At 43.2% G+C, this 72,089-nt stretch overlaps 3 protein-coding genes across 4 annotated transcripts in view; all 3 read right to left on the bottom strand.

Annotated features, from left to right (window-relative positions):
- The window catches only part of LOC114298647 (E3 ubiquitin-protein ligase At1g63170), a 7,174-nt gene extending 5,366 nt beyond the window's left edge, over nt 1–1,808 (bottom strand). Inside the window, exons 1-2 of one of the 2 annotated variants that reach the window (XM_028243256.2) lie at nt 1,635–1,808; nt 1–320 (exon numbers count right to left, since the gene is read on the bottom strand). The exon at nt 1–320 is cut by the window's left edge and continues 528 nt beyond it. In XM_028243256.2, the coding sequence (XP_028099057.2) occupies nt 1–134 (134 nt within the window). In that variant the 5' untranslated portion in view covers nt 135–320; nt 1,635–1,808. The remainder of the gene's footprint in view (nt 321–1,634) is intronic. The other variant, XM_082901650.1, reaches the window with a different exon arrangement.
- A 16,619-nt stretch (nt 1,809–18,427) lies between these two features.
- On the bottom strand, nt 18,428–19,072 carry LOC114298640 (uncharacterized). The gene has a single exon (XM_028243250.2). The coding sequence runs from the start codon at nt 19,070–19,072 to the stop codon at nt 18,428–18,430; it is 645 nt and encodes a 214-aa protein (XP_028099051.2).
- Nucleotides 19,073–31,365: 12,293 nt separating this feature from the next.
- On the bottom strand, nt 31,366–49,034 carry LOC145805231 (uncharacterized). The gene is made up of 4 exons (XM_082900313.1): nt 48,774–49,034; nt 48,590–48,688; nt 48,205–48,381; nt 31,366–31,437 (listed from the first exon to the last, which is right to left on the bottom strand). The coding sequence occupies exons 1-4, from the start codon at nt 49,032–49,034 to the stop codon at nt 31,366–31,368; spliced, it is 609 nt and encodes a 202-aa protein (XP_082756439.1).
- Nucleotides 49,035–72,089: the final 23,055 nt, after the last annotated feature.

The following is a 72,089-nucleotide window of genomic DNA, read 5'->3' as shown; positions in this document are numbered from 1 at the left end:
GATGAGGAAGCCTCATTGTTGCTTCTTATGTCAATTATATGTTCACGATCGTTAAGGTTTTCTACTCGCTCCATTAACAATGGCGATTTCCAGGTCTCACTTTTACAAAGGAATTCCAGTAAGAAAATGCCCATCTGAGTCCATTAACAAAATAGGAAGTAAATGACACATGGGATGGATGATGAGCAATCCACCTTCACACCCACTTCTCCACTGTAAGCAAACAATCAAGCACTTGTCTTATGCAGCACCTACCTAATTACACTGTCCAACTCAAATATTTTAAACCACGAGATGTGGATAAATAGCCAGTTCGCATTCTGTTCAATAACCAAAATGTAAAAATATCAAAATCATGACTGTTTTCCTTTGCCCTCCCTATGGGCATAACCCCTCCTCTCTTTTTTCCCATGAAAACTGAAGAACATAAAATTGAATTATAGAACCATATTATTGTTTTGGTTCCTTTACTCATAACAATTACAAGAAAAAAAGAGAGTCATGGTAGAAACTAAAAGCACGTTTCCACCAACTTGAAACGTGAAAAACAATAACCCGAGTTTCAAACATTCAATTCCTTTTTACACACTTCTTCTCAACAACCAAACAGAGCATGAAGGAAATACTAGAGACAATAAGTTCCAACAGATACAGCAATATTAAGTAGTAACTAGTTTTCAATAATTAACCCCTTAAAACTGGCATTTCCATAACCAGACTACAAGTGAAATTGATAAAAACAAACACTACACAAATATAAAAGGAAAAAGAAAGATATAGATATACACATGGAGCACCAATTATCATATTGATCGAAATGTCTAAGGGCATCTCCAAACTTTCACTTAAACCTATATTAGATTAAATTTTGATAAAAAACCACTCAAAAACCTCTCTACTCCATGACTCAAAACTTACATCAAATTGAGTTTTACTCAAATCAAGGGAGACTCAAATATTTACTCAAAATTTTCAAGCCTATTTTGTGGCTCTCATGTTTAGCACTCTGCCATTAATGAACCTTTTACTAAACAACATGCTTAAATCTGAGTTTGTCCATTGAATTGAAGTGGTGCATATCAAATCAAATCAAGTAAAATTTTGAGTAACACAAACTCAAATTATCACTACCCATAAACACACACAAATTAGAACATTATAAAAAAAAATGGGAGACCCAATGCACAGAGCAACAAGTAGGCAATCTTTACCTCATTTCTAGAGAGACTTGAACGTATAAATATATAAAATATAATTCTACAAAAGACAATTACGGAGCAATGCAAATCAGAAGCTCGAAGCCGTGACGACAACGCAGATTGACCAGTAAAGAGAACAATTATCAAATCATCATCAGCTATGACCAACAATCAAAACCCTAAAATCAGAACGTTGACTATCACAAAACCAACGATCAAACACAGCTTAAGAGAAACTAAAACCAACCCAGAATTCTCCAAGAACTGAATTGACGCAATCCGAGTCCAATGATATCAACAATGAAAGATATAATTTCAAAAAATAAATAAATAGAGAAGAAGATATATATATATATATATAGATAATTGTATATAGAAAATTGTGTTTGTTGGGTAGTGGAGAGAGAGAGAGAGAGAGAGAGAGAGAGTACTGACCAGTGGGGCATTAAAGTTATCGTCGATGATGGAAGAACCAAAGAATCGATGGAAGTTTCGGTGATTGTGAAAATGTTTGATTCATTTGGGGAATATATATTATACTCATATATGCATATATTGCGTCAGCTTACGAAGCTCCATTGCTTCGAAGCCTCGGCTGGGAATACATACGGCTTTTTTTATTCATGCATTTTTTTTTAAAAAAAATTACCAGTACATGGTAAGAACATCTCTAATGATAGTAGGTATTTTATCTATTTAAATATTACTGTGAAGTATATATTTTATTTTATTAATTTTTATTGATAAATTTCATTTAGAAGTGTTTTAATCCAAAAAGCCCATAAAGAAATTTATTAATCCATTTAGTCTCATGTATGTATAGTTTTATTTTATAAAATCTTTTTTCTTGATTTACACTCTTTTTTTAGATTCTTATGCCCTTATATTTAATTTTGATACCCTTACAAATATTTTTTGAACAGTTAGCAATTTTATGATGTAAATATTCATATTTTAACATTCACATTGGTAAGAATGTAAAATTGGTCTGTGGGTGGTCCGAATATCGCCCCCGGGCCGGGGCGAGCCCGGTCCGTTGACAATGTGAATATTCACATTGACATGTTAACATTCACATTGATAGAAGTGTAAAATTGGCCCGCGGCCCGTGGGCTGCCCGGGGCGTGCCCTGCCCGTTGACAATGTGAATATTCACATTAACATATTAACATTCACGTTGATAGGAGTGTAAAATTGACCCGCGGCGCGTAGGAGGCCCGAAACCCGCCCGCGGGCTCGGCCCGACCCGTTTACAATGTAAATTTTCACATTGATATGTTAACATTCACATTAATAGGAATGTAAAATTGGCCCGCGGCTCGTAGGCGGCCCGAAGCCTGCCTGTTGCCCGAGGCGGGGCGAGCTGTAAATATTCATATTTTAACATTCACATTGGTAAGAATGTAAAATAGGCTCGTGGCCCGTGGGCGGTCCGAAGCTCGTCCTCGAACCGGGGCGGGCCCGGTCCATTGACAATGTGAATATTCACATTGACATGTTAACATTCACATTGATAGAAGTGTAAAATTGGCCCGCGGCCCGTGGGCGACCCAAAACCCGCCCGCAACCTGGGGACGGGCCGGCCCTGGCTCGACCCGTTGACAATGTGAATATTCATATTAACATTCACGTTGATAGGAGTATAAAATTGACCCGTAGCCCGAAACCCGCCAGCGGGCCCAACCCGACCCGTTTACAATATGAATATTTACATTGACATGTTAACATTCACATTGATAGGAGTGTAAAATTGGCTCACGGCCCGAAACCCGACCGCGGGCCCAGCCTGGCCCGTTTACAATGTGAATATTCATATTGACATGTTAACATTTACATTGATAGAAGTATAAAATTGGCCCGCGGCCCGTGGGCGCCTTAAAGCCCGCCCGTTGCTCGGAGCGGGACGGGCTGTAAATATTCATATTTTAGCATTCACATTGGTAAGAATGTAAAATTGGCCTGTGGCTCGTGGGCGGTCCGAAGCTCCCCCTGGGCCGAGGCAGGCCCGGTCCGTTGACAATGTGAATATTCACATTGACATGTGTAACATTCACATTGATAGAAGTATAAAATTGGCCTGCGGCCCGTGGGCAGCCCGAAACCCACCCGCGGCCCGTGAGCTGCCTGGGGCAAGCCTGACCCGGCCCGTTAATAATGTGAATATTCACATTAACATATTAACATTCACGTTGATAGGAGTGTAAAATTGACCCGCGGCCCGTAGGCGGCCCGAAACCTGCCCGCGGGCCTGACTCGGGCCAGTCCGTTTACAATGTGAATATTCACATTGACATGTTAATATTAACATTGATAAGAGCGTAAAATTGGCCCGCGGCCCGGAGTGGGTTCGACCTGTTGACAATGTGAATATTCACATTGACATGTTAATATTCACATTAATAGGAGTGTAAAATTGGCTCGCGGCCGTAGGCCAACCGAAGCCCTCCTGCGGCCCAAGGCAAGCTTATTTGGGCCCGGGCCTTAGCCCAGCCCGAGAACTTGGGCTAAGACCTGGGCCATCACTTTGAAGCTCGGTCGGCATAACGCCCATTTAAGGCTCGGCCCGAGGCCCAGTCCGCCAGAGGCTCGGTGTATTTTTTGTGGAAAATAATAAAATTTTAGGAGAAAAAATTAAAAATAATTAAAAAAAATGGCGAGGCTCACCCAAGCCCAAGTCTAGGCCCAAGCCCCTTGGCTCGACCCATCGAGGCACCCAAAGCCTGAATACTTTTGTGCTAAGGCTAGGGTCTAGGCCTAATTTTTTGGCCCGTGGGCCGGTCCGGCCCGGCCCGAATTTTGGCAAGCATCCACGAGGCTTTACATAGGTTGGCCCCAACCCGGGATGGGCCGAACCCCTACACATTGATGGTATGAACATTCACATTAGGGGTATTTTAGTAATTATGTCACCCATAGGACTTATTAAAACATAAGAAAATAATGTGGACTAAATAGAACATAAGTAGATGAAAAGGGTATTTTGGTCTTCTTACCTCAAATAGGAACATTCACATTGACGGTGTGAACATTTACATTGACAGTGTGAACATTCACATTAGGGGTATTTTGGTAATTATGTCACTCATAGGATGTGAACATTCACATTAGGGATATTTTGGTAATTACGTCACCCATAAGACTTATTGAAACATAAGAAAATAATGTAGACGAAATGGAACATAAGTAGATGAAAAAGGTATTTTGGTCTTCTTACCTGAAATAGGAACATTCACATTGACGGTGTGAACATTCACATCGACGATGTGAACATTCACATTAGGGGTATTTTGATAATTATGTCACCCAATGGACTTATTGAAATATAAGAAAATAATGTGGACTAAATGGAACATAAGTAAATGAAAAAGGTATTTTGGTCTTCTTACCTCAAATATGAACTAATGGAATAGTCAAAAACAATATGGGTTGGATGGAATAAAGCTCTTAGAAAAAGGATTTATCAAAAAACCTCCATTTATTTTACCTATCAACTGTTTCATGTTTCTACTCCAACCATGCTCTTTGTTTTAACTATTTATCCAAATGCTATTAAATTTATAGAATGCCACGCCAGCAACAAAGATGGAGGGAAATAATCCTAATGATTAAATACATTTTGCCTAGCGTTGAAGACTAGCTACATGTAGCTAGTGAATGTGAGCTGAGGCAAAATGCCTAATCATATATCTAGTGCATTGGAGTTGAAAAAAGTGAGTCACATTAGGCATTTTGACTAACAAACATTATATGCCTAGTGAGTTGGAGAAAAAATTAAATTTGAGAACTTTACATACATTAATTAATAAAAAATGTTAGAGATTTCAAAAATTTTATCAAAAGTTATATCAAATATCTTACATGGGTGTGGGTGTGGGAACATGGGACCCATATTGTGTGGGTCCCGCATGTGAGACATCTAATAAAACTTTTGATAGAACTTTTAGGGTCTCTAGCATTATTCTTAATTAATATATTAACTAGTGTATCAATACTAGTTATAATATTATTATTGATCCTACTCATTAATTACATTATAAATACCAAAAACTTCTTAAATTATGTCACATCATCAAATGGTACACTAGTTAGTACATTAATTGTTACATATAACATTATTCTTCAGTACAAAGCCATTTTTTTTGACTTTTTAGCTTTTTTACAAAAAAAAAAAAAACAAAAAACAAAAAAGTCAACTTTTTTAGCCAAAAAAGTCACTAAAAAGTTAAAAAAATTAATTTTTTACAATATTTTTAAAACACTACAATATATAAAGGTATAAATATATTTATAATGAGATATAAATGAAAGATTGTAAAAATATAAGTGTCATTTTCACCCGCTTATGTGTTTGAAATTTTTTTTCCTTTCTATCATTACATGTAGTTTGCCTTTTTGTTTTCTTATTGTGATTGGAAAATTGCATTGAAAAATCTTAACATTCCTGTTTGGAATGAAAGAATTTGATGAAATTGGTATTTTTTAAAATGGAATATGTTTCTTTGAGAAAGAAAAAAAAAAGGAATGTGCTTGAAATGGGATTTGAATTTGATATGATTTGAAAGGGAAATGAAACCTCAAATCTCATATTTATAAAATAAAATAAAATTATAAATAAAGGTAATTTTTATCAATCTTAATTATTAAAATTATAATTTTTTTCATAAATTTATAAATCTTTTGTGAAGAGACCATTTGTAGACACCCTATTTTTGACCGTCCTCAAGACTTGGTTGTACTTGCAGGTACATCCGGACACAAGTTCGATTGCTCGTCGGGTATTCGACTTTTGCGGTGGAACGTCACAGGTTCGAGCTTTCCAAACCCTGTATTCTTTTTGCCCCATTCTTGGACCATGGCTTGGTCCTTTCAGAATGTGTTTCTTGGTGCACTGCCGGCCACCTTTTGGCCCTGCCGGCCTTCACTTTGTTGCTGCCGGCCATTGATTGAGCCTGTCGACCATCAATGAGCCACTGCTGGCCATCCCTGATGGTCGGCAGCACCCCTGTCTCAACAGGTTTCACTCCAGATCTTTTGAGCCAGCTGAAATCCTTTTATTTGCCCTCCATATTGCACTTTTACACTACAACACTTAGAGATACACCACCATCTTTGGGTTGAGGTTCTTAGGAGGACTTCTTGAGCTCTGAAACTGAGGTTTTACCTCCTGAAGTTGCCGGTTTTAAAGTTGATCTTCAAGGGTGAGTTTCTTCCCTTTTTTAGCACTTTTTTGTACCTTATTTTGGCCATCCTTGCATATTGTTTTAGGCCTTGCTTTCAACTGAAAAAGTCTTTTATTTAAGTGCTTTTGGTGGTTGTTTAAGGTCTTTTTGCTGTTAAGGGTCTTCAACCCTCTTGTTTGCCTTGTTTGGCCTTGTTTTGAGCCATGCCTTAAGGCCTCTGAGCTAGCCTTGGTTTGGCCTTCTAACCACTGAAATTCAGTGGATTTTCAGTGGTAGGCATGTGGTTTTAAGGCCTCAAATCAGAGAGGGTGACCCCCTCTCTTTTTATTTTTGTTTGCTTGCATTTTTGGCCTTTCAAAGAAGCATGCCTCCCTATATTTTTGAGGCCTGGTTCAGGCCCTTTTTTTGTGACTTTTAGGACCTGCCTTAAGTCTGTCCATGGCTGGTTTGGTCACTTCTTGCATGCATCTTGTATGTGTAGTGTAATCTCATTTATGGCTCCTCAAAGTAGCATGTTTGCCTAGCTTATGTTGAGTCCATTTCAGCATATTTTTGGTGATTTTTTGCCATGTCATGACCCTTTCCATAGCTGGTTTGGTCATCTTGTGCATGCTCCATATACTTGTAGAACAAATCTTGCTTACTAGCTTTATGTGCATGATGCTTTGACTCATCATCCTAGCATATTTTGACTTTACTCCAGCATGATTTTGTTCTTATTTTGGGTTGTCCTAGGACTGTTTTGGGCTGCCATGGCCATATCACTCATGCTTTGTATAGCTATAGTGTAAATGCTTTAGCTAGTCTTGGGTTTTGAGGCCCCTACCATGCCATACATGTGATGTTTGCATGCTTTGCCATCATTTCAAATGTTATTTCAGTCCATGAAATGTAGTCATATACCTGCATTTGACATACTTTTAATGCCTTGGAGGCTTGTCTCTTTATGCCTCAAGAATGAACTTTTGTGCATGCCATTAAGCCTAAGCCTTTGGCTCATCATATCAGTGCATTTTGGGTCTTGTTATACCATGATGTAACTCTGTTTTATGCTGTCCAAGTCATGCCATGTTTGGTTTCAATAGGTGTAGTGCATTGCCTCTTTTGTAGCCTTGCATGCTCCATGTGTTTGGCCTTGTGTTCTAGCCTATGTTGGCTAGCTTCGAGCTTATTTTTGGTCTTGTTTGGACCTGCCTTGGGACTGGTTTAGGTTCCCTTAGCCCTTTGGGGCTTGCCTTGTATGGCCATGGCTTAAGTCCCTTTGCTAGTTTCGAGCTTTGAGCTTTCTAACATGCTATGCTTGCATTGTTTAGTTGATTTGGCATCAATTTACATGAGATTTCAGAGCTTACCTTGTTGTTAGATATCCCTTCTTGTCACTCTTTAAGTGTGCTTAAGAATTGCATCTTTGTACCTTAATCCTTGAGCCAATTAGCATGCATGTTTGCTTTGCCTTTTCATGCTTTTTATACTATCAATTCATCACTTTTAGCCACTGATTTGGGCCTATTCGAGAGCTGTCCATTTTGGTTTAAGTCCATCTTTGCATGTTGTTGCATGCTTGTCTTGCATGTTGTTACATGTTTGCTTCATTTTGCATGTTGTTGCATGTTATGCATGTTTGCGTGTTTAGGATTGTATGTCAATTGCATGTCAGTTGCATTGCATCATGCTCATATACCTGTTGCATGCTTGAGTTATTGCATTGCATGTTTGCATGCTTAAGTCATATTGCATGTTTGCCATGCTTGTGTTGCATTGTTGTTTGGATTAAAGTGTTAATCCGAGCATGAGGAACGAGGGGCGTTTCATACTTCAAGTGATGAAATGTGTCTCAATTCTCGGTCGCCGACGCTCTTGATCACACATGATAGAGTTTTAGGCTTTTATGTGTTTATTTGTCCATTCATTTCATATTGATTTGCACAAGTTAGATCTTTGGCCATCATGCATCGGGATGCGTGATTGATGGTCGTGGATCCGACTATGCCTCTCCCTTGATGTTTCGAGATGATATGAGGTGGCATAGTACGTACATACCCTTGGGAGACCCTCAATTTTCTTTGTTTTGTGCTCTACTGCAGCTTGGTGTCCCAGCACATCAGTGGCCGGCAGTGCCTTGCAGATGGCCGACAGTGCCTTGTTGTTGGCCGGCACCCCTTATTTTTGGTCGACAGTGGCTCCCCATGGCCAGCAGGCCACTGATGCACTCCCCAACATGTTTTTGGGAAGGTTCAGCAGGAATTCCTTGAGGACACCTTGCAGACAGAGCCTCTAAAGAGCAACCGGAGAGCGTTTCGAAGCGAGAAACTGAATGCGAGCATGCATACCCTTCTGCTTCTGTGAACAGAGCTGGAGCAGCTTTGTTTGTTGCTTTTCATTTTGTAATTAATTAATTTGTTAATTAATTAAGTTTTGTAATAATTAGTTGTAGCTAGTTATTCAATTCGATTATGTAATAATTAATTAGCTTGTTAGTTAGTTAATTAGTCGGCTCGTATTATTTATTCGGACCATCCGTCGAGAGGGCCAATTTTGCAATATGTGTACGTGCGTGTGTGCATGTCTTCCAACTTCCATTTCTTTCTCCCTTTTACTTACCTGTTTTTGATGGTTAGTTCTAGGTCATTTTCAATTAGTATACTTATGCTTTGCATGTTTGCATCCATTCATTTGCATTCTTATGCTTTGCATGTTTGCATACATTCATCTATCTTGCATGCACCGGGCTCGGCGCATCATACTAACCGTATTGTACTTCAATTCAAATTTGAATACATGTTATCAAATGTCGTATTTCCTATGCCGTTTTAGAATAGTCGAGCCTATTTCTAGTTGCATTTTGCATGTGTTGCATTAGCCATCTTAACATGAACTAGGATCATGCATTGATTACTAACTAGTTTCTGTTTTGGCTCGGAGTACACTGTGAGTGTTTACGCTGTAGCATACTGCATGTGTGTGAGTGTTGTCATGATAGCATGCTTGCCATGATGCTATTTGCTTAAGTGTTTAACTGCCTGAATGCCTGTGGGTGAAGGTTGGATTACTTGAATTTGAACAATTCATTGAAATCCGCATTTTAGCCTACTTACGAGTAGCGAACTTCAAACCATTTTCTAAACAAACGGATATGCAATGCTTTGTTCCTGTCACGACCTAAACCCGCCCCTATAGGTTTAGCACCATAATCGGCCAGTAATCCGTGGATTATCAAAGGCCACTAAAGATATTATCAAGTAATAAGGGGCTGCGGAAGCAATAATACAAAATGGATAAGGTCCAATGAGCTGTGATAACGTACATGGGACAGAACATTTCAAATTTTATTTCTATATACATGAACATGCCAGTCCAGATACACAATGTTTACAAAATGTACTTCCCAAGACCTGACTGTATAGAGCAAACACAAAGACTAGCATGATTACAAAAAAAAAAAAAAAAACAACCATGGCATTAGGCTTCAATCGGAACCTCCTTGGAGGCACAACGGTTGGCTAACAAAAACAGTACAGAAGGCCGTCAACTCTGGCCCTGGTTAAGTGCCGGCTTACCTACATATATAATATAAACTGTGAGCGAAAACCCAGTGAATAATAACAGAGTAAAGGGGTTATATAAATGATGTCCAGCACAAGTTAGAATCCATCATTTAAATCAGAACATAATCAGACTTCAAAATAGAAACAGATTCATATACATTTTCATATTCAGATTTTGTATAAGATCATACGTGGTACACCCATTAGCTATCAGATCAGATTGGTCCAGAGACCCACATATATAGTTGGTACTAATGACCACAAAGGTCCATATCTTGCATGCAAGTAGCCATGGTATTGTTACCCCCAGGCAAGGGCCACGTGCAGATTGGCCGCAGTATTGTTATCCCCGGGCGAGGGCCACGTGAACTAAGGGTGCCACAAATACTTTCAGAAAATTGGACATTCATTTATCATTCGTAAGATAGCATTTTAGAAAACAGATTATACCGTACCAATCAGAAAATTACATAGGGTAAACATAACTTTACAGAGTTATTACTCACAGTGGGCCTTGAGACAGACAGACGGAGTAAACTTTGTCAAACGGTACGTGGCACGTGACTTACATAACACATAACAGATGCACACTTGAAACACACGATGTAATTGCACAAAACTTATTTTATTGGCCCTTAGTGTGTTTTTAATTTCCTATCCTCATTATGGGGTCTAAAACATGGCCTAGGAATGCCTAGGATGGAATGAGGATGCAAAGGTGCCTTGGAAAATATTTTTCAAAACTTACTGAAAACAGGGGTCTCGAGCGTGGCTTTCTTCGCTCGAGCGAGCTTGTCAAAATAGAGGGGTCGCTCGAGCGTAGACTCCTTCGCTTGAGCAGTTTGTAAAAATGCAAAAGTACTAGTTGTTGAAATTTTACGCTCGATTCCCGCTCGATGCTCGCTCGAGCGTGAGACACAGCTCTTCGCTCGAGCATAGGTGTCGCTCGAGCGTGCGTCTGCGTGCACCAAAAACCTGAGAGCTTGTAATTTACGCTCGAGCCACCATTCCTTCACTTGAGCGTAGCTCTGAACAAATGATGGTCGCTCGAGCGTGGAATCCTTCGCTCGAGCGAGGAAGCCAAATTCTGGAATTTCTAGATTTGCCTCATAAGCTCAAACCAAGTATTCAATACCTCAAAACTCGACCTCTTGGGCCCATTTTCTGGAAAACACTTATAAACTCATAGTATAAGGTGTTTCAAAGACCAATTTGTAAAATCAAAGGCCAAGGGTGAGTTAATTGAACACAATTTCAAATAAAATCTTAAGAACAAAACTTGAATGTAACATGCAAGAATCTCCTTGAAACCAAACCCTCCAAAACATGATCAAATTTGATAATTTGATGGACAACAACATAAATGGCCACAATGTGAGTGAAATTAATACATGTATGGAAGAAATCTTAGAATTCAAGCTCAAAACATGGAAATGTATGCATGCATGCATGAATTACTACTCAATTCAACATTTAAACCAATTCTTGACTTTAATCCTCAAATTTACCATGGATCATGCAAGGTATAACTTAAATGCACAAACAAGAAGGTGATTTTCGTACCTTGGGTCTAGAATTCAAAGTCTTCAAGCTCAATTTTGCAAAATCCTTCATTTCTTTCTAATTCTCCAAGTTAATCTCTTGTTGATACCAATTCCTTACCTCACTCTCTCTCTCCTACGTTTTTGGTCTCAAAAATGACTGAGGAAATAATGTAAAGAATGTGCTAATTGAGTCCCTAACAAGTGTATGGAAATGGCCACTCAATGGCAAATTAGTAATTAAAACAACTAATATAACTCAACATTATTTAATCGAGTTTAATCGTACCAAATCAAATTTTAATTAAACTTACCATAAAATCACATAAAATCTAACTAACATAAAACATCAATCAATTTCGGAATCAGGCGCCGATAAGGCTTTTAATTCGCAGTTTAAAGTCAAAGACATGAACAGATCATTTTATGGAAAACTGATAAAAACACATAAATAATGCACTACACATGCAAATAAATCCCAAATCCTTCCTAAATTACTGTTAAGCATAATTAATCATGAATTAGCATTAATCGGAGGTCGGGGTCATTACAGTTCCAAATTAGGTGATCTAGTCTATACTTGTTTTGCTGTGCGCATCACATAGTAATTCTAGCTAATTAACCGGAATAAGAACACATGTGTTTTCAAAAAAACAAGATATCATATTTAGTACAGGCCGAGCGGGGGTGCTCATAGATGACCTTCCCCAATCGTACCCAAGTTTCCGAGGCGAGGCAACTTTGGTGATGACGGACACATGGCCTTAGGCACGAGTCAGGGTTTCCTAAATTCTCCCAAAATAAAATATTTAGGTGGCGATTCTGTATCTGGCAAAGCAGTCCATGTTTGGCACTTTTTTCTAAAAAATCATTTTTCCAAAACGATTTGCTGGATTTGGACTCTTTGGTGATTTATCAATTTCACATTGCACATTGTGAGATCAGATTAAGAACCGTGACATTATTTGAGTCCGAACTGTAGCATGAGGCCCAAGGGCGCGTCTACACCATTCATTTGCAATTTTTCTTATAAATAAAGATATTGGTAATGGTGAGTGATAAATTTATTTTAAAGAGCTTATAGCAAATAGTTGGAAGTCATATGTTGCAAGAATACTTAAGCAATATATAGACTAATAGAATTTTATAAAAATAAAATAAATTATGTAGTCATTTCATATACAATATAAAACAGTTAATAAAATATAAGATTATTTAGTTAATTTCAAAAAGTTTAGGATGGCCCTGGCCGCTTCTAACTTTGTCACAGTGCACCAAATTTTTTTTTTTTAGCCCGCCTACATTTATAACTTTTTTAATTATAATTTTACCAATTTCAATTTTGCTTTTACCTCCAATCTCTCAAATCCTAACCAAAATCCTTTCACACCTCAACTAACATAGAGAGGGTAATTTATGTGAGTAAATTGGGCCGAGTTAAGTCAATCATTCTTAAACATTGAGTCGAGCTATGGGCCAAGGTGGGAGCTACGACAGTCCGGTTCTAGGCTATTCAGGCACCAAGCCAGTTAGAGGGGTCTCTAGGGCCTTGACCACACTGCCTAAAGCTAGGTCCTGAGGCGGACCAAGATGTTAACAAGGGAGTAGGTTGAGCTGAGTATAGCTCAGTAGTGGGCCATCTTGCAGTAAGTATTACCACGATTCTATCTAGAGTAGTATGGAGCCAATGAAGCTCGGTTGATTGTAACGCTAGCCGAGGTAAAAGGTTAAGCCATCTCACTTGGCTTGCAGGGATGAGGGGTGTTCTAAGGATAAGCATTATTCTTGGGCATTTGACTCCTACGAGGACCCTACTAGGGAAAATTAGATTCCTATTAGGATTGTGCCAGACAGAATCTATAAAAGCTCATGACATAACATTTGCACAGCTATTGCAATTCTTATTCTCAAATATACAGAGGTTATTGTCTATTGTCCACTTTGCTGACTTAGGCGTCGAAGGGGTTTCTGGCACACACTTTTCGGCTAGCTCACGTTTGTGTTTTCAAGTAGCAAAGTGATGACGTTTGGAGGATTGTAAACTTGGTCAATAGGATTATACGAGATGATTATTCTGTGCTCGTATAATTGGCACCGTTTGTGGGAAGCACAACAGAGAACGAACCTTTTGATTAAGTTTTCCTTCAATTGATTTCAATGGCACACGACGAAGATTTGCCCCATTCTGCTATTGACGAGCAAACCTCGAAAGGGGACAGAAGGCGCGAAGGTTTGCCTTTTGTCTTGCCTATGGCAGAATTGGATCCCTAGTGACGGAATTTATGGAAGGATGCGCGAGAAAGACGGGGCTCAAGTTCGCATCGCTCTCAAAGCCCTGATAGACAGAGACAGATGATGGATCCTCAAGTTCTGGAAGATCGCATAAAGGAGCAAGACGAATTGATAAAAAGAATGGCGGCTGACATAGAGATAATGAAGCGCCAAATGAAGGGCAAAGGGGTAGCTGAAGAAGAGATTCGCGAAGGCAGAACGCGTTCTTACTAACTAGGAGATCGTGACAGACAAGTCACGTCATCACAATCTGAGAGCAGAAGCCTCAGGACAGGTGATACACAATCAAGAACCTCTAGGACTCGTTACTCTAAGTCTGAGAGAACAAGGACTGAAAGGTCCCGTACAGAGGGAAACAACTATCGATCCTCACATACGCATCAAACAACCTTTCGGCACACCGAGTTGCCTAGGTCAGCGGACCTATAGATCGTGCTGGAGAAAAGAGCTTGAAGGAGAGAAGATGCCCATGCACGCGACCCTCAAAGGGTCCCTGCTCTACAATGGTTGCATCCTAGGACACATGGAAGTGTCGAGGTTAGAATGCGAGTGTTGCACCTTACTTACGAGCCAGCAGACACAGCTCTAACAAGGTTGCAAAGCTTGCCGTTCGTTCTAACAATAGAGAACGCACCATTACCCTTAGGCTTTCACCAGCCTAAGTTCACAACTTACAAAAAAAAGTCAGATCCTTACATGCACTTTAGCCACCTGAGCCAGGTTATAGCCATATATCGACGGAATGAGGCTATAATGTGTATCTTGTTTCCCTCAAGCTTAGGCGACCTAGGCTTGACTTGGTTTAAGAGGTTGCCAGAAAGCAACATAGTTTCATAGGTGCAACTCGCAGAGGCGTTTGTTAGCAGGTTTAAAACAAACACCAAGACGCCGGTGGAGATAGACCAGCTGCTCTCTATTGATATGGGCGAGAAAGAAACACTGAAGTCTTACAACAACCGATATTGAGAGACTTTTAATCAGATCGGAGATTGCCCCACAAACCTAGCTATCGCATTGTATCAGCGGGGTTTGTTGGTTAACAATAAATTGAGGGATTCAATGATAATGACACCACCTCTCACTACGGAAGCCCTAATGGGAAGAGGGCATCAGCATATCAGAGTAAATGAAGATGGCGCGCGGGCCAAAGCTAAGTCCAACACAACAGCAATGTCGGACAAAAAGCCCACGACAAAAGTTAAAACGGTCAATCAAGAAGAACCACCGAACAAAAATGGTCAAGGCAGACGACTAAACTGTAAGGACACCCAAGCAACGGGGTTTAGAGTACGTACTGCCATCACCACGGTGTTCAATAAACCTATCTACCGAATTCTTAGCGAAATACGCAACGAATCCTTCGTTCGGTGGCCAGCCAAGTTGGAAGAAACATAGAGGGGCTATGATGATAGATATCGGTGTACCTTCCACGAAAAGGGAAGGCACTGAACTGAAAATTACACGCCGTTGAGGCAGCACTTGGAAGAGTTAGTGGCCGCTGGCCACTTGGACCAGTACATTAAGGGGGGAGCTCGGCCACCCCTCCAAGATCGTAACAGGCCAAATAAAATGCCAATCAATGGTCCACCTAAAGAGATAATTAATATGATACATGGGATCATTGACCCCAAATGAGTATGCGAGTTGCAAGGGTTGATCAAGAAAGTGAAGCACGTAAGGGAAATACTAAGTGTACAACCTACCGTCAAAAGAGGGAAGACCGAGGAGAAAAATGTCGTCATCTTCTCCGATAGGGACTTGGCAAGGTTGCAAAGCCCTCATAATGATGCACTAGTGGTAGCTCTGTGCGGCAAGAATTTTCACATCAAACAGATCCTGATTGACCAAGGGAGCTCGTGCGAGATAATGTATTAGGAAACCTTCAAACAACTCAAGTTTGAGGATAAAGATTTGGCACTCGCAACATCTCCATTGGTCGGTTTCAACTCTATGCCAAAATGGCCGGTTGGCAAGATAATTTTACTGGTCAAAGCTGGGACAATGACAAAGCAGGTGGAATTCTAGGTATTGAGAGTTCCTTCCACTTACAACATTATCTTCAGAAGAGCCTGGTTGCACGCCATGCGAGCAGTAATGTCATGACCCAAACCCGCCCCTATAGGTTTAGCATCATAATCGGCCAGTAATCCTTGGATTACCAAAGGCCTCTTAACAGAATAACATATAGTTAGGGGCTGCAGAAATAAATATATAAAATATGCGTAGTCCATTGAGCTGTGAAACATACCTGGGACAGATAATTTCAAAACTTTTATAACCTAGCCAGTGACTTCAAAAGATACAGTATTTACACATCGTTCCAAGAACATTTAACCAAAAATCTTGCCCGTAATTCAAAGAACAAAGTCTAGTACATTCACAAAACAACCACTAAACTCGACTTAATCTGGAACCTCCTCAGGAGGCACAAAGGTTGACTGGCAAAAATTGAGACGTCAGGTCCTCAACTCTGGGTCTGGTCACATGCCTGATCACCTACATACATAACATAAATAGTAAACGGAAGCCCGGTGAATAATAATAGAGTAAAGGGTTTTAACGAATAATGTCCATACAGATTCAGAATTCATAATTCAGATTCATAACAAATTCATATTCATATTCTTGTTCAGATCATATACAGAAATCAGAGTTCATGCTTAATCATACGTGGTACATCCGTTAGCGCTAACAAAACAGATACAGAATAGATGCAGAACATATGGTGGTTATGAATAACCAGTTCCATAAAGGAACCTCCGGATCCGGGTAACAGAGAATAGATATATTGAGCCCCATGATGGAGCCTCCGGTACGGGTAACAGAGTGCAGACATATTAAGTTCCATGATGGAACCTTCGATACCGGGTAACAGCTAACAGATATCACATGATGCTAAGGATGCCACTAATACATTGTTAAAAATTGGACAATCATTCATTGTACAGAACATATCATTTCAAAAAATAGATCTTAATTCATCATACAGAAAGTAAATAAAGTTGAACATAGCTTTACTAAGTTATTACTCATAATTGGCTTCGGGTGCAGACAGACAGAATAGGTTAATCAAACGGTCTATGACATGTGACCTACATTAACACATAACAAATACATATTTGAAACATACATTGGAATACATCTAACTCATTACGTTCTTGTTCTTAGTATGTTTCCTCATTGATCCTCCTTATTATGCCTTAATCTTGGCCTAGGAATACTTAGGATGGAATAAGGATACAAAAATGTATTTGAAACAATTGACAAAAACTTTGCTGAAACAAGGGTCTCGCTCGAGCGTGGCTTTCTTCGCTTGAGCGGACATGCCAAATGTGGGTGGTCGCTCGAGCACACACTCCTTCGCTCGAGCGGTCTGCAAAGTATGAAAAAGTTCTAGTTACATGAAATTTTCGCTCGACGGTCGCTCTAGCGTGAGACCCAAGTCCTCACTCGAGCGCAACTCTTGTCACTCGAGCGGACTGCAAAATACGCAAACTTCTGAGAGCAAGCAATTTACACTCGAGCCACCCTTTTGTCGCTCAAGCGGGAATGTGAAGATGAAAGTGGTCGCTCGAGCATGGAAACCTTTGCTCGAGCGTGGAAGCAAAATTGTGGGTTTTCCAGATTTGCTTCCAAAGTTTAAAACATGAATTCAATACTTCAAAACTCATCCTTTTGGGCCAGAATTCTGGAAAACATTTAGAAACTCACAAAACATTATTCTTTAAAGATCATTTCATGAAATCAAGGCCCAAAAGCATGCCAATTGTTCACAAATTCAACTTAACTTCATGAATTCTCCAAAAACATGACATGCATGAAATGATTGAGCTTTAAGTTTCTAAATCATGATCAAATGAAATGAGAGGATATAAAACATGATGAATTCCTACAACTAAGCTCAATTTATGACATGCATGAGAGAATTCCTAGCAAACATGCTCCAAATGTAATGAAATATACATGCATGTATGAATTGATCTTCCTTCCTACTTCTTAAGCTTGATTCTTACATCTCATAGCTCAATTCACTTAAATTCATGGGTGAATCAACTCAACTTCAAGACTAAAGGCGTGGTTTCTTACCTAAAGTCTTCAATTCTTTGAACTCTAGGTGAATCCTAACTCAATTCTTCAATTTCCCTTTAATTTCCTAGCAATTCCTTCCTTTTTGTTTCTTGAGATCAACTCACACTCTCTAATTCTCTCTTCCTCTCACGTTTATGAGCTCAAGGAGTAGGGAATGAGGGTGTAAAGTAAAATAAGAGAGTCAAAGTAGCCTTATATGGGCTTAATTAAAGTGGCTTTAATTAAGATTGACTTAGGTTAATCACATTGACATTAATTATTCTAATTTAATCGTTCCAAATCGAATTTCAATAAAACCTACCATAAAATTCTATAAATTCCACATAACACATATACCAAGTCAATTTCGTGATCAGATGCCGATAAGGCCTTCCATTCACAAAATGTAACAGAAATTTCAAACAGATACTCCTACAATGAACAGATAAAACACAAATAATGCACCACATATGCAATTAATTCAAAATTTGATCTTAATAACTTATTAGGCATGTTAAATCATGGATTATCGTTAATCTTGAGTCGGGGATGTTGCAGTTTTCCCCCTTTAAAGAGTTTGGTCCTCCAAACTCGAGTTACCTTCATTCTGGAATAATACCAGGTCCAAAAGGGAATACTTCAGGGTATCTTTTCATCATTTCTTCCTCTGTCTCCCAAGTTGCATAAGTTCGTTTGTGGTTTTGCCAATTAACTTTTACCAGCGGTATGTCTTTGTTTCTCAATCTCTTGATTTGACGGTTTATAATTTGCATCGGTCTCTCCTCATATGTATAATCATCTTTTAGAAGTACATGAGTCAGCTCAATCACATGTAACGAATCTCTCAAATAGTCCCGAAGTATAGAGACATGAAAGACATTGTGCATGTTTTCCATCACCAGAGGTAAGGCTACTCGGTATGTTACTGGATTTATTTTCTCGAGAATCTCATATGGCCTAACACATCTTAGCGCCAATTTGCCCTTAACATCAAACCGTGTTTGCCCTTTCATCGGAGTCATTTTTATGAACATATGATCCCCGACTTCGTATTCTCTATATCGCCTGCGGACATCTGCATAGCTCTTTTGGTGGCTTTGTGTAGTTTTCAATCTCTGTTGAATTAATTTCACATTTTTAGTTGTTTCTTGTACAAGTTCTGGTCCCAACAATGGTCTGTCACCCACTTCAGCCCAACAAATAGGAGAAAGACATTTCCTTCCATATAGAGCTTCATATGGAGCCATCTAAATTCTTGAATGATAGCTGTTATTGTACACAAACTCGGCTAATGGTAGATAAGTCTCCCAATTCCCTTGGAAATCCAACACACACATCCGTAACATATCTTCTAAAGTCTGGTTGGTTCTTTCGGATTGACCGTCTGTCTGTGGATGGTAGGCACTACACAATCGCAATTCGATTCCCAAAGCCAGTTGCAAACTCTGCCAAAATCTTGATGTAAACTTCGAATCTCTGTCAGATACAATAAATACTAGTACATCATATAATCTCACAATTTCATTCATATACATGTTAGCTAACTTGTCCGCATTATAAATAGTTTTAACAGGCAAAAAGTGGACAGATTTAGTCAAACAATCAACTATGACCCAGATAGAATCCATACCTTGGGAATAGCAAGTGTCATGACCCAAACCCGCCCCTATGGATTTAGCACCTTAACCGGCCAGTAATCCGAGATTACCGAAGGCCTACTTAACAATAATACAGTAGAACAGAGTACAGGGGCCTGGCGGAAGCCAAAACAGTAAATAAACAATGTCCAATAAGCTGTGACAGTCTGTATGCAAAAGACTTTTTCATACATATATGCAGTCAGTGACAAACAGTATGTACATATATACAATCATTCAGTTCAGGGATCTAATCCCTATTAAACAGTACGGTAACAGTCTACAGTTTACAAAAACAGAACAGAAGGGGAAAAACTAAAACACCCCATAGCCTTAGCTTAACAGGCTCGGAACCTCGCAGTGAAGCACAGTGGTTGGCTTGACAAAACTGGAGCTTAACCCCGACGCTTCTAGCCACGGTCTGGTGCCTGTGCACCTACATATATATATGAGCAGTGAGCTAAAGCCCAGTGAATAACATAATGCGTAAAGAGGTTTAGAATGAATGTCCTTACAGTAATGAAAACAGTTCATTAAATCAGTGTTTCAGTCATTCAGTCAGTACAGTCATATGTGGTACATCCATTAGCATAACAGTACAGTAAACAGTAGGTCTTGAAAGACCGAACAGTCAATGATGGCCATCAATTAGTAAACAGTAGTGGTTCCAACAAGGGAACCGACAGAGATCTCTGTAACAGTAACAGTAAACAGTAGTTGCTAAGGATGCCGTAATACAGTTCAGAATATAGGACATACATTCATTCAATTAACAGTATCAGTTCAGAAAGCAGTACAGTTCAATTGTTTAGAAGATAATCATTTTGAAGATATCTTTACACAGTTGTTACTCACAGAGTTCTGGACTACAGTTAGGCTAGAGCGCGTCCCCAGTCGCTAACCCTACACAGTTTACAGATTGAACATACACTAAGCTACACAGTTGGGAAAGATAATGACTTAATCCCTATCTTGACTCGGTGTGGTTCTACATCTATATCCTCATTAAGATGCCTTAAACTAGGCCTAAGAATGCCTAGGATGAAATGAGGATGCAAAGATGCACTTTAAAAGCATTTTCAAAATTTCTAGAAAACAGGGGTCCCGCTCGAGCATAGATTAATCCGCTCGAGCGGACATGCAGACAAAGGTTTCCGCTCGAGCGCATACTCAACCGCTCGAGCGTACTTCAAAACAATCAAAAGTGCTAGATAGGTGAAATCCACACTCGATTGGGCGCTCGACATCCGTTCGAGCGTAAGACACAAGGTCCCGCTTGAGCGTCAATTACCCCGCTCGAGCGGACATCAAAACAGTGCAAAATACTGGGAGCACGAATTTCACGCTCGAGCGCCAATCACCCCGCTCGAGCGTGAGTTCAAAATCTGGAATTCCCAGATTTGAACCTCAAGCTTAAATTCAACTACAAATGTATCAAATTCGATTCCTTTGGACCCATTTCCTGGAAAACACTTCAAAACTCATAGTTTAACATGATTCAAAGCTCAATTGTAAAAATCAAAGCCCAAAGGTGTTCAATTCAAACCCAATTTCAAACCAATGTTCATGAACAAGATGAACATGCAACATGCATGGACTTAAATTATTTCAAAGCTTTAAATACAAGCTCAAATGAGCTAACTCTTACAAAAACATGATGAATTCATGGTCTACTCTCAAAATATAGACATGCAAGTGAGGAATGATGAATTACAACCTCAAAACTTATCAATATGTACATGCATGCAACAATTGAGCTTTAATTCAACAATTTGAGCCATATGTTAGCTCTAGACTTTAACTTGCTCTAAAACCATGCAAGAATCAATTGAATTCACAAACAAGAGGGTAGTTACACTACCTTAGGTCTGTAGTTCAAGAATGGAAGCACAATTTTGAAATCAACCTTCGATTCCTTTAGGTTCTCAAAGCAATCACAAGAACGAACTCAATTTCTCTCCTCACTCTCTTAGTCGGCAAGAACAAGGAGTTTGGCTGAAGAAAATGTTGTATCTAAGTGTAATAAGGCTCAACATATTAATAAACAAAGGCCCCACTAGATGGCATTTAAGTAATAAATCCAACTCTTATAATTCTTTACCAATTAATCTAATTTAATCATTCCAAATCAGTTTTCAAATAATTACACCATAAAATCACATAAATTATGATGATCATGAAACACTAATCGATCTTCGGTTCGGCTGCCGATAAGGCCTTCAATTTGTAGTTTAAACATAAAAACACGAACAGATCAATTAAATAGTCAAACAGATAGATAATGCATTTAAACAGATACAGTCAATCAATCAGTTTCAGATTTCAGTCAATCAGTTCAGTATTTCAATTACTTCAGTTATCAATCATAATCAGTCTCAGTTTAGCAGTAATCGGTAGTTTATCGATAAACAGTGATGAGGGTTGTTACAGCAAAGCAGACCGACAATGAAATCCATAATAATATGTTCCCACTTCCATTCCGGTATTGGAAGCGGCTGAAGTAATCCAGCGATTCGTTGATATTCAGCTTTAACTTGTTAGCAGTGCTAACATTTAGCTACAAAGTCGGCAATGCTTTTCTTCATTCCAGGCCACCAGAAGTTCTGTCTCAAGTCATGATACATTTTTGTGTTCCCCGGATGCTTGACGAATTTGAAGCTGTGAGCTTCAGTCATAACACGCTTTCTTAAATTAGAGGAATCTAGTACACAAAGTCTATTATGAAATTTCAACACATTATTCTCAAACACAAAGCCCGGCCTTGGCTTTGAGTCAAATTCTTCCACAATCGTTTTCAAGAACTCATCTTCAAGTTGTTTCTTCCTAATTTCTTCAATGATTGCAGGTTAAGTAGAAATAGTAGCCACAATTCCACTCTGTTCTCGCATCACAATCTCAATTTCATTCTTTTCCAGGTCACATAACAATTCCTTCTGGCTAGTGAGCAAACATGACAAATTCCCAATGGATTTTTGGCTCAGAGCATCTGCAACGGTATTTGTTTTCCCCGAATGATACAAAATTTGCAGGTCATAATCTTTGATTAACTCTAACCATCTCCTCTATCTTATGTTCAATTCTTTTTGGGTGAAGAAATATTTAAGACTTTTATAATCCGTATATACTTCACAAGTCACACCATACAGATAATGTCGCCAAATTTTCAAAGCAAAGACGACAACTGCTAATTCAAGATCATGAGTTGGATAATTCTTTTCATGTGGACGAAGTTGCTGGGAGGCATAAGCAATTACCTTCCCATTCTGCATTAATACATAACCCAACGCTTTATATGAAGCGTCACTGTAAATCTGAAACCCACCAGTACCATTAGGTAGAGTTAGGATTGCTACAGTCACTAATCTGGTTTTCAGCTCTTGAAAATTTATTTCACGCTGATCATTCCAATCAAATGGTACATTCTTTTGTGTCAACTGCATCAATGGCATAGCAAGTTTCGAGAAATCTTTCACAAACCTTCTATAGCAACCTACAAGTCCTAGAAAACTTCTCACTTCTGACATATTAGTTGGTCTTGGCCAGTTCACAATGCCTTCAATTTTCTGAAGGTCAACCAAGATACCATCTCTATTAATTACATCCCTTAGGAACGCTACATTATCAAGCCAAAATTCACATTTGGCAAATTTCGCATATAACTTCTTTTCCCTTAGTATCTGTAACACGGTTCTCAAGTGATTCTCACGTTCTTCCCTACTTTTGGAGTAAATCAAAATATTATCAATAAATACAACAACAAATTCATCCAAAAATAATTTAAACACCCTATTCATAAGGTCCATAAAGGCAGTAGGTGCATTAGTCATCCCAAATGGCATTACTAAAAATTCATAATGTCCATATCTAGTTCTGAATGCAGTTTTCTCTATGACTTCTGCCTTAACTTTTAACTGTACCCAGATCTAAGGTCAATCTTGGTAAACACTTGGGCTCCTTGAAGTTGATCAAACAAGTCATCTATTCGGGGTAGAGGGTATTTGTTCTTGATAGTTACTTTGTTCAATTCCCGATAATCTATACATAACCTCAAAGATCCATCTTTCTTCTTGACAAATAGGACTGGAGCACCCCAAGGTGAAGTGCTTGGACGGATGAATTTCTTGTGTAGCAATTCCTGAAGTTAAGTTTTTAATTCTTTCAATTCTGAGGTTGACATTCTATAGGGAGTCTTGGAAATAGTTTGTGTTCCCAGAGTCACTTCAATAGTGAATTCAATTTCTTTATTAACTAAGTCTCCAAGCAAGTCATTCAGAAACACAACGGGAAATTCACAAGCAACAGGAATAGTTTCCACATTAATACTATCAGATGATGCAGTTAGTATACAACACATGTAGCCCCTTATATCTCTTCCTAAGCAATTTAACAGCTTTCATGGCCAAAATCAAGTATGGGGGAGGAACTACCCCATTTCTAGTAAAAATAAATTCAAGCATACTCGGTGGTCTAAACACAACAGATTTACTTGCACAGTCAATAGTAGCACAGTATTTAGTCAACTAATCCATACCCAAAATACAATCAAAAGTATCAATGTCCAAGGGCAACAACTCAACATATAATGTCATATCACCAATCATAATATCACATGTCGGATAAATATAAGCACATATCATAGAACCCCCAGACAGTGTAGATACAGATAGTACATATGTCATAGGTTTTAGAGGTCTAGTTAATTTCTGAGAGAAAGCATGCAATACGAAAGAATATGTAGAACCAGAATCTATCAGTATATATGCATTTTGAGAACATATAGGGAGCATACCTGACACCACAGTTTCAGTGTTCTGTACGTCACCAGGCACTAAAGCAAACACTCGACCTTGTCTCAGAGGTTCTTTCCCAGTATTAGCTTTTGCATTTGTTTTAACTATAGAAGCGGACCCAGCTGAACTCACCATAGGACGCCTGGCATTATCAGACCCAAGTGGGCAATCTTTCACTACATGACCTATGTTACTACATCAGAAACAAGCACTAGATGCTTGGTAGCATACACCCCTATGCCTTCTTCCACAATCAGGACAAACAGAAATAGACCCATTGCTCTGACTCGAGCTGCTTGTAGACCCCGTATTCTACTTTTTACTTACGTGATAATCGCCTTTTCTGAAACCATACCCAGACATTTTTTCTCTCCAATCAATTATTATTGTTGTTGGGGCCTTACTTTGTCTCTTAGCGGCTAGGGTGGCTTCCTCCATTAAGGATCTGTCAAGAACTTGCATATATATTAGTAACTTTAGTACACCAACTCGATCAAATATGTCTAAGTCCAATCCTCTTTCAAATTTGCGGGCCTTCTTGTAGTCCGTGTCCACCATATAAGGAGCAAATCTGGCTAATTCAGTGAACTTTGTCTCGTACTCGGCTATAGACATTCTGCCTTACTTAAGTTCTTGGAATTCAGACACTTTTCGGTCCCGAAAACATTGAGGAAACTACTTTTCATAAAGATCTCATTGAATCGAGCGCACGTCATATCTCCATTGGTATTCCAAATCAGTAACCACCATCTCCAAGCTTCATCTTTAAGAGTATAGGTGGCTAATAAAACCTTCTGAGTCTCGGTACAAGGAAATACCTCAAACAGTTTTTCCATCTCAAGCAACCATGTCTCTGCTTTCAACGGTTCAATTCCACCAAAGAATGTTAGCGGTTTCATCTTCATGAATTTCTGTGTCAGGTTGATAATGCCATTATTATCTGATTCAGCTTGTACCAGCAGAGGCAGATGGGGCAAAGGTTGTTGTCTTTGTTGTTGTATCATAGCTTCAGTTAATGCTGCAAGCATCTGTTCCATCTGGCTCATGTGAGCCTCTGAAGATTCACTTATATCATTTTCCCTTGCATTCTCCATGTTGCTATAGAGACGCCAAATAATAATAAACGTAGGAATAATCTCATTCATTTCTTTCAATTCATTTACTCAGATTTACATTCAGTTTTCATATCCATTTGGATTGCCACTCACTCACACATGCAGATGGAATGCCCATACTTCTTACTAGGACATCCTAAGCTCATATGGACCTATGTGTGTGGTAGAACACGTGTTCTGATACCACTCTGTCACGACCCAAACCCGCCCCTATAGGTTTAGCGTCATAACCGGATAGTAATCATTGGATTACCAAAGGCCTCTTAACAGAATAACGTATAGTTAGGGGCTGCAGAAATAAATATATAAAATATACGTAGTCCATTGAGCTGTGAAACATACATGAGACAAATAATTTCAAAACTTTTATAACCTAGCGAGTGATTTCAAAAGATACAGTATTTACACATCGCTCCAAGAACATTTAATCAAAAATCTTGCCTGTAATTCAAAGAAACAAAGTCTAGTACATTCACAAAACAGCCACTAAACTCGACTTAACCTAGAACCTCCTCGGAAGGCACAAAGGTTAGCTGACAAAAACTGAGATGTCAGGTCCTCAACTCTGGGTTTGGTCACATGCCTGATCACCTACATACATAACATAAATAGTGAGCGGAAGCCCGGTGAATAATAACAGAGTAAAGGGTTTTAACGAATAATGTCCATACAGATTCAGAAACCATAATTCAGATTCATAACAAATTCATATTCATATTCTTGTTCAGATCATATACAGAAATCAGAGTTCATGCATAATCATACATGGTATATCCATTAGCGCTAATAGAACAGATACAGAATAGATGCAGAACATATGGTGGTTATGAATAACCAGTTCCATAAAGGAACCTTCGGATCCGGGTAACAGAGAATAGATATGTTGAGCCCCATGATGGAGCCTCGGGTACGGGTAACAGAGTGCAGACATATTAAGTTCCTTAATAGAACCTCCGATATTGGGTAACAGCTAACAGATGTCACATGATGCTAAGGATGCCACTAATACATTGTCAGAAATTGGACAATCATTCATTGTACAAAACATATCATTTCAAAAAATAGATCTTAATTCATCATATAGAAAATAAATAAAGTTGAACATAGCTTTACTAAGTTATAACTCACAGTTGGCTTCGGGTGTAGACAGATAGAGCAGGCTAATCAAACGGTGTACGGCACATGACCTACATTAATACATAACAAATACATATTTGAAACACACGTTGGAATACATCTAACTCATTACGTTCTTGTTCTTAGTGTGTTTCCTCATTGATCCTCCTTATTATGCCTTAATCTTGGCCTATGAATGCCTAGGATGGAATAAGGATGCAAAAATGTATTTGAAACACTTGACAAAAACTTTGCTGAAACAGGGGTCTCGCTCGAGCGTGGCTTTCTTCACTCGAGCGGACATGCCAAATGTAGGTGGTCGCTCGAGCGCACACTCCTTCGCTCGAGTGGTCTGCAAAGTATGAAAAAGTTCTGGTTGCGTGAAATTTTCGCTCGACGGTCGCTCTAGCGTGAGACCCAAGTCCTCGCTCGAGCGCAACTCTTGCCACTCGAGCGGACTGCAAAACATGCAAACTTCTGAGAGCAAGCAATTTACACTCAAGCCACCCTTTTGTCGCTCGAGTGGGAATGTGAAGATGAAAGTGGTCGCTCGAGCGTGGAAGTAAAATTCTAGGTTTTCCAGATTTGTTTCCAAAGTTCAAAACATGAATTCAACACTTCAAAACTCATTCTTTTGTTCCAAAATTCTAGAAAACATTTAGAAACTCACAAAACATTATTCTTTAAAGATTATTTCATGAAATCAAGGCCCAAAAGCATGCCAATTGTTCACAAATTCAACTTAACTTTATGAATTCTCCAAAAAGATGACATGCATGAAATGATTGAGCTTTAAGTTTCTAAATCATGATCAAATGAAATGAAAGGATGTAAAACATGATGAATTCCTACAACTAAGCTCAATTTATGACATGCATGAGAGAATTCCTAGCAAACATGCTCCAAATGTAATGAAATATACATGCATGTATGAATTGATCTTCCTTCCTACTTCTTAAGTTTGGTTCTTACATCTCCTAGCTCAATTCACTTAAATTCATGGGTGAATCAACTCAACTTCAAGACTAAAAGCTTGGTTTCTTACTTAAAGTCTTCAATTCTTTGAACTCTTGGTGAATCCTAACTCAATTCTCCAATTTCCCTTTAATTTCCTCACAATTCCTCCATTTTTGCTTCTTGAGATCAACTCACACTCTCTAATTCTCTCTTCCTCTCACGTTTATGAGCTCAAGGAGTGGAGGATGAGGGTGTAAAGTAAAATAAGGGAGTCAAAGTAGCCTTATATCGGCTTAATTAAAGTGGCTTTACTTAAGATTGACTTAGGTTAATCACATTGACATTAATTATTCTAAGTTAATCGTTCCAAATCGAATTTCAATAAAACCTACCATAAAATTCTATAAATTTCACATAACACATATACCAAGTCAATTTCGTGATCGGATGTCGATAAGGCCTTCCATTCACAAAATGTAACAGAAATTTCAAACAGATACTCCTACAATGAACAGATAAAACACAAATAATGCACCACATATGCAATTAATTCAAAATCTGATCTTAATAACTTATTAGGCATATTAAATCATGGATTATCGTTAATCTTGAGTCGAGGTTGTTACAGGTAGCTTCAACCTATCACCAGGTGATGCGATTCTCTAACGAAGCTGGAATGATTGATGAAGTCTTAAGAGACCAAATCATGTCTAAGCAATGCTTTGTGACAATGAACAGAAGTCGAGCTGCCAAAGGGTTCGTTCAAATGGTAGAGGAGTCGGAAAGCAACGAGTTGTTCGTAGACGTTGAAATGGTAGCTGAATAGAAGGCAATGGAAGATTTGGTGGAAGTAAAAATAGATGAGAAAAACTCAAAGAAGTTCTTTTTGCTCAACACATCTCTGTCCGGCACCGAGAGAATAGAGATCATGAAGTTCTTGATCTTTAACATCAAAGTGTTTACCTGAAAGCTGTATGACTTGTCTGGTATTGATCCAAACTTTATCAGTCATCAACTTAATGTCCACCAAACTGCCAGACCAATTATACAGCGAACTTGTCGATCGGCATTTCACCATGTCGAAATAGTGGCGGAGGAAGTGGGAAACCTGCTGGAGGCAGGGGCAATCAGAGAGGTTCACTATCCCAAGTGGATCTCCAACACCGTGGTGGTGCCAAAGAAGAACGACAAGTGGCGTGTATGTGTAGACTACAAGACAGTTAATAAAACATGCCCAAAGGATAGTTTTTCTCTGCCATGGATAGACCAACTGGTGGACCTAACTACAGGTCATAACCGACTTAGCTTTCTTGATGCAAATTGTGGATACCATCAGATCGCCATGTTTGAACTAGACCAGGAAGTCACATCCTTTACAACACCTAGGAGATTGCATTGCTATGAGGTCATGCCCTTTGGCCTAAAGAATGCAAGGGTAACGTTCCAGAGAATGGTCACCAAAATGTTTGAGCCATTATTAGCCAGAACAATGGAAGCTTACATAGACGACATGGTGGTCAAGAGCAAAAGCGAATAAGACCATCTCAAGGACCTAGCTGAGATATTTCAAATTTTGAAAACCCACAAGCTGCGACTGAATGCATCCAAATGCGCGTTTGGTGTAGGGTCAAGCAAATTTCTTGGCTTTCTAGTAACCAACTGAGGTATAGAAGTCGACCCCTCTCAGATCAAAGCCATTCAAGATCTGGGAAGGCCCAACATAGTCAAGGAAATATAACATCTCACGGGCCTAGTTGCCGCGCTAAACCGATTTATAAGTTAGTCGTCAAACAAGTGTCGACCGTTCTTCCGGGTACTTAAGGCCAAGTTTGAGTGGGTCACCGAATGCGACCGAGCTCTAGAGAGCTTAAAAGAATATATGACCTCCCCATCACTATTAGCAACCCCAGTGCCAGGAGAGAAACTTTTTCTGTACTTAGCAGTTTCCTAGCATGCAGTAGTGTTGTGTTGGTATGAGTCAAGGGAATGCAACACCTGCCTATCTATTATGTTAGCAAGACATTGCTAGGCACCGAAATGAGGTAGTTGCCGTTGGAGAAGTTGGCCTTAGCTTTGATGATGGCTTCAAGAAAATTGTCGCACTATTTCCATGCCCACACCATGATCGTCTTAACAGTCTTCTCCTTAAAAGCCTTGTTTGAAAGAATGGACTTTTCTGGGCGAATTTTGAAGTGGGCCATGGAGTTAGGACAGTTTGACATTAAGTTTCAACCAAGAACCGCAATAAAGGCCCAAGCTTTAGCAGACTTCATGGCATAGTTTGCTCTAGAAAGCCATCATGTTTGCCTGGTCAACTTGACCGAGGCAACCGAGCAAAGGAGGAAAAGTGCCATAGGGATAGCTTAGCCCCAATAACAAGTCGCTCACCAGTGCAGCGCACCACTCAACCTTACAGAAAGGGAAGAAAGAGTAGATCGTTGTACTACAAGCAATGACTCACCTGAAAGTGAAGTCCTAAGACAGTTAGGCAATAAGGATCAGATCTTAACGATGGACAACAACTTAGAAGAAGACATCGTCAACGTCCCTGATCCTAAGGTGTCATCGGATCCCTTCACTTGCTGGAAGTTGTTCGTAGGAGAGATATGGAAGCTCTTCGTAGATGAAGTGTCTAACAGGCACAGTGCAGGACTTGGCATAGTTCTCATCTCGCTAGATGGCTTGATCATCAAACAGACAATCAACCTTGGATTTCCAGTATCCAATAATAAGGCTAAGTATGAAGCATTGTTAGCTGGTTTGAAGTCAGCATACAACATAGAAGCCACCGAACTGATGGTGTACAGTGAGTCTCAACTAGTAGTCAACCAAATAATGAGCGACTATGAAGCAAAAGACGATGGAATGGCCAAGTATCAAGAGTTGGTCATAAAGGAGATCATGAAGTTTTGAAGTTGTCAAGATAGAACAAATCGACCGAGAAGAAAATAGCAAGGTAGATGAACTGACCGGTTTCGCGTCGATGATAGATACGTCTGTCCCACACCCATTCTTGGTGGACTTCCTACCGAGACCAAGCAATGAGGATCCCGACGCAGCCGAGGTATTATGTGCCAAGCTAGGCCCTACCTAGCTGGACCCTATCGTGGTGTTCTTAAAAGATGGTATTTTGCCAAAGGAGAAAAAGGAAGCCAAAAAAATTAGGGTAAAGTCGTAGCGATTTTGGCTCTCCCCATCATTAGCTTTGCACAAAAAATCTTTCACAGGACCGTACTTAAAGTGTGTCCATCCAGCAAAATCGAAGCATTCTTGTTTGAAATCCACAAAGGCATTTGTGGAAGTCACCAATGAGGGAGATCTCTGGCCTACTGAGCTATTTCACAAGGGTATTGGTGGCTATACATGTAAGCAGACACAGAAAAGTATGTCAAGAAATGCGATAAATTTCAGAAGTTCGTGCATTAAATCCATCAACCAACTAGAGAGCTCTTGCCTTTGACCAACCCTTAGTCTTTTGCAATGTGGGGCTTAGACATAGTGGGGCTAATACCAACCATGTCGGGCAACATAAAGTTTTTTATAGCAGTAACAGATTACTTCACAAAATAGGTGGAGGCTAAGGCGTTTGCATCCATCAAAGAAAATGACGTAAAAAGTTTGTTAGGCAGAACATCATAACTCGGTTTGGAATTCCCAAGGCCTTGATATTTGACAACAACACTTAATTTGATGGAAGAATCTTCAGGAGTTTTTGTGAAGAGCATAAAATCGAATTCAACAACTCCATGCCAGCCTACCCTCAATCCAACGGCCAGGCTGAAGTCTCTAACAAAGTAGTCTTAGATGGTTTAAATAAAAAACTAAAAAAAGTGAAAGGGAAATAGGTTGAAGAACTTTCTCACGTCTTATGGGCATACCGAACTATACCTAGACGGTCGACTGGCGAAACGCTTTTTTTCTTAGCTTATGGCATGGAGGCAGTGATCTCCCTAGAAATTGGCCCCCCATTATTAGAAGTGAAAACTTTGATCTGGTCCTGAATGGAGAGGCCATATCCTTGGAGCTAGATCTTGCTGATGAAAGAAGAGAAATGACACTAAGCTAGATCTTGCTGATGAAAGAAGAGAAATGACACTAATACACATTGCCTCATATCAACAGGAGCTGTCCAAAAAATACAACAAAGCGGTCCATCCTAGGTAATTCAAGATTGGAGATTGGGTACTGCGCAAAGTAATGGAAAACACTCTAGTGCCTGGAGATAGCAAATTGGGACCCAACTGGGAGGGGCCGTACAGAGTGATTGGTTGGGCAAGGAAATGTGCATATCACTGTAGACACCCCATTTTTGACCGACCTTAAGACTCAGACATCACCGATTGAGCGCTCGGTGACGTTGCATATCGTGCTCGTTCAGAAGTCTCAGAGTCGCGGCCGTAAGCCCTGCCTCCGGATTTCCGAACCCTCTTCTATGCCTTGTCTCGGTTTGCGAACTAGACTCGGTTTTTCTCTGTTTCTTTCCCCGAGGGGAGGGAGAGGTCCCGTAGACCATCTCTCAGTGGCCGTAGGCTACATTTGGTGGCCGTAGGCCATTTTGCCCATTTCGGAGTCCGGTTCCCGGTTTTCGGGATCGTTGGCCGTGTGCCTCGGTTCGGGACCGCTTAACCATCTCCGTTTGTTCTGATTTTTGGCATACTTCCTATTTTCTCCCTTTTGAGGGACACTGGGGTCTGAGAAACCCACTTCGTGGCCAAATGCCACTTTCGGTGCTTAACAGCCTATTTTCGGGACCTCGAATTGCGCGTTTTGGCCCCCGAACATTCGTTTTGCAACGGTTTTCGTTCATTTTTGGCAGGTACCTCTGTTTTATCACCGGGGAGGTCACTGAAGGGTGGGAGGCCAGTAATTGTTGCAACAACCAGTTATACATCCTCCGACGCCCTCCAGCGCCCGTTTTTCACACTTCGGGGCTAATGTTGAACACCTTGGGGTCACATTCTTGAACTTTGAACAACATATTTGTGATGTACACACTTGGAAGGATCCTAAAAGTTGGTGGCCGGCCAGTAATTCCACCTGACCCTTTTGAACCCCTCCTTCCGGGCTAATGTTGAACACCTTGGGGTCACATTCTTGAACTTTGAACCACATATTTGTGATGTACACACTTGGGAGGATCCTAAAAGTTGGTGGCCGGCCAGTAATTCCATTTGACCCTTTTGAACCCCTCCTTCCGGGCTAATGTTGAACACCTTGGGGTCACATTCTTGAACTTTGAACCACATATTTGTGATGTACACACATGGGAGGACACGATCATGTGGTGGCCGGCCACTAAATCAGCTTGACCCTTTTGACCCCTAGCCGGCCGGCCGGCCACCTACAACCAAAATAACTGGCCGGCCGAGATCCTCACACTGTTCACTTTACAGCTGTATAGCTTTATCCCCCAGAAAATATCAATATCCGGGGGATATTTTGTGGGGGAAAGTTGGCCTCCTTTTCCCCCACCTTTACACCCTTTTTTGGTCCTTATAACCAGCAGCCAACATCACATTTTGGGGTTGGAAAAAATTGTCTTCAAGCCTCAATACACATATCTCCCTCCATCTTCCTCATTTTCCTAAAAATCCTTAAGTCCTATACCTTGTTTTCTTCATCACCATCAAGCTCTACCACCACCACTCCATTTCAGCAGCAAGGGGAAGAATTCCAGCAGCTAAGAGGCAACAAATTTGGTCCAAGAAGCAACAAAAGCTTTGGTCTTCAAGGGTGAGTTGCACTTCACCCTTTTGGGCCCTTTTCTTGTATCTTTTGTAATCCCTCTATGCTTTTTGCTTTGAGCTCCGGCCATAACTGAAAGTGGCCTTCTTTTGAGCTCATTTTCATGTCTCATTAAGGGCTCAACCCTGTTTGAGCCCTCCATCTTGCACTTGCTTCATTATCCCTCTAAAATGTCATTTTCTTGCATGATATTTTTAGCTTGTGTGTGATTTGTTTTGGAGCATGTTGTAAACTGATAATAGGCTTATTTTGAGCCCCTCTTCAACATTGAAGAAGGGCTCAACACTGTTTGGGACCTCCATGTTATACTTGCCTTTATACTCCTTTTTTGGTCCCATTTTTGCATGCTTGGGCAGCCTATTGTGGTTTTGTTTTTGGCCATTTTATAGTTCTGAAAATAGTCTTATTTTGGTCCATTCTTCATGTTTCATTTAGGGCCTTTCATGGTTTGGGACCTCCATATGCCACTTCATGTTATATCTCTCTTTTGGTCCCCATTCTTGCATGTTTTGTTAGCCTATCATGCTTTTGTTTTTGGCCATTTTACAGTTCTGAAAATAGTCTTATTTTGGCCCACTCTTCATGTTTTATTAAGGGTCTTTGGTCGTTTGTGGAATATTTTGTATACTTTGTGTTATAGCCACTTTTGAGCCTCATTTTGCATTGCATTTCTAGCATGTTTGTATACTGTTTTGGCCATTTTACAGTTCTTCAAATAGTCATATTTTTGGTCCCTCTTCAATGTTGTAGAAGGGAATTTTTCAGTTTGGGCTTTGCATATACCACTTGCCTCTTTGGCCACCTTTTGGCCCTTTTTCTTGCATAAGAGTGCAGCCATACCTGTGTTTGTTTTTGGGGTTTTTACAGTTCTGAAAAACATCATATTTTGGGTCCCTCTTCAACTTTGTTGAAGGGCCCTAACCTGTTTGAGGACATCAGCTATGAGTTGCTTCTTAATCCCATGTTTAGGGCCATTTCTTGCATGCTAGTTTTGCCCTATCTTGGTTTGCTGTTTGGCCATGTTTTGTACTGGTAAAATGCTAATTTTGGGGCTGCCTTGCTTCTGTCTTTACATTCCATGTCCATATTATGCATGTTTGGTATAGCTATAGGCCATTTCGGGTGCCAAAATTCATGTTTCGGGACTATTCCGTGCATCGGGTGTGTTTTCGCCTCATTTCGGGGCTGTTTTCCCCCACTTTTCAGTGCTGAAATCCCATTAGCATGTTTGCATATCATTTTCCATGCTATTGCATTGCGTATGCCATTGCCTTGATTTGCGTGCCCGTGTGCACGCGTTTTGAGGCACTTCATTTTCATCCATCGGCCTCTTATGTGAGTGTGGCTGAGGCTCTCTCATGTTAGTGTAGGCCCATATCATATTTCCATGTCATTTGCATTGCGTATGTCATTTTCTCGGTTTGCATGCCCGTGTGCACGCATTTCGAGGCATCTCATTTTTACAGCATAGTGCATACTAGGTTGTATCTTAGATCGCATTCAGTCATTTTTCTCGATTTGCGTGCCCGTGTGCACGCATTTCGAGACATCTCATTTTCATAGCATTGTGCATGCTAGGCTGTATCTTAGTTGCATTCATGCATATCATGCATATTGCATCGTGTTCGGGATAGGAGTTAGCCCGGGCTCGGGAAACGAGGTATGTTCCATACTCCGAGTGACGGAACGTGTCTCAATTCCCTAGTCACCGACACTCCGGATCATCCATGATGGAGTTAGGTTCTTGTTGTGTTTTCATGTGCATTCATCCCATATTGAGTTGCACATTTCGACTCCTCTGCCATCATGCATCGATATGCGTGATTGGTGGCACGAGGATCGAGGCATGCATATATCTGTGAAAATACATTACCATGCCCCTTTCCTGCTCTCTGTTGCAGCAAAATGAAGAATCAGCAACTTTTCGGGACTTGGCGCGCTTTCCAAGAATAATTGCTAAACAGAGGCTAATTGGGGCATCCCGGTGGATTTCCGCGCAAGGCAGCCCAGACATGCATCATTCATCAGGAGCAAGGCAGTCCCTGGCTTGCACGCCAGTTTTACAGTTTTCTTAGTTAATTTGTAAATTAATTAGGAATTTGTATATTATTTGGACTGTAATATTTGGACTGTAATATTCTTTTATTTGGGACTGTATTATTTATTCGGACCCTCTGCGCGAGGGCACAACTGTAATAAGTGTGTGTGTGTGTGTGTGTGTTGTATGTCTTCCAACCCCACGTCTTTCTCCCTTTTATTTATCCGCTCATGATGGTTAGATTAGGGCATATTTCAATTAGCATACAGTATGATAGCATGTTTGCATCATTCATCTGTTTTGCATGCACCGGGCTCGGCGCATCATACTAACTGCATTGTACTTTCAATTTCCAAATTGAATACATGATAGTTGTAGCATTTCATATGCCATCTTAGAATAGCCGAGCCTGCTATAGTTGCATTTTTGCATGTGTTGCATTAGGCATTTCTGTATACTTAGGATTCATGCATGATTTTTAATAAGTTCCTATTTTGGCTTGGAGTACTCGGTAAGTTTTATGCTTTAGCATCCTTGCATGCGTGTGAGTGAATGCCATAAATAGCATGCTTACCATGAGGCTAATTGCTTATGTGATATAACTGCCTAAATGCCTGTGGGTGAAGGTTGGGTTACTTAAATTGGAGTAAATCATCAAATGTTTCAAGCCTACCTGCGGGTAGCAAACCATTTTCAAAAAAGCGAACATGAAATGTTTTCTTGTTCCAATTCAGGCGATCCAGTCTATACTTGTATGCTGTGCGCATCACATAGTAACCTAGGCTAATAACCGGAATAAGGGCACACAAAGTTTTCAAATATTGATGTCATGGTTAGTAGAGGCCGGTCTATGACCGGGCCAGCGGGGGTGCTCACGAAGTGACCTTCCCCAATCGTACCCAAGTTCCCGAGCCGAGGCAACTTTGGTGATGACGGACACGTGGCCTTTTGGCACCGAGTCAGGGTTTCCTAAATTTCCCAAAATAAAATATTTAGGTGGCGACTCTGTATCTGGCAAAGCAGTCCAGGTTTGGCACTTCTTTCAAAAATCTGTTTTCTCAAAACGATTTGCCGGATTTGGACTCTTTGGTTCAGACTTAGAACCGTGACTACAAGTCAAGTCCGAACTGTGGCGAGGTCCCCCGCGGGCTTGTTACAGTTTCTGGCGACTCTGCTGGGGATTTAGAGAACTTGACTCGAACTCATGATATCTGTTTTTGACTACACTTGTGTGTTTCTTTGCATTGCATTTGCGTTGGTGCGCGTAGGACACCGTGTTTGCCATCTGCTATTCCTGAACGGTTTGCCGGAGGCTTGTCTTGTCAAGGCATGACCATAAGGCTGACCGGTTGTGGGCTCTGCCAGTATGGGAACACAAACCCCGATTTTACCGGGGCACCCTCTTTGACCTTTCGACCTAGTGCATATTCGGATCCATAGTGACCATTCCAAATTAGGACAGGTTGCTTACCCGTTTATAGGTTGCTTGAAACCGCTCTGTGCGTAGTGAAACCCTAGTTCCTGACAAAATAGGACAGGGAAACCCTACCCCAACATAGGGGTGTTTTGGCTCTCACTTATCTGTTATGTGCTTTAGAGTGCGTCTCTACAAGAATGCATGTATCAGTATATGAGTTTGGGTATCAGGCCTGCGGGCATCAGTTCAGTATTGTCAGTATCAGGCCTGCGGGCATCAGTTCAGTATATGAGTTTGGGTATCAAGCCTGCGGGCATCAGTTCAGTATTGTCAGTATCAGGCCTGCGGGCATCAGTTCAGTATTATGGATATCAGGCCTGCGGGCATCAGCTAGTATTTGAGAATCAGCTATCTGCGGGTATCAGATTCTGTTTTAGGGAACAGTGATACAGGGATAATAATCAGTGTTTGAGGACAGTGTGTATTCAGCTTATCAACTGTGTGTTGATTATGCCCGGCTGTGTGTCATGCATTTTATTTTAAGCTGTTATGCTGTCCGTTTATCTGTTTATTTATTTCCTTTTCGCTTTATTTATCTTTTGCTAGGTCAGTTCTAGCACAATTGCTTCCAACCCAGCAGGCATTCCCCAAGCACTTTGGACACGAGGTCGTCGACTCAATCGATCTGAGGATCTAATCGACGGACAGCCAGTGTTCCATTCTCTACCCCCTGTTACCAGAAGAAAGCAGAAAAAGCGCAGTGCATCTGAACAGAGATCACCAGAACAGTGGTTTCCCCCATCAGAGGACAGTCGGATTGAGATCCCCATTGAGACAGATCTGCCAGTAGTTCAGATAGATCAAAACAGTATGGCAACGCCAACAGGAGTTGAGGAGATGGTGCGCCAAATGCAAGAAACCATGCGGGCCATGCAGCAGGATGCCGTTCGCCGAGATGAACTCGCAAAGCAACAAGCTGAGATTATGACCCAGCAGGCTGAGCTGATTACCAGACTGCAACAACAGAACACAGCATCTGCTTCACACCAAATTCCTCTTCCGGCAGGGGCTCCATTATCTGAGCAGGCACCTACTGTTCAGAACGCCCCACCAAATGCCCAGAATACCTTGCCGAATGTCCAAAACTTACAAGAGGACACGAATCTTCCAACGGGGCCAACTCCGCCCCCGCTTCCACCACAACTGTCCAAGGTCCATGCACCCAATCGCCCCGACTCTCCCTTCGAGTTCGAGGTTGATCATACAGCTCTGAAATTGAGCAAACTTGAGAAACTCTTCAAGAAATCCCAAAGGGTCAAGGCTATGCCGGATATCGAAGATGGATATACCGAGGAGGCCGTGACACTCCCCGATAGGTTCAAAATGCCACAAATCGACCGCTTTGACGGGTCCGGCGACCCCATGGTCCATCTCCGACTGTTCGCAGACATTTTGCGGCCAATGGGCCTAACACGACCACAGAAGCTTTCACTATTCGGCCGAACCCTGTCGGGTGTGGCCGCCCACTGGTACGCAAAGTTACAAGATGAAGTGAAAAGGAATAGGGATGAAATGGCAGAGGCCTTTGTCGCGCAATATTCGTACAACACTCAGATCGAGATCACAACCCGTGATCTTGAAACGACAAAGCAAGAGCCCAAGGAAACTTTCTCGGACTTTGTAATCCGATGGAGGGCAAAGGCGTCAATGATGACTTTAAGGCCCACTGACAAAGATCAAATCCGGATGATTGTGCGCAATCTCCACCCAAAGTTGATGCAGAGAATGATTGTAGTCCCCTTCCCTACTTTCGCAGATTTACATGAGATGGGGGTGCAAATCGAAGACGCAATGAAACAAGGTCTGTTTGACCACGACAGAGAACAACCGAGGAGGACTTTCAACTGTAACAACAATGCGAGCCCGAGTGGCGCTGCAAATACGAGAGCCTCGGAAGTTAGTATGGTCACCACCACTCCCCCTCCCCCTCCAAGGCCCATGGCTGCCACACCCTTCTCCGGCGCGTCCAGAAGCAACACACAAACCAACAGATTCCAACCGCGAGGCCAAAGAACCTTTACCCCACTATATATGCCCCTTACCAAAGTTCTGGGAATATTGATTAGGAAAAAGCATTTGAAACCCCTGGAGCCCAAGCCACTACCGAGTCCACTCCCCCCCTCTTATGACCCAGCAAAATACTGTGCGTATCACCAACAACACGGTCACGACACCGACCGTTGTTACAGATTGCGTCATGAGATCCAGGATCTTATTGACAAACAGGTGATCGCGCCTCCTGATAAACCCAATGTCACAACCAACCCTCTCCCACCACATAACCAACCTCCCCCTCCCAACAGAATTAATTTTATCCAAACTGGGGTCGCATCTTACGATCCCAGTATCTATATTACGCCCACCCATCTACCCAAGCCGGAGGTACTCCTCCCTGATTGCACTGACTTCTTGTGCATGGTGGACATCTCCAAAACCCAACCAGAACCGATGGTGGTGACCGTCGAAGATAGGGCAGGGCAGATTTTGGGAGAGAATGAGATTGTTGAATCTGGGACTGGACAGAGTTTTGCTGGGGGAGCCTATGATCCAAGCGAGTACATCCTATCAACGAGCCGAATTGGGCTAGGTATAGAATTGCCAGAGACAGGAGAGCTATGCATGATCCGAGGGGATGGATCTGGGCTATGGGCAGATGATCTGACAGCCGTAGAGGAGGACTTTGCCAACCTGCAATTTTTCGATGACCAGGAACCGGGGGATGCGTCAATCAACTGGTTCGACCATGAGGAATCGGCAGAGGCCACTGGATGGCTCGAGGATCAACCAGATGGAGTGGAGGAAGCCCAACCAGAACAGAGCCCAGCAGGGGCAGAGGTATCAGCTGTGGCCGGAATGGCCGAAAGTCAAGTTGTATCGCCGGAGAGCGCCGGTGCTAAGAATTCCGCTCGAGACTTGGGCATTATGGATACGGGAATTGTTGAACAAACAGCTATACTGATGCAGCTGGAACGAGGAAAGTTTGAGGAGGCTGAGAGAATTAGGAAAGCTAAAGGCCCTGAGGGGACTGAAAGTGCTGTGTGCACGAAGATGGAGAATGCTGCGAGCATGTGGACAGGGAATACTGCGAGTGCAACTAAACCGGAGCCAGACAGGTGTCTGTTGGCTGCCGACGAAATGTGGTGGGAAGACGATGACTTATGTCTTGCCCACACGGATGAAGACTGGGGAAATAATCAACCGAATGACACTTGGTACCTCGATGAGGTTGACCATATGACGAGAAGTGGGCGGTACTTCAAACCCCCACACCTGGACCAACCCGAGACATCCGGGAAGGATAGAGAAGCGGAGAAACAGAAGGAGAAGCAGATTGAAGATGAAGCTGTGCTGAAACAGTTAAAAAAGATACAAGCAGACATCTCCATCTGGGGACTGCTAATGGCATCACGAGTACATAGAGAAGCTGTCCTATCTGCTATGGACAAGTCCAAACTCTCCATAGACACCACGCCTGAACAGCTGGTTGGGCTGGTTTTTCCGGGAGGAGGTTCCCCGGCATTAACCTTTTCGGACAAGGAGCTACCGCCTGAGGGCACAAATCATAACAAACCTCTCTATATTTTTGTGGAGTGTAGAGATAAGTGGATACCGGTGGTACTTGTTGATACCGGGTCTGCGATTAATGTCTGCCCGACCAGGACGGCATATGCAATTGGGTTGAAGCCCGTGGACTTCGTCCCAACTACCCAAGTGATCAGAGCATATGACAATACCAGCAGAGAAGTGATGGGGACTGTTAAAATTCAAACCAAGGTTGGTCCAGGACAGCACAGCATTGAATTTCATATCTTGGACGTTCCTGCAACCTTTAACCTACTTTTGGGGCGACCGTGGTTGCACCAGGTCAAAGCAGTCTCTTCCACTCTACATCAGATGCTAAAGTACCCTCACGGGAAAGGGGTAGCGATCGTTTTTGGGAATTCATCAATCCATCCGCTGCCGGAAGTGTCCACACCTGTCTTGGAGATCGAGCACGGCACGGAGGATGTGTTTTTTTCAGGGTTCACTTTGGCCGAGGCTCAAGTGGTGCAGAATGTCATGGCTGTGAATGAGGGTATGTACGTTAGTGCTCAATCTATCTACCTCATGAACAAGCTAAAACATACCCCCGGGATGGGATTAGGGAGAAGCGGCCGGAAGGGCGTCTCAGTGTTAGCTGAAGTGCCACACAACCCTCACACCTTTGGACTGGGTTATCTACCCACCAAAGAGGACTGGGTGAGGAAAGGAAAATAAATGGCCGGAAGAGCCAGGGCAAAGAAGGCTGGGAAGCCATTTGAGTTAATGCATAGGCCCATCTGGGGTACCCTAAACGGACGCTTCGTCCGGGAGGGGGAAGATTTTCCATTCTGCGGCTTCCTAGAGCCATGGCTGAACGCGGAGAAGAAGCGCGTGCCTGGTTTTGAAATCTTCTTCGACATACAATTATCTGGGGATGACGTTGCCGAAGCGCAGACAGACCCACCAACTGAGGTTGAGCAGTGTAGAACAGTGGATCCTGAGAGCACAGAGCTTGAAATGGGGGTAGCACTGGCGAGTCTACTTTTAGATCCTCCGATCGACCAAGAGTGCTTGGGGGATAACTCTTCGGTTTCTATGATTGGAGATGAAATAGCTGCGGGCTTTCCAGCGTCGATCTTGGATGCATTTATCGCACCTTCTCTCATCTGGCAATATGAAGAAGGCTTTTTATCTAGCAGCTCCGGGTCAGGTAGTGAGCCGGAATCTGATTCCACCGAATCTTGTGTGTCGGAATCAGATTCCAGCTCGACTGAGTCTGAGTCCGGTATTCCTGGGGGTGATAACCCGGATGCCACAGTCCTGTCTAGGTCGTCATTTTCATTTTCTTTTGAGTCTGTTGTAACAGAGGAATCTGACGGCTTGGAAATATTTAATGAGAATGATGTGGATGTGGTTTCCGAGTATTTTTCTGTGCCTTTGATTTATTGCTTAAATCAGGATTTTCAAAATTTTGATGAAAACAACGAGGGAGAAATTCCCCCAGTTTTGCAACGGTTAATTGATCAAGAGCAGGAAAGATTTGTTAAACCTTTAATGGATGAAATCACTACTGTGAATGTTGGTATTGAGAAGGACCCGCGGCTGGTCCAGATCGGGTCCACGTTGTCTTCGGAGGAGCGCGAGCGCTTAGTCGCTTTATTAAAAGATTTCAAAGATGTTTTCGCGTGGTCCTACGAAGACATGCCTGGAATCGATCCTGAGATTGTACAGCACCGGATCCCTCTTGATCCCGAGGCCCGCCCTGTCAAACAGAAACTCAGAAGGATCCGCCCGGACTGGGCTCTCAAAATTAAGGAAGAGGTCACCAAGCAAATTGATGCAGGGTTCCTGCTGGTATCTGAATACCCAACTTGGTTGGCCAACATTGTTCCGGTGCCAAAGAAGGACGGCAGAATTCGGGTCTGTGTAGACTTCAGAGATTTGAACAAGGCCAGTCCGAAGGACGACTTTCCTTTGCCACACATTGATGAATTGGTGGATTTCACGGCAGGACACGCTTTGCTTTCGTTTATGGATGGTTTCTCAGGCTATAATCAGATAGTAATGGCACCCGAAGACCGGGAGAAGACTGCATTCACTACCCCGTGGGGTACATATTGTTATAGAGTGATGCCATTCGGGTTGAAAAATGCTGGAGCTACGTATCAACGGGCAGCAACTACAATATTGCATGATATGATCCATAAAGAGGTCGAGGTGTATGTGGACGACATGATTGTCAAGTCCAAAGAAAGAGAGGGCCACTACACCGCCTTACAAAAATTCTTTCAAAGGATCAAAGAGTTTCGGCTGCGACTAAATCCCCAGAAATGCACGTTTGGTGTTACAGCAAGGAAGATGCTAGGGTTTCTGATCACACAAAGGGGCATCGAGGTCGACCCTTCCAAAATCAAGGCCATCTTAGAAATGCCACCACCAAGGACTGAAAAGGAGGTGCGAGGCTTTCTGGGTAAAGTGCAATTCATAAGACGGTTTATTTCTAAATTAACCTTGACTTGTGAACCACTTTTTGGTCTCCTGAAGAAAGGAAAGAAATTCCAATGGGACGGCCGATGTCAATCAGCTTTTGAGCAGATCAAAGAGTATCTACAGAACCCGCCCGTGTTGTCACCACCAGAGCCGGGGAGACCGTTGATATTGTACCTTTCGGTCACTGAGACTACCATGGGCTGCATGCTCGCGCAGGAATCAGAAGACAAAGTGGAAAGGGCCATCTACTATCTGAGCAAAAAGATGCTGGATTACGAGACCCGCTATACACCGCTGGAGAAGGCTTGTTTGGCCTTGGTATGGGCAACCAGGAAGCTGCGGCACTACCTGTTAGCTCACTCTGTAATGTTGGTTTCGCGTTTAGATCCCATCAAATATCTTTTCGAGAAACCAGCACTTACGGGTAGGCTAGCCCGTTGGCTGCTGTTGCTCTCCGAATTTGATTTAAAGTATGTAACGCGCAAGTCAGTAAAAGGAAGAGCGGTAGCGGAGTTCCTTGCTGACCACCCGGTTGAGGGGGATGAAGCGGTTGAGTATCTATTCCCAGATGAAGCCATTCTGCACGTCGAAGATGAAACTTGGACGATGTACTTTGACGGAGCGTCAAACCAGTATGGGTATGGGATAGGGGTGTTGCTGATAGCGCCTGATGATTCCGTATCCCTTTAGCATTCAAGCTCTGGTTCAAAGTCTCGAACAATGAGGCAGAGTATGAGGCATGTATTGCTGGCCTGGAAGCAGCCCTAGAACTAGGGGCAAGACGGTTGGACGTCATTGGGGACTCGAACCTTGTTGTGTCTCAAGTAAAAGGAGATTGGAAAGTCAAGGAGGAAAGGATGATAATTTACCACCAAACCTTGGATTTGTTAATTCCTCGGTTTGAGAAGCTAAAATTCACCCACCTCGTAAGAGAGAACAACAGGTTCGCAGATTCACTAGCAACTCTATCTTCTATGATAGACATCCCGTCCGGAGTCCGGATGCGTCCAGTCATTGTTGATCAAAAGTTTACGCCAGCATACGAGTCGATTTCCGCCATAGATGAGGTTCAAGACGGCAACCCCTGGTATTACGACATTTGGAACTTCTTGGAAAAGGAGACATATCCACTAGGGGCAAATGCCAAGGATAAGAGGGCCATCAGAAGAATGGCTGCTCAATTCATTATCTGCGGGGGTAAGCTGTACAAAAGGGGTCATCTGGGAATGCATAAGCTCTATGTAGAAGCTGAAGAGTCGAAACGCCTGATGGAGGCCATCCATGGGGGGGAGTGCGGTGCACACATGAATGGAGTAATGCTGGCTAGAAAGATCCTCAGACAGGGCTACTACTGGTCAACCATGGAGGAGGATTGTATTAGTTTTGTTCGGCGATGCCACAAGTGTCAAATTCATGCAAACCGCATGAACATCCCGCCGTCAAAGCTGTACAACATGACTTCACCATGGCCTTTTTCGGTTTGGGGAATTGATGTGATCGGAGCTGTTACCCCGAAAGGGTCAAACGGGCATGAGTTTATCCTAGTAGCGATAGATTATTTCACAAAGTGGGTCGAGGCCCAATCATACGCGGTGTTGAAGGCGTCGCACGTCGCAAAGTTCATCAGAAACAACATCATCTGTCACTACGGGGTGCCAAATGAGATAATTTCAGATAATGGTTCCCACTTCAAGAAAGAAGTGATAGACTTGTTGGAAAAATACAATGTGGCTTTCCATAAGTCATCTACATACCGGCTGCAGACCAACGGAGCGGTTGAGGCCGCCAACAAGAATATTAAGCATATACTGTAGAAGATGGTGGGAACCTATCGGGATTGGCCAGACAAGCTGCCATTTGCTCTGTGGGGCTACAGGACTTCAATCAGAACTTCTACTGGGGCGACTCCATATTCATTGGTCTATGGAATGGAGGATGTTCTACCCATCGAGATTGAGGTTCCGTCGTTACGAGTATTGGCTGAGTGCCAAATAGTCGAAGCAGATTGGCAGCAAAGCAGATTCGAAGAACTCATGCTCTTTGATGAAAGAAGACTGAAAGCACTGTACCACATCCAAGGCTATCAACGCAGAATTGCCCGGGCTTTCAACAAGAAGGTTAAGTCCAGGAATCTGAAAGAAGGAGATTTGGTGCTCAAAGACAACCGAGCTCCCATCCACGACCCAAGGGGCAAGTTCAAACCCAATTGGACTGGTCCTTACATCATCAAAGCTATCTGGTCAGGTGGAGCTGTGATTCTGATGGATCTAGATGGCTTGGAGTTCTCACAACCGATCAATATGGACAAGTTGAAGAAATACTATCCTTGAGAGGCTCGCTAGGCCGAAAACCCGAAAGGGCGACCTAGGCAAAAGTAAGGGCACAAAAAATTAGAAAATATGAAAACTGAGCTCGCAAGGTTGAAAACCCGCAAAGGGCGGCCTTGGCAAAAGTTAGAGCGCAAAAGGAGAGGTTAATACCCGAGTGTACCTTAGCCCTGAACTACGTAAGGCTTGATTCCCATCTTTGGGATACGTAGGCAACTTCACCTTGAAGTTCAGCCATAAACTTTTCCCCGATCAACTCTGTCCATTTTGATCATCTCAGTCATCTTTATCCATCAGCATTTATCGCGATCTCCGGTACAGTGTTGTTCAGACTAGGGGCAACTTTCCGTTGCCGCGACGGTGCAAAGTTACTCAGACTAGGGGCAACTTTCCGTTGCTTTGAAGTGCCGCATTGTTCTTTAGACTAGGGGTAACTTTCCAGTTGCAGGGATCTGGGGTTGTGCATCTCAGTGACAGATCTTCGGCGTGTCCAGTTCTGATCCACATCGAAAATAGTTTTGAAAAGTTTTAATAAAAGTTGACTTTGTTCAAAGTAATCTTTTTACGACTAAGACCATTTTTGGACCAAAGCGGAAAATTTTCAGTACCATAACTTTCAATTTCATTGATTTCAAAACTAAGTTCTCCTGCTCTTGCATTACAATCGAGGTTGCTTTTTTTAGTACATTCATAAAGAAAACTTGAAAATACTAATAAAGCAATAAATTTGGGGCATAGTTGAATCAAGTATCTCTGCGTCCCCTCCCAGAGCTGGACGAAGCATCTGAAGCCAAGCTAGGCCCAACCTGTGCCTCCTCGTTGAGCCAATCCAAGCACTCATTGGACAAAGTGCAACTGAAAGTGGAAGCAGGGGCCAGGAGCTCTCTAGTCCTCCATGCTGTGGCATATCGGGCAAGCTGTGCACCCCGGATCGGGAAAGCAGCTGGATACTCAATCCCCTCCGGTGGGCAGGTCTGATCATGACCAAACTGACGCAGGAAACGGAACGGAAAATAGAATACGCAGTGGGTTAGACCAATCAATTGGATCCCAATTAGCCGAGACATACTGTAGCTCATTGCCGGGAGGTTGAGCCAAGGACAACGCCAAGCAATGCCGTCTGCGGACAAATTGCACATCCAATCGAACCACCACCTTTCGTCAAGAGCATTGACTAGGCGCTGCCGAAAGAAGTAGCCTCGAGCTGAATAGGCCGAGCAAGAGTCCACAACCTGCAACTTGTCCATTAACCATACCTAGGGGAGGGATGAAAAATGAGAGAATAAAGAACAGAGAGATGTACGATGAGAGAAAAGTAAGACGAGGGTTTTGTGAGAAAAACCGAGCCTGAGGGTCGAGTGATGTGAGCAAATATATATGTAAGGTCGGGTGGGAAACATTACCTGCAGCAACAGTGGACTCCCAGCAAACCTAGTCGCCTCCCGGCGATAGACAGAATCTAAACCCATCAGCGTCTCGGCCAAGGTCATAGCGATGCAGCTCTTTCCCTCTCTCAAGCCTTGGGCGACTTCAATCAGGCGAATGCTAGCCCCGCCGAAGCCCGAGGAAAGCAGAAAGTGAGACAACAAACACAAGCAGAGGGCGTGTTGCCGGAAACCCTGCCAATAATGGTTGCTGCGGTCACCGGCGTCGGAAAAACGATGGATCAAGCGAAGGATGTCCAGTTCCCCACTGCAGATCAGAGATCGAGCGTCATGCGCCGTGAGCCCACACATCCGCCCTAAAGCCTGAGCATGGCCAAAACGGAGCTGGGGCAAGATCACTTCAGAGCATTCAGACTCCATCAAAACCTGAAAATCTTCGAAAGTGGGACACATCTCTTGGCCGCCAAAGCTAAAAACGTGCGTCACTGGGTTCCAGAATCTTGCCGCGGCATGGAGAAAAGGGAGCTGTAGCGGAGTACGGCTCAGCGTGAATAGTGCATTTAAACCGAAACCCCAGAAGTTCAGCTTTTCCGAGCCATCTAGAGAAGAGATCCAAGATGTGAGATTTTCCGCGAGAAACGCCTCCATCTTTGTGTAAAACTAAGATGAAATGAATGTTCTCGAAGTTGAGGCTTTTATAGAGAAAAAACACTATTCACAGGGACACGTGTCAAAAACCAGGTGGCTGCAGGAATAAGTGGCCGGTCGGCCACCTTTTCTGGCTGGCCGGCCATTTACTTTTTACAAAAATGGCCGGCCGGCTCCCTCTCTCCACAAAATTGGCCGGCCGGCTCCCAAAGGTGGTCGGCAATGCTGCAGTGTATCCCCTTGGCCCTGTTTTACCCTTCGAGGGAAAGTTTCAAGCATTTCCATGCAACGGGAGAGTCAAAGGCCTTCATTTCCCTCTGTTTCGGATGCGTTCCGGTGCCCAGATCGTCCGAAGTACACTCTGTTGTTGTTGTTTTGATTATCGAGTTGTTGTTTTGATTATCGAGTTGTTGTTTTGATTATCGAGTTGTTGTTTTGCTCATCGAGTTGTTTGTCGAGCGGACGTATTTCGTGTTTTCGAGTCATTACTTTCTGATTAAACAATCTTTGTTTTAAGTCTTGTTTATTTGCGTTGTCAACGTTATTGCATTTTGTTTATCGAGTTGTAAACTTGCTAAAGGTTCTGTTATATCTTAGTAAGTTGAGTTGCTTAGTTTGTTGCGTCGGTTCACTACCTGACTTGGTGATTACGCAATGCACATTACCATTCAATTTCATTTTTGTGCAAAATAAGATGATGCGATACGATGCTAAAAGTTTAAAATACAAACACCCTTTCAAAAGCTGTTTCATTCCATCATGCTTTACAACAAACAAAGGTACAAGTTTTACAAAAAATAAAACTGCCTAACAATGTGCAAAGTGCTACAAACTACTAGCAAAAAGAAAAATAAAGCAGGAAACAGCAACATCAATGTCCTCGGGAGCGGGAATGAGAAGCACTCCTCATCCTCTTTTGCGGGACAACCTCTGCACCATCATCATCATCTGAGTCGGAGCTGTCATCCTCAGGATCCCCCTTAGCCTCGCCTCTATTCCCCGAACCAAGACCGGAGCCCCCCTCCTCAGCAGATGTCTCTGACTGGCGGTCGGTAGCCTCCTCCTCCTCCTCAACATCCTCCTCCTCCTCATCAGGCTCCGCCTCTACAACGTGAGCCCTGCGTCTGCGGACAGGTCCTCCTCGAGCTCCTCGAAAAGGCCTAGATGGCCCGGCTCCTCGGAAAGGCTGGGATGGCCCAGCCCCCTGGAAAGGCCCGGATGACCCAACTCCCTGAAAAGGCCCAGATGGCCCAGCTCCCCAAGGAGGCCCAGGTGGCCTGGCCTGCGGCTGACCGGACCATGAAGGCATCTGAAAACAAAGAATTCAATTCAAACACATCAGTCCAAATGTATACATCAGATGCAGATACAAGCAAAGGCTACGTGAAGTGGGTGCATGTAAATACAGTGTACAAGTGGGGTGTGTGTCAGATGTGCTCTACACAAGTAGTCTATCGATGCAGTAGAAATCAGCATGTCATCAGAAGTATGATAAATGCCAGAAAACTGAAAGGTACCTGAATGCCCGCGACAGACAACTGTGCCTCCCTGCGCAGGACCATGCCCTCGAGTGTGGCCACCAGTCCAACCACCTCCTCCATGTACCCTCGCGATGGCTGCAAATATGAGCTCATAATCATCAGTGAACAAAAGAATGTCTAAACATCTGATTGATGAATGAAAAAAAACAGTGGAGCATACCAGCGGTGAGTCAGGATCAATGACGTATCGATCACTGGGCATCGGAGGCTCTAGCGGGATCGGAGTCGGAGAGATAGCCCCATACTGCCACGCCATCAACTCAGTCGGCATATCTGGCCGTCCAGGATGAGGATAAGTCGACGGAATCGGAGGAACCGGTCTACCCCCACCTCTAGATGTACCAGCCCTACTAGTAGAAGGGGCGTCTGCAGCCCGAGCCCGGGCCAAGCCCGAGGATGACACACCAGCAGGCCTCGTCATTGGGGTGCGAGCTCCCGTCAATGGAGGCATCAAATATATGTGACGGTAAGTGGCGTAGTCCCACTCCTCAAGATATAGTAAAGCATCACTACCCAGCATGGCGCCGACTACCTCCGAGAAAGAGAGCCTGTCAGCAGTCCGCATACTGACTGGGGGTACTGCGGGAGGATCCTGAGAAAGATACCCCCATACCTGACGCAGAAAACGTTCCCCCAGGAACCATGCCCTGCCAACCAGCCCTTCGAGCAGGACCCTATACTGGGAGATGTCCGACCCTCCGGTATACTGAAGTCGGAGACCATCACCCAGGGGCGCCCAAGGCTGCCATGAGATCTGCGGATGATAAATGCATAAACCAATCAGAAATCGGGAATATACAGAGCAAATCAAAGATGAAAATGAAAGGAACTGAAAGTTTTGAAGTACCTCCGAATGCCGCACAGTGTCAAAATACTGTCGCAAGTAAATGAGGGTCTCTCGTGGTCTCGGCCGGTGCGGGCCCTCGAACACTAGTGAGTATGGGGTCATGGGAAGCCCTGCCACCTCCAACTCTGGGGCTAATGCTGGGAAGTATACATAGACCCATAGCTGAGAAAAATAGTGCAGAATGTAAGTACGAAATGCTGAGAGCAAAATACAGACTGTAAAAGTGCGCTGTATGTGCAATGTACAAGTAATGAAGAGCAGAAATGTAAATCAAGGGGACAGAAAAGTACCTCCCAGGCTCTCTAGTAGCCGCCAAGTAAATCTCCCTGCCCGCGGGAGGTCGCGCTCATATAAAAGTAAAGGGTAGCCAGGCCGGCGCCACCCCAGTCATATCGACGGACCTGTGATAGGTCAACCAGAGCACTCAGCAGGTATAGCCCGACGGTATTCCCTCTATCGGCGAACAGGGTAGTCCCGAAGAGGAACATAAGGAAACCACGGGCGTACTGCTCCGTCTCCTCAGGAGTCTCGGGCACCATCTCCGCCCGTCGGAAGTGGGAAGAGAACCAAGTGTATCGGACTTTCCCAGAAACCCTGTCAACAGGCGGGCGAGCCCCCAATAGATACATCCAAGCGGCCTCCCACTCGCCCATATCCTCATCATAGGGGATGGGCCAACCTCCTATGTCCAAGCCAGTCAACACAACGAAGTCTAGAGGCGTCATGGTCATGTCTCCGGTGGCAGAGAAATGAAAGGAGTTGGTGGTGTCCCACCATCTCTCTACCAAGGCTGCCATCAAAGTCCTCCTGGCAGAACAACGTGACAACCCAATGCAGAAAGCCCCGAATCCTGCCAAGTCTACTAAATCTCGGACACCCTCCGGGAGCTCAGCGTACCAGTCCCGCGCGGCGGTGGAACCATATCCCCGTACACTGCGAGAACCAACCTGCATTCAGAATGAATACATGTGTCAATAATGAAATGAATGGGCCGTGTGCCAATGAGATGAAATGGGCTGTGTGCCGATGAAATGAAATGGGCTGCGTGCCAATGAAATGAACTGGGCTGCGTGCCGATGGAATGAAATGGGCTGTGTGCCGATGAAGTGAAATAAGCTGCATACAAATAAAATGAAGTAGCCGTGTGTTCAGAAGTGAAGTGTACGAACTATGTGTTCAGTATAAGCAATTTTCTATTAGTGTGGGCTGCGTGTTCACTATTTCTAATCTGGGCCGTGTGTTCAGAAAATTTAAAGTTTGGGCTGCGTGTTCAACTTTCAATCAGTGTGGGCTGCGTGTTCACTATTCTAATCTGGGCTGCGTGTTCAGAAAATTTAAAGTTTGAGCTGCGTGTTCAACTTTCTATCAGTGTGGGCTGCGTGTTCACTATTCTAATCTGGGCTGCGTGTTCAGAAAATTTAAAGTTTGGGCTGCGTGTTCAACTTTCTATTAGTGTGGGCTGCGTGTTCACTATTCTAATATGGGCTGCGTGTTCAGAAAATTTTAAAGTTTGGGCTGCGTGTTCAACTTTCAATCAGTGTGGGCTGCGTGTTCACTATTCTAATCTGGGCTGCGTGTTCAGAAAATTTAAAGTTTGGGCTGCGTGTTCAACTTTCTATCAGTGTGGGCTGCGTGTTCACTATTCTAATCTGGGCTGCGTGTTCAGAAAATTTAAAGTTTGGGCTGCGTGTTCAACTTTCTATCAGTGTGGGCTGCGTGTTCACTATTCTAATCTGGGCTGCGTGTTCAGAAAATTTTAAAGTTTGGGCTGCGTGTTCAACTTTCAATCAGTGTGGGTTGCGTGTTCACTATTCTAATCTAGGCTGCGTGTTCAGAAAATTTAAAGTTTGAGCTGCGTGTTCAACTTTTTATCAGTGTGGGCTGCGTGTTCACTATTCTAATCTGGGCTGCGTGTTCAGAAAATTTTAAAGTTTGGGCTGCATGTTCAACTTTCAATCAGTGTGGGCTGCGTGTTCACTATTCTAATCTGGGCTGCGTGTTCAGAAAATTTAAAGTTTGGGCTGCGTGTTCAACTTTCTATCAGTGTGGGCTGCGTGTTCACTATTCTAATCTGGGCTGCGTGTTCAGAAAATTTTAAAGTTTGGGCTGCGTGTTTAACTTTCTATCAGTGTGGGCTGCGTGTTCACTATTCTAATCTGGGCTGCGTGTTCAGAAAATTTAAAGTTTGGGCTGCGTGTTCAACTTTCTATCAGTGTGGGCTGCGTGTTCACTATTCTAATCTGGGCTGCGTGTTCAGAAAATTTAAAGTTTGGGCTGCGTGTTCAACTTTCTATCAGTGTGGGCTGCGTGTTCACTATTCTAATCTGGGCTGCGTGTTCAGAAAATTTTAAAGTTTGGGCTGCGTGTTCAACTTTCAATCAGTGTGGGCTGTGTGTTCACTATTCTAATCTGGGCTGTGTGTTCAGAAAATTTAAAGTGTGGGCTGTGTGTTCACTTTCGAATTCGGGCTGTGTGTTCGACAAATCAGTGTTTGAACCGTGTGTTCACCTCTTAACTAATGTGTACTGTGTGTTCGCAATTAATTAATGAGCCAAGTGTTCAGAAATTCGAGTGTTTAAACTACGTGTTCAGGATGCAAGCAAAGCACTATGTCATAAGCTAAACTGCGTGTTCAAGCATGGCAAAGGTGCTGAAATGTACGAAAAATGCAGAAAATGAAGTAAATACCTCTCGGGCCTCATGAGAGAGGTGATGCTCTGGCTCTCGGAGAAGCAGATCCCCAGGTGCTCGCTCGTCAAAGCTAGTGAAGTGACGGAAGACGGCACGAGGGAGGACATGTGCTGGCGGATTGTACCTCCCGGGAATAAAAGGGCGGACCCTCGGGGGTAGAGTCATGGGATCAAAATCGTCTCCGGCACCTGGAAAGCCTCCGCCGTGGGGAGAATTACCCGCCATTTTCAAAGAATCTGCAAAAGGAGCAAAAATGAGCGAAAATGAGAAAAAGTCAACAAAAGTCAACTCTCGGGAAATGAAAAAGTCAACAAAAGTCAACTCCCGAGAAAATCTTCCAAATATTGAGACAAACTTACCTCAAGTGGAGAAAATGAGAAAAGAAGCTCCGAAACCGAAATTTAATCGCTTCAAAGTGTTTAAAACTGAATATTTTTGCGAAAACAACTCGCGTGGGGCGTTAGAAAACGCGTATGGAACTCAGATCTGGAGAAGAAAGTGTTGTAGGAGGCAAGAGCGGAAGAGATCTCGGCTGCATTATATAGGCTCCAAGTCTTGGGATGAAGGAGCATGAAAAAAGAGGTGAAAAGACCAAAATGCCCTCGGATTTGGGCATATGGCCGGCCGGCCACCTTTTCTAGCCGGCCAGCCATTTTCTTTTTGGAAAACCGGCCGGCCAGCCAATTCCTTTTTGCAAAAGTGGCCGGTGGCCTCCCCCTGGGAAAATAAACGGCCGGTGGTGTCCCCCACAGGCTCACCTAGCTCTTTGCAAATTTTGAGGAAGATCGGAGTTCCCGGGACCTGAAAAAGTTCAAGAAAAGTACACTTCCGGTCGCGAAATTGCTCCGCCGGAACTTCAGCTTCAGGGTCTGACATGTGTCTCATCATCATTCATCAAAATCAAAGTGTATCCTTTTTGAATGAGTTATGGTCTTTCCGGGAAGCGGATCGGAGGCCGTGATCGAGTTGCCTTCGCCGAAACACGCATTTCCGTGCTCGTTACTTCATGACAAACGGGCACCCTGATTTATGCTCGTTTTGCACTATCATGCACATAACTTGCATTCTCATGAACACACTTACATTGTTATGCACATTTTTGATATTGGCATACCTCTATGTTTGAGCATACGTTGTCACGCATGTTCCACTCTTGCATGGCGATGCATTCACTCACCGGCACTGTGTGTGTCAAACTTCCAGAATCACATTGGATATATGTTGGTAGCATATTGTACTTGTTGCAATTTCTCTCTTTTACAGGCACGATATTGTATGTACGGTTCAATTGAGGCTGGTGCGACCAGACGAATCGTGCAAGTATCGTATCTTCTCCGAGTGAGACGTGGCGAGGATTGAATAATCCTCCGCATTCTTAACTGCATGAAATGTAGTTGTTGCTTTGCATTCTTGCTTAAAACTGTTGCATCTATTTGCGAGTACTTGCTTCATTACAGCTTGCTGCATTTGCATGACCATTGAATTACCTCCGGCTCTGCGCATATCATTTTGCATTTTGCCCCCCCATGCCTGCGGGCACATTTCTGTTTATCTTGTACGTTTGTCTAAGTCTTCGGCCTTGTCAAAAATGGGTAGTCTCTGGGCTTTGACATTCACTCCCGTCACTTGTGACTTCCGAGTTCTGTCAAAGAGGGGCAACTGTAGACACCCCATTTTTGACCGACCTTAAGACTCAGACATCACCGATTGAGCGCTCGGTGACGTTGCATATCGTGCTCGTTCAGAAGTCTCAGAGTCGCGGCCGTAAGCCCTGCCTCCGGATTTCTGAACCCTCTTCTATGCCTTGTCTCGGTTTGCGAACCAGACTCGGTTTTTCTCTGTTTCTTTCCCCAAGGGGAGGGAGAGGTCCCGTAGACCATCTCTCAGTGGCCGTAGGCTACATTTGGTGGCCGTAGGCCATTTTGCCCATTTCAGAGTCTGGTTCCCGGTTTTCGGGATCGTTGGCCGTGTGCCTCGGTTCGGGACCGCTTAACCATCTCCGTTTGTTCTGATTTTTGACATACTTCCTATTTTCTCCCTTTTGAGGGACACTGGGGTCTGAGAAACCCACTTCGTGGCCAAATGCCACTTTCGGTGCTTAACAGCCCATTTTCGGGACCTCGAACTGCGCGTTTTGGCCCCCGAACATTCGTTTTGCAACGGTTTTCGTTCATTTTTGGCAGGTACCTCTGTTTTATTACCGGGGAGGTCACTGAAGGGTGGGAGGCCAGTAATTGTTGCAGCAACCAGTTATACATCCTCCGACGCCCTCCGGCGCCCGTTTTTCACACTTCGGGGCTAATGTTGAACACCTTGGGGTCACATTCTTGAACTTTGAACCACATATTTGTGATGTACACACTTGGGAGGATCCTAAAAGTTGGTGGCCGGCCAGTAATTCCACCTGACCCTTTTGAACCCCTCCTTTCGGGCTAATGTTGAACACCTTGGGGTCACATTCTTGAACTTTGAACCACATATTTGTGATGTACACACTTGGGAGGATCCTAAAAGTTGGTGGCCGGCCAGTAATTCCATTTGACCCTTTTGAACCCCTCCTTCCGGGCTAATGTTGAACACCTTGGGGTCACATTCTTGAACTTTGAACCACATATTTGTGATGTACACACATGGGAGGACACGATCATGTGGTGGCCGGCCACTAAATCAGCTTGACCCTTTTGACCCCTAGCCGGCCGGCCGGCCACCTGCAACCAAAATAACTGGCCGGCCGAGATCCTCACACTGTTCACTTTACAGCTGTATAGTTTTATCCCCCAGAAAATATCAATATCCGGGGGATATTTTGTGGGGGAAAGTTGGCCTCCTTTTCCCCCACCTTTACACCCCTTTTTGGTCCTTATAACCAGCAGCCAACATCACATTTTGGGGTTGGAAAAAATTGTCTTCAAGCCTCAATACACATATCTCCCTCCATCTTCCTCATTTTCCTAAAAATCCTTAAGTCCTATACCTTGTTTTCTTCATCACCATCAAGCTCTACCACCACCACTCCATTTCAGCAGCAAGGGGAAGAATTCCAGCAGCTAAGAGGCAACAAATTTGGTCCAAGAAGCAACAAAAGCTTTGGTCTTCAAGGGTGAGTTGCACTTCACCCTTTTGGGCCCTTTTCTTGTATCTTTTGTAATCCCTCTATGCTTTTTGCTTTGAGCTCCGGCCATAATTGAAAGTGGCCTTCTTTTGAGCTCATTTTCATGTCTCATTAAGGGCTCAACCCTGTTTGAGCCCTCCATCTTGCACTTGCTTCATTATCCCTCTAAAATGTCATTTTCTTGCATGATATTTTTAGCTTGTGTGTGATTTGTTTTGGAGCATGTTGTAAACTGATAATAGGCTTATTTTGAGCCCCTCTTCAACATTGAAGAAGGGCTCAACACTGTTTGGGACCTCCATGTTATACTTGCCTTTATACTCCTTTTTTGGTCCCATTTTTGCATGCTTGGGCAGCCTATTGTGGTTTTGTTTTTGGCCATTTTACAGTTCTGAAAATAGTCTTATTTTGGTCCATTCTTCATGTTTCATTTAGGGCCTTTCATGGTTTGGGACCTCCATATGCCACTTCATGTTATATCTCTCTTTTGGTCCCCATTCTTGCATGTTTTGTTAGCCTATCATACTTTTGTTTTTGGCCATTTTACAGTTCTGAAAATAGTCTTATTTTGGCCCACTCTTCATGTTTTATTAAGGGTCTTTGGTCGTTTGTGGAATATTTTGTATACTTTGTGTTATAGCCACTTTTGAGCCTCATTTTGCATTGCATTTCTAGCATGTTTGTATACTGTTTTGGCCATTTTACAGTTCTTCAAATAGTCATATTTTTGGTCCCTCTTCAATGTTGTAGAAGGGAATTTTTCAGTTTGGGCTTTGCATATACCACTTGCCTCTTTGGCCACCTTTTGGCCCTTTTTCTTGCATAAGAGTGCAGCCATACCTGTGTTTGTTTTTGGGGTTTTTACAATTCTGAAAAACATCATATTTTGGGTCCCTCTTCAACTTTGTTGAAGGGCCCTAACCTGTTTGAGGACATCAGCTATGAGTTGCTTCTTAATCCCATGTTTAGGGCCATTTCTTGCATGCTAGTTTTGCCCTATCTTGGTTTGCTGTTTGGCCATGTTTTGTACTGGTAAAATGCTAATTTTGGGGCTGCCTTGCTTCTGTCTTTACATTCCATGTCCATATTATGCATGTTTGGTATAGCTATAGGCCATTTCGGGTGCCAAAATTCGTGTTTCGGGACTATTCCGCGCATTGGGTGTGTTTTCGCCTCATTTCGGGGCTGTTTTCCCCCACTTTTCAGTGCTGAAATCCCATTAGCATGTTTGCATATCATTTTCCATGCTATTGCATTGCGTATGCCATTGCCTCGATTTGCGTGCCCGTGTGCACGCGTTTCGAGGCACTTCATTTTCATCCATCGGCCTCTTATGTGAGTGTGGCTGAGGCTCTCTCATGTTAGTATAAGTCCATGTTGCATTCTATATGCCATTTCTATGCCATTGCATTGCATATACCATTGCCTCGGTTTGCGTGCCCGTGTGCACGCATTTCGAGGCACTTCATTTTCATCTATCGGCCTCTTATGTGAGTGTGGCTGAGGCTCTCTCATGTTAGTATAAGTGCATGTTGCATTCTATATGCCATTTCTATGCCATTGCATTGCATATACCATTGCTTCGGTTTGCGTGCCCGTGTGCACGCATTTTGAGGCACTTCATTTTCATCTATCGGCCTCTTATGTGAGTGTGGATGAGGCTCTCTCATGTTAGTGTAAGCCCATATCATATTTCCATGTCATTTGCATTGCGTATGTCATTTTCTCGGTTTGCGTGCCCGTGTGCACGCATTTCGAGGCATCTCATTTTTACAGCATAGTGCATACTAGGTTGTATCTTAGATCGCATTCAGTCATTTTTCTCAGTTTGCGTGCCCGTGTGCACGCATTTCGAGACATCTCATTTTCATAACATTGTGCATGCTAGGCTGTATCTTAGTTGCATTCATGCATATCATGCATATTGCATCGTGTTCGGGATAGGAGTTAGCCCGGGCTCGGGAAACGAGGTATGTTCCATACTCCGAGTGACGGAACGTGTCTCAATTCCCTAGTCACTGACACTCCGGATCATCCATGATGGAGTTAGGTTCTTGTTGTGTTTTCATGTGCATTCATCCCATATTGAGTTGCACATTTCGACTCCTCTGCCATCATGTATCGATATGCGTGATTGGTGGCACGAGGATCGAGGCATGCATATATCTGTGAAAATACATTGCCATGCCCCTTTCCTGCTCTCTGTTGCAACAAAATGAAGAATCAGCAACTTTTCGGGACTTGGCGTGCTTTCCAAGAATAACTGCTAAACAGAGGCTAATTGGGGCATCCCGGTGGATTTCCGCGCAAGGCAGCCCAGACATGCATCATTCATCAGGAGCAAGGCAGTCCCTGGCTTGCACGCCAGTTTTACAGTTTTCTTAGTTAATTTGTAAATTAATTAGGAATTTGTATATTATTTAGACTGTAATATTTGGACCGTAATATTCTTTTATTTGGGACTGTATTATTTATTCGGACCCTCTGCGCGAGGGCACAACTGTAATAAGTGTGTGTGTGTGTGTGTGTTGTATGTCTTCCAACCCCACGTCTTTCTCCCTTTTATTTATCCGCTCATGATGGTTAGATTAGGGCATATTTCAATTAGCATACAGTATGATAGCATGTTTGCATCATTCATCTGTTTTGCATGCACCGGGCTCGGCACATCATACTAACTGCATTGTACTTTCAATTTCCAAATTGAATACATGATAGTTGTAGCATTTCATATGCCATCTTAGAATAGCCGAGCCTGCTATAGTTGCATTTTTGCATGTGTTGCATTAGGCATTTCTGTATACTTAGGATTCATGCATAGATTTCTAATGAATGTCTGTTTTGGCTTGGAGTACTCGGTAAGCTTTATGCTTTAGCATCCTTGCATGCGTGTGAGTGACTGCCATGAATAGCATGCTTACCATGAGGCTATGTGCTTATATGATATAACTGCCTGAATGCCTGTGGGTGGAGGCTGGGTTATCTGAATTGGAGTAAATCATCAAATGTTTCAAGCCTACCTGCGGGTAGCAAACCATTTTCAAAAAAGCGAACATGAAATGTTTTCTTGTTCCAATTCAGGCGATCCAGTCTATACTTGTATGCTGTGCGCATCACATAGTAACCTAGGCTAATAACCGGAATAAGGGCACACAAAGTTTTCAAATATTGATATCATGGTTAGTAGAGGCCGGTCTATGACCGGGCGAGCGGGGGTGCTCACGAAGTGACCTTCCCCAATCGTACCCAAGTTCCCGAGCCGAGGCAACTTTGGTGATGACGGACACGTGGCCTTTTGGCACCGAGTCAGGGTTTCCTAAATTTCCCAAAATAAAATATTTAGGTGGCGACTCTGTATCTGGCAAAGCAGTCCATGTTTGGCACTTCTTTCAAAAATCTGTTTTCTCAAAACGATTTGCCGGATTTGGACTCTTTGGTTCAGACTTAGAACCGTGACTACAAGTCGAGTCCGAGCTGTGGCGAGGTCCCCCGCGGGCTTGTTACAATCACCTAGAAGACGTGGACGGCCGAGCTATTCCAAGGTCATGGAACACGACCAATCTCAAAGTATTTTATTTTTAACTCTTTCAAAAACTTGTAATTTTTCTTTTTGACATTCAATAAAACAATTAGACATTTTTTCAATACATGTAGTCCTCTGTTTGTAAACTTTCCTCTGTTTGTAAAATTGTTCGTGCTTATTGCCTGACTGGGGGGCTATAGACACCCCATTTTTGACCGACCTTGAGACTCAGACGTCACCAGTTGAGCGCTCGGTGATACTGCATATTGTGCTCGTTCAGAAGTCTCAGAGTCGCAGCCGTGAGCCCTGCCTCCGGATTTCCGAACCCTCTTCTGTGCTTTGCCTCGGTTTGCAAACCAGGCTCAGTTTTCTCTGTTTTCTCTTCGCGAAAGGAGGGAGAGGTATTGTAGAGAATCTCTCAGTGGCCGTAGGCTACGTTTTGTGGTCGTAGGCCATTTTGCCCGTTTGGAGTCCGGTTTCCGGTTTTTCGGAGCCGTTGGCTGTGTGCCTCGGTTCGGGACCGCTTAACCACCTCCATTTGCGTCGGTTTTTGGCATACTTCTTATTTGCTCCCTTTTGAGGGACACTGAGGTCTGAGAGACCCACTTCGTGGTCGAATGCCACTTTCGGTGCTTAACAGGCAGTTTTCGGGGCCCCGAATTGCCTGTTCTGGCCCCCGAACATTCGTTTTGCATCGGTTTTCATTCATTTTTGGCAGGTACCTCTGTTTCATCACCAGGAAGGCCGTAGAAGGGTGGGAGGCCAACAATTGTTTCAGCAACCAGTTATATTCCTCCGGCGCCCTCCGACGCCCGTTTTTCTCACTTCCAAGCCAATGTTGACCACCCTAGGGCAACTTTCTTGCACCCAAAACCACATATTTGTGATGTACACACCTGGGAGGCCACCAATATCATATGGCCGGCCACTAATGTTGCTTGACCCTTTTGAACCCCTCCTAAAAGTGGGTTGTTCTCTCTCCTGGGTCACTTTTTCCAGTGTTTGACCACATGGTTGTGTTGTACACACATGGGAGGCCACCAATATCATATGGTCGGCTACTAATTCTCATTGACCTTTTTGACCCTTGGCCGGCCAGCCATAAGAGGTGGCCGGCCGGCCACCTGCAGCTTGGATAATTGGCCGGCCATGATCCTCAGCGTTGGTACATTACAAATATGTATTCATTTTCCCCGGATTTGGTATCCGAGAGGGGGTTGCCTTTTTGGAGGGAAACTTGGTTGGTTTTCCCTCCATTTTTTCCCCATTTTCCCCCCTTTTTGCCTTTATAACAGCAGCTCCAGCTGCTGGTTTGGAGGTTGGAAAAATTACCTAAAAGCTTTGTATACACATCTCCCTCCATCTCTCTCTTTCAAGCTCAAACAACCAAGTTCTCCCCCTTTTTCTTCATCACTACCTAGCATCACCTCCAATACTCCATTTCCAGCAGCTAGAGGCTCTTCTTCAAGGCCTAGGAGTGCTACATCTCAAGCCAAAAGGGTGCCAAAGTCAAGTCTTCAAGGGTAAGCTCCATTTCCCCTCTTTTGGTCCATATTTTGTTCAATACATAAGTCATACATGCTTGCTGTTTTGAGCTCCGGCCCTAACTGAAAGTGGCATTTTTTTGAGATCCTTTTCACTTTTGTTTAAGGGTCTTACCCTGTTTGAGACCCCCATCTTGCACTTGCTTCATTACCCCTTTGTATGCCATAATCTTGCATAGTATTTTTTGGCCTATGTGTGATCTGTTTTGGAGCATGATGTAAACTGTAGATAGGCTTATTTTGAGCCCTTCTTCAACATTGAAGAACGGCTCATCACTGTTTGGGACCTCCATGTGCCACTTTCTTTTATATCTCCATTTTGACTCCATTTTTGCATGATTTGTTAGCCTATTGTGCTTCTATTTTTGGGCTCTTTTCAGAACTGAAAATAGTCTTATTTTGACCCATTATTCATGTTTAATTAAGGGTCTTTCATGGTTTGAGGCATCTTTTACATACTTCGTGTTATATCCCTCTTTTTGGCCTCATTTTGCATAACATTTTGGACATATTTGCATACTGTTTTGGGTCCGTCCATCAACTTTAAAATGCATTATTTTTGGCCCCTCTTCAACATTGTTGAAGGGCCCCTTTGTGTTTAAGGCCAGAAACCACCACTTGCTTCTTTGGCCATCTTTTGGCCCATTTCTTGCATGAGAGTCTAGCCATACCTGTGCTGGTTTTTATGGTTTACCATAAAATGTAAAAGATCATATTTTGGGCCCCTCTTAAACTTTGTTGAAGGGCCCTAATCTATTTGGGGTCAGCAGCTGTGAGTTGTTTCTTTATCTCACATTTAGGGCCATTTTTGCATGCTAGTTTTGCCATATTTGTGCTTGCTGTTTGGCCATGCTTTGAACTGTAAAAATGCTTATTTTGGGGCTGCCTTTCTTCTGTCTTTTCATTCCATGTACCAATAATGCATGCATTGCATAGCTATAGGCCATTTCATGCGCCAAAATTCATGTTTCGGGACTCGTTCCATGCATCGGGTATCATTTTGCCATGATTCGGGGCTGTTTTGCATCTCATTTTGCCTCTGAAAATTGCATGATCATATGCCATATTCCATGTTTTGCCATGTCTCATTAGAGTGGCATTTCGGTGCCTGAGGGTCAGTCCTCGGTTTGCGTGCACGCATGCACGCATTTCGAGTTGTCTTGTTTTCATCTGATGGCCTCCTATGTGAGTGTGGCTGAGGTTCTCTCATGTTGGTGTAAGCCCATTATTGCATTGCGTATGCCATTTCATCCATAGCATTGTGTATGCCCGGTTGTGTATTACTTCGTGCAGCTTGTATGCCATTCCATAACATTGTGTATGTTAGGATTGTATCTTAGTTGCATTTCATGCATGTCATGCATATTGCATCGTGTTCGGGATAGGAGTTAGCCCGGGCACGGGAAACGAGGTATGTTTCGTACTCCGAGTGACGGAACGTATCTCAAATTCCAAGTCACCGACACTCCGGATTATCCGTGATGGAGTTAGGTTTTTGTTTTGTTTTCATGTGCATTCATTCTATATTAAGTAATGCAAATTGACTCCTCGGCCATCATGCATCGATATGCGTGATTGGTGGCATGAGGATCGAGGCATGCATACATTTGTGAAAATACATTGCTATGCCCCTTTCCTGCTTTCTGTTGCAGCAAATCAAGAATTGGCAACCTTCCGGAGCTTGGCGCGCTTTCCGAGGATAATGGTAAAACAGAGGCTAATCGGGGCATCCCGGTGGATTTCCGCGCAAGGCAGCCTAAACATACATCATTCATCAGAATTAAGGCAGTCCCTGGCTTGCACGCCAGTTTTACAGCTTTCTTAGTTAATTTGTAAATTAATTAGGAATTTGTACATTATTTGGACTGTAATATTCTTTTATTCGGGACTGTATATTTATTCGGACCCTCTATGCGAGGGCATAATTGTAATAAGTGTGGGTGAGTGTGATGTATGTCTTCCAACCCTACGTCTTTCTTTCCTTTTATTTACCTGCTTATAATGGTTAGATTAGGGCATATTTCAATTAGCATACAGTATGTTAGCATGTTTGCATTCATTCATCTGTTTTGCATGCACTGGACTCGGTGCATCATACTAACTGCATTTGTATTTCAATTCCAAATTGAATACATGTTAGCTGTAGCATTTCATATGGCATGTTTAGAATAGCCGAGCCTGCTATAGTTGCATTTTTGCATGTGTTGCATTAGGCACTTCTGTATAATTAGGATCATGCATAGATTTCTAATTAGCTTCTTTTTTGGCTTGGAGTACTCGGTGAGTTTTATGCTTTAGCATCCTTGCATGCGTGTGAGTCACTGCCATGAATAGCATGCTTACCATGAGGCTATCTGCTTATGTGATATAACTGCCTTGAATGCCTGTGGGTGAAGGTCGGGTTATTTGAATTGGAACAAATCATTAACTGTGAGTTTTAAGCCCACTAGATAGTGGCAAAACCATCTTTTCTAAGCCCACCTGAGGGTGGCAAAATCTGCATTTTAAGCCTACTTGCGAGTAGCAAACCATCTTTCAAAAACAAACATGAGACGTTTTGTTCCAATTCAGGCGACCCAGTCTATACTTGTATGCTGTGCGCATCACATAGTAATCTAGGCTAATAACCGGAATAAGAACACATAAAGTTTTCAAAACTAGATATCATGGTTAGTAGAGGCCGATCTTTGATCGGGCGAGCGGGGGTGCTCACGAAGTGACCTTCCCCAATTGTACCCAAGTTCCCGAGCCGAGGCAACTTTGGTGATGACGGACACGTGGCCTTAGGCGAACGAGTCAGGGTTTCCTAAATTTCCCAAAATAAAATATTTAGGTGGCGACTCTGTATCTGGCAAAGCAGTCCATGTTTGGCACTTCTTTTCTAAAAATCTGTTTTCTCAAAACGATTTGCCGGATTTGGACTCTTTGGTTCAGACTTAGAACCGTGACAATTTGAGTCCTGAGCTGTAGTGACCCCAAATGAACAGAACGGGACTCACCCTCCCGGGGCGTTCGGGGACGTCTACAGTTTCTGGCGACTCTGCTGGAGATTTAGAGGACTTGACTCGAACTCATGATATCTGTTTTTGACTACACTTGTGTGTTTCTTTGCATTGCATTTGCATTGGTGCACTTAGGACACCGTGTTTGCCATCTGCTATTCCTGAACGGTTTGCTGGAGGCTTGTCTTGTCAAGGCATGACCATAAGGCTGACCGGTTGTGGGCTCTGCCAGTATGGGAACACAAATCCCGGTTTTACTGGGGCACCCTTTTTGACCATTCGACCTAGTGCATATTCGGATCCGTAGTGACCATTCCAAACTATGACATGTTGCTTACCCGATATAGGTTGTTTGAAACCGCTGCGTGCGTAGTGAAACCCTAGCTCCTGACAAAATAGGACAGGGAAACCCTACCCCAACATAGGGGTGTTTTGGCTCTCACTTATCTGTTATGTGCTTTGGGATGCGTCTCCATACGAATGCATGTATCAGTTTACAGGGTTTGGGCATTAGGCCTGCGGGCACCAGTGTAGTAGTTTGGGCATCAGGTCTGCGGGCACCAATTCAGTACTTTGGGATTTAGTTCACCTGAGGGTATCAATTTTCTGGCAGAATTTTAGGCAGAATTCAATAGAGAGCACACTCATTTAACTATGCTCATATCTGTTCAGGTGAAATCAGGCTGAGATGCTGTCTGTTTTTTTCTTTTGCTAGGCAGTCTTGGAACCATAGCTTCAGAAGGCCCCAATATTCCCCGGGTACACCGAACTTGTGTTGATAGACTTTGTTGGGTCAGAGATTCAGTTCAAGGGCAAATCAGTGTTCCTCCGCCAGAGACAGGGTAAAAGGGGCCAGTTAGGCACAGATCACCAGTTCAGCAGTTACCAGATCAGTGGCCCTTATCCACCTCACCAGGGAACAGTCAGGCTGAGGTCTCAGTTTCTACTGCAGGGATAGATACACCAGTCAGTCAGATGGATCAGCAGAACACGTCAGGGATGGAGGCAATGATGCACCAGATGCAAGAAAGTATGAAACTCATGCAGCAAGATGCTGTCCGTCAAGCGGAATTCTCCAAGCAGCAAGCTGCAATCATGGCTCAGCAGGCCGAGCTCATCACCAAGCTGCAACAGCAAAGCGGCGCGTCCGCTTCACAACAAGTTCCTCCCCCAGCAAGAGCTCCAGCACCTGGGGAGACGCCAAATGTCCAGGAAGGTACGGACATTCCGGTAGGGCCGGCTCCGCCCCCAATTTTACCCAAACTATCCAAAACACCTACCAATCTACCGGACTCTCCCTTCGAGTTCGAGGTCAACCCCACAGCGTTGAAGTTGAGCAAGCTTGAAAAGTTGTTCAAGAAATCCCAGGGGGTAAAGTCCATCCCGGACATTGAGGACGGGTACACCGACGCAGTTGTAACTCTGCCGGACAGGTTCAAGATGCCTCACATCGACCGTTTTGACGGGTCAGGGGATCCCATAGTCCACCTGAGTTTGTTTTCAGATGTTCTGCGCCCGATGGGCTTGACAAGATTACAGAAGCTCTCCCTTTTTGGCAGGACCCTGTCAGGTATTGCGGTCATCTGGTATGCCAAATTGGAGGATTCAGCGAAACGAAGCTGGGAGGAGATGGCCGAGGCCTTCGTCGCACAATATTCACACAATACCCAAATCGAGATTACGACCCGTGATCTTGAGATAACAAGGCAAGAGCCTAAGGAGAGTTTTTCTGATTTCGTAGCCCGCTGGAGGGTCAAGGCTTCAATAATGACCCTTAGGCCCACTGACAAAGATCAAATTCGGATGATTGTGCGCAATCTCCAGCCCAAGCTAATGCAGAAAATGATCGTGCTCCCCTTCCCTACCTTTTCGGACTTGCATGAGATGGGAGTATAGATCGAGGATGCTATGAAGCAGGGCCTCATTGATCAGGAGAAGGAGCAGCCCAGGAGGGTGTTTACCCGCAGTTCGAATGCGACCACCAGCGGTGACGCAGCTGCAAGATCTTTTGAAGTGGGCATGGTCGCCACCACCACACCAAGAGCAGCCACCCCCTTTGTTGGTACATCCACTTCAAACCCCCGAACTTCAGACTATCTACCCCAAGGCAAGAGGGTTTTCACCCCACTCTATATGTCTTTGTCTAAAGCCCTGGGGGTCCTACTCAGGAAGGGACACCTGAAACCGTTAGAGCAACGGCCTCTACCCGATCCTCTCCCTCTAAAACATGACCCAACTAAGTACTGTGCTTTCCATCAACAAACCGGTCATGACACCGACTATTGCGTCCGTCTCCGCCACGAGATACAAAATTTGATTGACAACGGGGTCATCCCCGCACCAGGTCCTGCAAAGTCTATCGGCACTTGATAAGTGAACTTGTGGGGGGATAATGTGATGTGATCGAGGGATGAACCACCTGCGGGCGGCGCTCTGTTTACTCCAGATATGGCGTGTGGCACGCACTGTTTTGAGCATTTGTGAATGCTAGTTTTTGTACTTTCTGACTTGGGTATTGGGTCAGTCTGTTGTTTTGTATATAGTCAGTCTTTTGTACTGAGTCAGTTGGGTCTGTCTTGTCATATCGAGTCAGTCCTGTTTTGTTAGAGTCGGGTGATTTCGGGGGTGTTACCTCGGGCATCACTTGCTTGTTTTGTGTTTGTCTTTTTGTTTTCTTTTGAGTCTGTTTCTGCCAGGGAGCCAGTAACACCAAAAGATTTGAATGAAACAACAGTGATTTTCACACTCTTGTGTTTGCTTCTGCCTTGCGCCAGTCGTGCCAGAAAGTTTGAATGAAACGACAGTACTTTTCGCCTACTCTTCTGCACCCCAAAATCATTGCATTGACCTAAGTTTTTCAAAACTTTTCGAACACTACGGTGAAAACGAAGAGGAAGAAATTCCTCGGGTTTTGCAAAAATTTGATCATTTGAGAGAAAGAGAGGCATGCTAAGCCTTTAATGATCGAGATCACGCTTGTTAATATGAGTACTGAGAAGGATCCTGGCTTAATCCAGATTGGTTCTACATTGTCTTCAGCGCAAGCGACTAGTCTCTTTCTTAAAAGATTTCAAAAAAATGTTTTGCGCGGTCCTGCGAAGACCTGTGTGGAATCGCTCTTGAGATTGTGCAGCCTAGGATCGCTCTCAGCCTCGAGACTTGACCCCTTGCTTTCAAACCTTGGACTAGAACTCAGAAAGTTCAAAGGTCAACTACAATGTAAAGCCTGTGTGGCCGGATTCGGAGCAGCCCGTGAATTAGCGGCAACAAAGTCAGATCAAGAAGCTTGCGAAGCTAGATCAGGAACACTCTCGAACTAGGGGTAAGAATTTCAAATGTGCTCAAAGAGTCCAAGATGAAGATCGGCAAGAATGCCAAACCCCAGAAGGGAGGAAAGAAGAAGACATTGTTGAAGGATAACCGAGTTCCTATCCATAAACACTAGGGGCAAATTCACCCTCCATTGGATGGACTCTTGCATCGTCAGCGAACAACAGCCATTCTTCTGGATTCAGATGACTTCGGGATCTCAAAACCATTTGGCATGGACAAAGCTATACTTTTACCCTTGAGAGGCTCGCTAGGCCGAAAACCCGGAAGGGCGGTCCAGGCAAAAGTTAGAGCATGAAAAGAAGAAAAAGAACAAAAAAGAGAGAAAAGAACAAAAGAACAAAAAAAGAAAGATGCAAAGAAAAGAACAAAAAAAGAAAATCAAAAAAGAAATGAAAAAGAATGAAAAGATACAAAAATTGAAAAAAAAGAAGAACAAAGCTCGCAAGGTCGAAAACCCGCAACGGGCGCCTTGGCAAAAGTTAGAGCCTAAAAAGGAGAGGTTAATACCCGAGTGTACCTTAACCCCGAACTACGTAAGGCTTGATTCCCATGTTTGGGATATGTAGACAACTTCATTCTGAAGTCCAGCCATAAACACTTCCAATTCGATTGTGTCCATGCGATGGTTTTGGTCATCCTTGTCTTCTCTGTATCTGAGAGTCTGGTTGTGTTCGTCGCTCTGAGGACTGACTACAATGCGCTGCGGTGCTATCCAAACAAGGGGCAACTTTCCGTTGCCATTCAAAACGCCGCAGTGTCATTTCAAATAAGGGGCAACTTTCCGTTGCCATGCAGTGTCCTTCAGACAAAGGGCAATTTTCCATTGCTATGGATCCGAGGTTGTGCATCTCAAGAGTAAGTTCCGTGCTCGTTGAGCAGTGGTGGTTTGCAAAAAATAGTTTTTGAGAACTTTTACTGAGGTTGACTAATCTTCTCGAAAAGTACTCCATTTTTCAAAATTGGACCATTTCTTGGACCCAAAAAAGGAAAACTCTCAGTGCTCATAGCTTAACTTGCATGATTTTAAATCAGAAAATTGAACAAGCATGTTAATCTAACTCTCATTTTGGTCAAAAGTTTTTTTTAGGAGAAAACTAAAACAAAAAAATGGTCAAAATGATGAACTACGGGCACAGTTGAGTCAGGCTTCCTGTCTTTTCCATTGTCAACATACTTGTCAAGAAGGGCACTTTACCTGCCAGAATAGGGCACAACTGAAGTTAACAGCAAAATGGCTGAAAGCTCTCTCATCCTCCAAGCAACGAGGTATCAAGCCAAGTGCGAAGCACAAACCGGAATGGATCAAGATATTCCACTCTCTCGTCTGGACACATCTGATCACGTTCAAACTCCCCAGCAAAGCATCATCGACCGATGTTAGCTGCAGATTTGTTACACACCCAGTTGTGGCGCAACCCCTCTGCGGGTGAAACTCACTGTTGTGAGCAGAAGAAAGAGAATCTAGCAGAATGCTAGGGGCATGAGCCCGCAACTTCTTGTTCATCCATCAACCACCCAGGGGAGGGATTGAAAAAAATGAGAGATTGAAGAATAGAGAGATGTGCGATGAGAGAAAAAGTGAGAAAAAGGCTTTTTCAGACAAAAACAGAGCTTGAGGGTCGAGTGATGTGAGAACCACAAATGAGAAAGGGTGAGAAACACTACCCGGTGAAACAGGCTCCCTGTGCACGTCTGTGTGTCGTGTCTTTTGTTTTGTTTTATCTCGATTCTTGTTTTGAGTCGTTTCAAGTCTTACTCGATGGGTCTAGGTTGTGTGCCTTCTATTTCCTTGTTGAGTCGTTTTGCTATGTTCAGTCGTAGGCTCAATACCTGGTCAAAAACTCATCTCTCGATTTCAGAAAAAAATAAAATCGTTTTGTACTCCGAGTGCCGTGCCGTTCTCCACATCTGTGCAAAACGAGATTTGTTCTTTCAAAAACTGCAGGGTTTAACCCAAATCATGTGAGAACAGTGAAATCAGGGCCTATCTGAAGCTATATAGGTTCTGGACTGCAAAGCAAAAGAAAAGAGGGAAAATCGAAGCACCTGAGTGTATTTCACCTTCAGCGGATTCCGTGATTGTACTCCGGATGTACCTCCTCAGGCCTTGTCACTACTCCGAAGTATGAGTGTATCTCGACCCCAAGCTTAAGCCTGCTTCAAGTCAGAATGGCAATTAAAGCAGCAACAGATGTTATCTCTCTCTAATATGAACAGGGTGTGCCCGTTTTTGATTCACCTTCAGCGGATTCCGTGATTGTACTCCGGATGTACCTCCTCAAGCCTTGTCACTACTCCGAAGTATGAGTGTATCTCGACCCCAAGCTTAAGCCTGCTTCAAGTCAGAATGGCAATTAAAGTAGCAACAGATGTTATCTCTCTCTAATATGAACAGGGTGTGCCCGTTTTTTATCTGAATGTGTTGCAAACCCCTCCGAAAGGTAAATCGGAGGTTGTGTTTTTATCTGGTCTCGTTAAGGCTTGTATTCCCTTATTCGGCATTTTGTTTCAAATATGCGTTGTCACGCACATTCCACTTGTATTGTTGTGCATCCTTCCACCCGCATTGTTATGCACTTCTCATGCTTGCATTGTCATGCACGTTCCAATTGCATTGTTATGCACCCACTTCACTAGCATTGTTATACCCATTCATTGCATTGATTATGCACATCTATCTCGCATTGTTATGCTCATTACTTGCATTTTTATGCACCAATTCACTTGCAATTATCATTCTTTCTCCTCGCGCGTGTGACGGGTTAGACCCTCTTTGGTTAAAAGTGTTCGGAATACGTTCCAATGCTCACACCATTCTGAAACACCGGGATACGTCCCTATGTTTCTCTCTCTTCGGTTAAAAGCGTTCGGAATACGTTCCAATGCTTACACCATTCTGAAACACCGGGATACGTCCCTATGTTTCTCCCTCTTCGATTAAAAGTGTTCGGAATATGTTCCAATGCTCACACCATTCTGAAACACCGGGATACGTCCCTATGTTTCTCCCTCTTCGGTTAAAAGCATTCGGAATACGTTCCAATGCTTACACCATTCTGAAACACCGGGATACGTCCCTATGTTTCTCCCGCTTCGGTTAAAAGCATTCGGAATACGTTCCAATGCTTACACCATTCTGAAACGCCGGGATACGTCCCTATGTTTCACATTCCTTGCGAAACACCGGGATACGTCCCTATGTTTCACATTCCTTGTGGAACACCGGGATACGTCCCTATGTTTCTCATTCCTCGCGGAACATCGGGATACGTCCCTATGTTTCACATTCCTTGCGGAACACCGGGATACGTCCCTATGTTTCTTCTTCTTTTCTAAATCTTGGGATACGTCCCTAAATCCTGGGATACGTCCCTAAACCTTGGGATACGTCCCTAAACACCGGGATACATCCCTAAACACCGGGATACGTCCCCATGTTCTTTACATGATCATAAGTTATGTTCGGCTTCTTGCATTATCAGTTGCACTTTGCCCCTGCCTGCGGGCGTGCCTGTGGGCACATCTCTATTTATCACGCCTGTTTGTCTAAGTCTTCAGCCTTGTCAAAAATGGGTTGTCTCTGGGCTTTGACATTCACTCCCGTCACTTATGACTTTCGAGTTCTGTCAAAGAGGGGCAACTGTAGACACCCCATTTTTGACCGACCTTGAGACTCAGACGTCACCAGTTGAGCGCTCGATGATACTGCATATTGTGCTCGTTCAGAAGTCTCCGAGTCGCGGCCGTGAGCCCTGCCTCCGGATTTTCGAACCCTCTTCTGTGCTTTGCCTCGGTTTGCGAACCAGGCTCGATTTTCTCTATTTTCTCTTCACGAAGGGAGGGAGAGGTCTTGTAGATCATCTCTCAGTGGCTGTAGGCTACGTTTTGTGGTCGTAGGCCATTTTGCCCGTTTGGAGTCCGGTTTCCGGTTTTTCGGAGCCGTTGGCCGTGTGCCTCAGTTCGGGACCGCTTAACCACCTCCATTTGGTTCGGTTTTTGGCATACTTTTTATTTTCTCCCTTTTGAGGGACACTGAGGTCTGAGAGACCCACTTCGTGGTCGAATGCCACTTTCGGTGCTTAATAGGCAGTTTTCGGGGCCCCGAATTGCGTGTTCTGGCCCCCGAACATTCGTTTTGCATCGATTTTCATTCATTTTTGGCAGGTACCTCTGTTTCATCACCAGGAAGGCTGTAGAAGGGTGGGAGGCCAGCAATTGTTTCAGCAACCAGCAAGGTTCTGAAAAGCGGTTGCGGTCATCGTAACGGTAGCGGTGACGCGGTTGCAGTTGCGGGGTGTAAAGGCCGTAGTGTAACGGTTGCGGTAATCGAAACCGTGAATTTTTTTATTTTTAGCACAATTTGAAAAAAACTTACCGATACGTATATTTTTTTTCCATGATCATATTTATTGGATTAAAAATAAATATTAATCAATTTTTATAAATTTTTAAGTATGATCCAATATATTTCATATTTTTACATTTTATTTTAATAATTAATGACTTTATATTATACAAAAATTTAATCACTAATTATTATATATTAGATAAACAATAACAAAAGTATGAGAATAAATAAGAGCCTAAATATATATATATATATATATACATATTTTAACCAAGCCAAATAGATAATGACCACACTTATTATTATTATTATTATTTTCAAACAATATATAGATAGACACACACAAACAAAATGGTTTAGTAATAGCAACTGAATAGAATAGCATAGGTCATACAGCTTCAACAAATCAATAACATGTTCTTCATCTTCCCTCTTCTCTCTCTCTATCTCTTGCTCTTCCATTTTCTCTTTTTATCTTCCCTCTTCTCTCTATCCTTTTTCCCCCATTTTCAGTTTTTTTTTTTTTGTGTTTTTTCGAAAGAAACAGTTTGGAACCGTTACGTAACGGTGCGTAACAGGCCGTTACGACTGTTACGGCACCGTTACGACCGCTACGGCAGCCGTTACAGCCGACACACCTGTGAATCTCAATCACACTGCAAAAGCGGCCGTAACGGGTAGCGGTAACTGCCAAAACCGTTACGTAACGGCGTTACGTAACGGTTGCGGCCGCTTTTTAAAACCTTGGCAACCAGTTATATTCCTCCGGCGCCCTCCGACGCCCGTTTTTCTCACTTCCAAGCCAATGTTGACCACCCTAGGGCCACTTTCTTGCACCCAAAACCACATATTTGTGATGTACACACCTGGGAGGCCACCAATATCATATGGCCGGCCACTAATGTTGCTTGACCCTTTTGAACCCCTCCTAAAAGTGGGTTGTTCTCTCTCCTGGGTCACTTTTTCCAGTGTTTGACCACATGGTTGTGTTGTACACACATGGGAGGCCACCAATATCATATGGTCGGCTACTAATTCTTATTGACCTTTTTGACCCTTGGCCGGCCGGCCATAAG

The sequence above is a fragment of the Camellia sinensis genome, chromosome 13 (genome assembly GCF_055761805.1).
Source record: "Camellia sinensis isolate YWXY chromosome 13, ASM5576180v1, whole genome shotgun sequence".
Classification (NCBI taxonomy): domain Eukaryota; kingdom Viridiplantae; phylum Streptophyta; class Magnoliopsida; order Ericales; family Theaceae; genus Camellia; species Camellia sinensis.
Note: the sequence above shows the minus strand (reverse complement) of the source record. Positions and strands in the feature narration are given on the sequence as shown.

What these genes read in the sequence shown, in the direction of transcription:
- LOC114298640 (XM_028243250.2), bottom strand. Translation starts at nt 19,072, where the DNA reads ATGGCTCCATATGAAGCTCTATATGGAAGGAAATGTCTTTCTCCTATT.
- LOC145805231 (XM_082900313.1), bottom strand. Translation starts at nt 49,034, where the DNA reads ATGACGAGGCCTGCTGGTGTGTCATCCTCGGGCTTGGCCCGGGCTCGG. An exon ending in TTGATCCTGACTCACCGCTG is followed by an intron (nt 48,689 to 48,773) that starts GTATGCTCCACT and finishes TCATATTTGCAG; the next exon opens with CCATCGCGAGGGTACATGGA. An exon ending in TGTCTGTCGCGGGCATTCAG is followed by an intron (nt 48,382 to 48,589) that starts GTACCTTTCAGT and finishes CTTTGTTTTCAG; the next exon opens with ATGCCTTCATGGTCCGGTCA.